At 42.4% G+C, this 62625-nt stretch overlaps 1 protein-coding gene across 1 annotated transcript; it reads right to left on the reverse strand.

Moving 5' to 3' along the window:
* Window positions 1-16706: 16706 nt before the first annotated feature.
* On the reverse strand, window positions 16707-53260 carry LOC104626558 (VPS10 domain-containing receptor SorCS3-like; the record flags this gene model as incomplete). The annotated part of the gene is made up of 13 exons (XM_010294501.1): window positions 16707-16771; window positions 17372-17532; window positions 21755-21860; window positions 23945-24044; window positions 25934-26065; window positions 27940-28052; window positions 31327-31450; window positions 35446-35579; window positions 38519-38705; window positions 45496-45667; window positions 47153-47266; window positions 51497-51630; window positions 53143-53260. Coding segments are annotated over 13 exons (1660 nt in total), but the record flags the coding sequence as incomplete, so codon positions are not given.
* Window positions 53261-62625: the final 9365 nt, after the last annotated feature.

Here is a 62625-nt window from a genome sequence, read left to right on the forward strand (position 1 = left end):
GGGAAGGGAAGGGAAGGGAAGGGAAGGGAAGGGAAAGATGACTGCAAATAATATTTTTAATAACACCTACTTATCTCTCATTTTTTAATTTTCCACACAAGTTCTAAACAGCACACAAATAAAAGAACTCAGGATTTTTTGACGAGTTTTTTTTGGTAAGTTTTTTTTCCTCACAAAAAAGAAATATCCCAGATTGTGGTTATTGAATTGCAAGGAGTATTGTGCACAGGTACTAATTAGCTGTAACTGAACAATAACAAAGGACTGCCACATTATAATCAGAAACCAAAACTTTACAGCAGCAAACTTTTAATTATGGGAAAGCTCTTAAGTCATGGCTTGCAGGTTACACCCGCACACATTAAGTAACTAAAGAGCACAGTCTGTTCTGTCAAGTAATGATCCATATTTTTTTCTCTGCTTGGGGAAGGAAAAAAAAGATCAACTTTTAAAGTATGCAATGAGCATTTACTGAAGGGAAAAGGAGGAATAAGTCTTCCATTCACACACCAGATGTTCCCATTAAATAATCGTTTTCAAGAAAGCTCAGCTCATGTGGAAGGAGATTGCTCCAGAGTTCAGAAGGGGGAAACAGGAAAAAGTTATCTTGTAAAATAAGGGCAGCCACTGAAGAGATCGTTCCCCGTTTTGGCCTAGCACATGTCAATCCAGCTCTGCAAGGGGTCAGAGCCAGGGCTGGCATAAATCAGAGCAGTTCTCTGAAAGTCAGCATGAGTGACTGGCGTCAGAGCAGTGCACTGATTTACACCACCTTCCTAGTCCTGCAGCTCCAGTAGCTGATGGACTGTGACCTTCTTCTTTAATACCTCAGGGATCTGCTACCACTGGCACATTTTCTAGTAGCAGAAATGGCACGAGTGAGATTTTTCAGTATTTTCTTATACATATTTTAGAAATGTCCTTAGGCTTTTGCACAGATCTTGGAAATTAAGAGCTTTAAGAGCTCAAACCAAAGCAGACACTTCTCTAAATTCCTCATAATCTTTGTCCTGTTGTTAAAAATAACATTCACTAGCATAGGCATAGTGTATACTGATATTGGTACTGAGGGCATAGGTAGGACAGCTGGATTAACTTCAGCCTCATTTATTTTTGGGCACGGGCCGAAAAACCCTTCATTTCATTTGCAGCAGCAGCCTGGCTCAAAAGGGTTTGCTCCTGTGCTATTTGCCATCACTAATTGGTAATCTGCCTCGTTCAGCCCTGCTGCTCAACCAGCTAGAGAGCAAACCACAGTTCTTCAGCTACCTGTTGCCCAACATCACGTCATAATTTAGGGGAAAGAAGGGTATTCAAATCACAGAAAATGTGATTTCCCATTGGGCCTCTCACAGTCTGTTTCTTGCAATAGGTAAGTCAAGGGCTACATGGGCTGCGTTTAAAGCCCAGCCTTCTTTTCTGGACATTACGGCAGCAAGAGGGGGAAAAATTTGCATGTATTATGGTTTAGGAGAGGCAAACACGAAACCATCATTTGCTAAATTGCCAAGGACAAGAAAGAGATATATAAAGGCCCTTTACATTTTCTAAAAATACATTTCTCACCATCACCACACTAAATTGGATGCATTTAATCTGAAATTACAATCGTGTCACTATTTTTCTTTTCCTGGGCCAGTTTATCATTATTTTATCCAGCTTTCCTGAACTTCAGTGGGGATTTTAATTACAGTTCTTCTCTCCCAAGCTCCCTTCAGTTCAAGTTATTGCCACATGCCCTTGGCAAGTCAGAGCTCAGCCCTGCTCAAATTGCAGTGGTCCATTTTCCCATCAAAGGCATGTTGTTGCAGAATGATGTATGGCTCAGTGCAGATCATCTAACACTGTCCTTATTATGGAGCAAAACAAGGACTGGTGGGTGCCCATCTGCCTGCAGAGGCAGAAAAATGCACTTGTGGGTCACTACAGGAGAAGTTGGCTGAAGAGGGCTCTGTGCGTTTGTGTAAAATATACCAGTTCTGCAGTGAAATGCCCGATGATAGCCCTAGGTCCGAAATCCTATCAAAACAAAGAGTTGTACAATAGCATTTGATATCATTAGACAATATTATTGCAATGCTGTGTTGTCGCTTTTATTTGGTACTACATACTATTTGGTAGCCCTGATTCCAGAAATGCATTCCAAAACTGGTGAAAAAAATTATCTCTGTTTAAGAGTTGAGTCTGTGTCATTCAGTGCGAACTGAATTCGCACTTCTTAGGCTGTGAGGAGTACGGGGATTTTTCTTCACTGAGCTCCATCTTGCTGAAGGTCACAGTATCTTTTTGGTAATCCTGAGGTGCCTCCTTCATCCTGGGATGTTTGCGGAGACATTAACAGCTGCCTCACCCCTTGCACCTGTGTGGGCACCTGCGACACAGGTATGAGAGCGAGCCTCAGGGCTTGTCTCCTGTCTGTTGTATGTTTGAGGTCCCTTAGTGTGAACTGGTTCTTTTAATGCATCTTTAAAAAGATCAGGAAAAAATTGAGCCCTTTTGTGTCAAATGTAAAATCAGCCAAGACCCATGTCATCAAGACCCACTAGGAAATTCAGGACATGCACAAGCGCTTCTTACTTCTCAGTGAGTTTGGGGTTGATGCCACCAAGTTTACGCCCTGGGGCAGCAGTGCCAGGGACAGCCCTTTTTCCCTTGTGGTGGGTAGTAAGGAGGCCGGGGTGACAGCTGAGACTGTACAGAGCAAGGCTGCACATACCTGCATGCCAGCCAACTTGGCCGGTCTCCCACAGAGCAGCCGTGCTCCGGCGCCTGGTCCCGATCCCTGTGCAGGACTTAAAAAGAGCTCTATGTATTTTTCCATCATGCAGATAGCTGGGAAGTAGAGCCTGCAGACTCACATTAGACGTGCACATTAGACACACCAAACTCATTTTAAACCACCTTTCTTTGCACTCCGAGTGTTACCGTGGCAGCAAAGATCTCCCCAGCACTTGCAAAATTAAACCAGGCATGGTGGGCAGTCATCCTGCACGGAGCTCCGCAGCGTACTGCTGCAGCCATGCTCGTTTCAAAGCTGGGCACCTGTAGAACAGCCAACACCTCGGGAAGCCACAAGCCAGCGTAGCAGAGCGGTTAGAACCAAGAGTGACTCTCCCTCTGAACGAGCACTAGGAATCAGAACTAGAAAATGTCACTTGTTCCCCCAGTACTCATGGGGCAACACAGTGCTCAGGGAAGATTTTATGGATCACATTTCAGCTCCTTTTCTCTTGTTCAAGTTGCTTGACAATGGCAATGGAGAGCATACTGCTTAAAAAAAAAAATCTGCCAGAGCTTTTGCTGTCAAGTAGGTCTCTTAAGCCCCATGGGTAATGTTCTCAAATGACAAAGCTGCTCTCCTTTTTGGCAAAGGTCTTTTATCATGCGATACAGCGACACATTTTCAATCATCTCCGTATCACAATGAAGAGACAAACCCTGTTAGCGTTGTTCTCCGAAAATCATAAAATGCACTGGCTCAGTACACCTAGAGACTAGGCTGGGCTTTGAGCTTCCATGAATCTTACCAGCAGCAGGAGAAGTGTAATTCAATCTTTTTAACTTGGTGATATATATTCATGTCAGTGGCTTTAAGATAAGGAAAAGACTTTAGTTGAAGAATGAAACTTTTGATGAATAACTGAGAGTACGATGAATAATGTACAAATATTTCTTTCCTCTCAGTCAGAATGATTTCAGATCCTTTTTCATTTTAATCCCTGTCGTATTCTTCATTTAAAAAAAAACTTAAAGAAATGAAAGGGGAAGAAAAAACCCCTATATTTTTAAAGGGCATAGGAGTTCTAAAAGAAGAGCTTCTAAAAGAAGTCTTCCTGATTACACTCAAATATATTTTTATGGTTTCATTCTAACTGCTAGAAAACAGAAGATTGTTTGGTTACTGGCAGTAATAATGGTACTAATGATGGGTTACCATGCAAAACCCCAGCCTACCTGTTTGTGCTCTGCAGAAAATGTGGAATTTATCCAAGAAGAATGTCTCCTTTTACCTGGGAGGTATTTCTCATCAAATAAAAAATTTAACTGTTGTTTGTTACAAACATTTTCCTCCCTTGCAATTTCATTCTTAATTGTGTCCCTGCTAAAAAATGATGAGAAAAAAATATATATAATGGTAGCATAGTTTCTAAAAAGAGGCAACAAAAGCAACAAGTGTAAACATCATTTGTTTGTTTTCCTACAGGATGGGAGGGAGAAACAAGATAAATGGAGTGTTAGCTGAGTGTCCTGCCCATTTCTTCACAGGTTGCATCAAAGCCTGGCTTGTGAAGGACACTTCCAGCAGAAGGGTATCACTGAGCTGCAGGCAGATGCAGCAAGTGATGTTTTTCAGTCCTCAGTAGGAGGGAGGTCACATGGCCTGGACATTTTTGAACTTAAATTTTGTGACAGTCAAAATGTCAACATGCAAAAGATGGCCATTCTCTACACACAGATTTCTCCTCTTCTGTACCTTTTAATTAATAAGGGTTGAATTTCACCTCCCGACTAAATTGGCTGCATAGGTGGGAATTTCTGGGCAGGGATGTGATGCCATTTGAAAAGCAAGGAAGGCAGAGAAACAGGTGGTGGTGCTGGAGATGAGAAGAAGCAATTAACCAAAAACCAAAGCATAATAAATACAGCCATTGGAAAGTATCTGATTATAAAAAAATACACTAACTAACTCAATAGGTGATGTTAGTACCTACCACGACACTAACAGCAGGAGCAGCAGACCCATTTACTGCAGTCAGCATAACGAAGTCCAGAGCAATGACGGGTGTATGCTGTGTAGCAAGTGTTACCAGGTCCCTGCAGGGAAAAAACATTTAATTGTAGATCTCAGGGGGATGACCGTATTGCCTGTGCTTGACCTACATCCCACTGCACAGAGCTCAGAGTGAAATCAAAACTGACCTTCTGAAGGTCAGAAGGAGCAAATCCATTCCTGCCACGCCCAGGTTTCGGTCCCTTCTGGTTTGCCCGGTTTATGGAAGACAGGCGTATTGTGAGACATGTTATATGACATTGCTGGAAGGAAAAATTAAGACCAAAAAAATGGCTTGCTGGAGCCAATGAGAGAACAAAAAAGCCCTTACTGAATGGAGTTTTTCCTCTATAAATGAACTCTTGTTTGAAGTCAGTCTCTGGAGGGGCAAAAGTCTGTCAACAAAGTATTTTTCTGAAATGAAGATGAGGGCACCACATTTTAAAATACCACACATGGGAATAAAGACCTGTTCTTCCAGGCATGCTGCTGCGGGTGAAGTGGGTCACTGTATGCTTTGATTCACTGACTCCTATCTCCTGTAATCACATAACATATGAGTGCAGTAAATGCAGAGACACCAGTCCAACTGGTGACAGCTGGCCCAGGATCCTGGCAATGGCTAGTTATTGCCATACAATAGAGCTATTTGCCCACCGAATTGCTTGAAACCTAACATGGGAGGACTACTTTTCAAGGTCAGATTCATACCCATTGAGTACTAATCTTATTGTCTGCAGTAGCACCAAGTACTTCAGATGAACTATGGTGAAGCAACAAAACCATCACTTAGCTTTCCAGCTTTGTTGAATGGGGTGGTCTTGCTGCTTTGCAGATGTGCTGGCAGGTCGCTAGGCCATCTATCCAGCCACCCACCTCAGAAAAAAAAAGGCTTTTTGTATGACACAAAGGTAGGACAAGGGGTGATGCTGCTATTATCCAATTTAAGGAAGTAATGGAGGTATGGAAATCAGGAGGCCAGCCTCCTAAGGCATCCTTGTCAATGGGAAGCAGAGCAAAAAACAAAGCTTTCTTCTGAGCAGTATCTTAAATGATGACCATCTTCTCTGGAGTAAATATCCTATCTAATTTTCTCTCTGTCAGAGGTTCCTAGAACCCTAGAAGCTATCAAAGAGCCAGGCTGGTTTGGGTTGGATGTTGAGAAGTTGTATTTTCCCATGCTGGAGAAGAAAATAAATGTACAGGTGGAAAACACAGAACTGTGTCAAGCACAAGTGGATGTTTGACAGAGACTAATTTATTAATTGTCTCCTTTTTAATGAAAGAATCTGGAGGGAAGACAAACAGGTCTGTAACAAAGCCATAAGCCAAAGGACGGGCAAAGAGGCGGTAATGCTTCTGTGGAAAGAGGGTGATCCATTTTTTTTGTTTTGAGAAAATCAGATGCTTTCTGAGTAAGTATATGAAAACCCAAGGACCCAGTAGAACAGAAAGAAGAAAAAAATGTCAGAATGTGACTGTCTCCTTGCTCTTATGCTACTGTTTGTTACTGTCACTTCTCTCCCTGAAGTTCCCAAAGTAACCATCTCTACATCACCATAGATGTAGACATGATGCAGATGTTCAGTGCACAGAGTTATATGGCTGTACTTCAGGTTGAACTCGGTTTCAGACAACATTCCCACTTGTTTAAGTAGGACAGGAAAAGGAACAGGCAGAGTTTCTGAAAGTCACATTTTAAGTCAGTGGCAGAGATAGGGACTGTATGCATGTCTCACCAATGCCAAACCAGCTCCCTACACACAAAGGCTCTCACCATTTCCCAAGGCTACTGTGCTGAGAATCCTGGGCATTTTCCTCCAAAACTGATTCAAGTGAGATTTATATCCCAGACAGAGACATTCTGTTTCCTCCCAAAACTTTTCAATGGTGCTTTGATCCAAACTTTTTAGACTGTATTAAGAAGGTTAGGGTATTGATTTATTATCATTAATTCCCTTTCTTTTTTCTTGTCATAGCTTTCACAGACTTGTGAGGTTAAGGAGCATGAAGCTAATTAAATAATCTGACTGGTTGAACATCTGTTGAAACATAATAATAACAACTTCTGAAGCCAATGCTCCTGACTAGCTATTAATTCTGATTTAAAAATTAGAGGCAGGGTTTTCCCCCCCAAAAAAAAAACCAAAAAAAACCAAACAACAAAACAAAACAAAAAGCCTAGCACCATTCTGGTCTCAGAGTGAACCCTCAACCTCCCTTTGAAGACTTTTCCACCCACTTCCACCTTCAACACCTTCCAGTCTGCTGACCCAAGTGTCCCTTCCTCACAGTCAGCGGCCCTAATGCAAGCCAAGTGGTCTTTAGGGGAGGTTCAGTTTGCAAGATTGTTGGTGTGCAGCAGCTACAACCAGAAATTCAGACTCAAACATGATGGAGCTTAACTGCATGCAGGGAGCCATCTTAGCCCAAACCAGACACTAATGCATGACCTTAGGTTAGTGACTTAAGTTAATCCAAATAATAGCCATTTAAGTGAGGAACTAAGCCTTTTATTCAGTTCCATCTTGCCCTCCATCCCCACAGACCATGTAAAGGGCACTTGAGGAGCAGCCTTGGACTGACTCAGGAGTTCCTAAGCCTGGAAACTTCCACCAGACTTACATACAGGAGCTTGATTCTCAGCCTAGCATAGTCTGTCCTAATTTGCTTAGACCTTGCATTGTCTTCACACCTTGCTCTCAAAATAACTTTGTCCAAAATTCCTCAATGGAATAGATAAATAAATAAATTAGATCAATTCCCTCCCACTGCTGTGGAATCAGTTAGTATTTGGAGGCTGATGAAAATATCTTGAATGAATAAATAATTTGCAGCAGTTCTTAAATCTTCCTCCTCTGCTGGCAAGGTATTAGGGGTTGTGAGTGTTCATGCAGAGTGGGGCTGTGCCCCAAGGCCCATAGGAGTTAGTGACAGACCCACAGTGAATGTGCCACCAATGCCAAAAGCTATCTCCAGGCTCTCCTGCACCAAAGCCACAGAACTGCATGCGTTTGTCCCGTCTGTGACTTTTCCTTTTAGAAATGGACAAATTGCTCATAATGTAAATATTGTTCATATTGTAAATTGTTTATAGTCCCAAAGGGTAATGGCTGGAGCGGGATGAAGCTTATGCTGAGACTTTGCTGCATAACCTACAACAGGAAGGGAAGTTTTATACAAAAACCGAAGAGGAAAGTCCTTCAGCATTTTATAAGAGGGTTCAGATCCCTGGCAGCCTGTAGAGTGGAACTGACAGGAACATTTCAAGGTTAAAAAAAAAGATTAAAAACACAGTCTCACAGGTGTTCCTAACAATATCTCAGATTATTCCAAGTGTAGGTGACACTATTAGGCAATAAGGTCCAGAGCTGCAAATGGATTTCAACTCCCAAACTTGCCCAGAATAACCTTTAGACATTTTAGCACATGCATGCTGTGTAGCAGAGCTCTTGAAGTAACAGAAACCTTTATCCTTCTGCTGGCAGCACTGAATGTCCCTGAGCACCCAAGTGGCATGTTATGGCTCTGAGTCCTTCCCCATCCTTGTGGACTCTCAGGAGACCCAGAACCATTCTGAAATGATGGGAGGTGTGTGTGTCGGAACACCATAAGTGCAGCCAAACATTTCCAGATCTGTCAACAAGAGATGCTGCCCAGCTTGACTTGGCCTTATCTTGCCTGTCAGACTGTCTCACTTTCATTTTCACCACCTCTCCTCCTCCTTAAAATTCTTCTAACTTCGCTGGTTCCTCTGGGGGTCTCTTAAGGGGATGTTCATTTTGAAAACAAGGACAGGTAGCTACATTCCTTGTCTTAGCCCAGCCAATTGCCTTAGTCAGTTCTTGATGGCCCATTTAAATATCTCCCTGTAAAAGCTTATCCTTGCCTCCCATCCCAGGAAATGATTTTAACTCGTTACCTCACCCAGCATACAGTCAAATTAATATCAAGGAAAGAGGAGTGAGTCCCATGGACTGACAAATATTGCACGGCATTTCGTAATCCCATCTTTCTGCCCTTTCTCCACTGACCTCTTCAGGCCCATTTTCCCTCCATTTTCCCTACGTCCCCCATCAGGAGCCTCTTCTTTTTCACAGTATCTATCCAACCCCTTGAATACAATTACATGCAACCCTGAGTTGAGCTCTGAAAATGGCCTACAAATCCTGCCTGAACCATCACTCTCCCACCACTGCTCTACAAGGAACCTCAATGCTTAACACTGGGCCTTCGGTAGGGAATCAGCTGCTTAAAACTTGAATTTCAAGGCTGAGCCCCCGGACGTGGGAGCAGCGATGACCCCATTTTATATATACTGGATGCGCTAGATCTCCTGTTGATTTGGTTGATCCAGCCTGAGACTTTAGAAATTTCCCGTTCTAAAACTATTAGTTGTTTAAACATCCATGTCCCTCTCACTGTTCATGCTGGCCAGTCACAGCCTCTCAGCCAGTCTGGTCCACCTCTGTTCTTCCTCACTCTGTTTCACATCTGGTTTCCAGTTTTTCTCTCCTTTTTGCCTTCCAGGTTCATGTAACCAACACAGGATATTTAGAAGCATGCATCATCATAACATTTCTGTTTCATTTAATAAACATTCTCTTCCTTCCTCCCCACCATGTCCCTGCATGAGGTTTTTTATTATTAGTAGTAGTATTACAATCTCCCCTAAATTTTGGTCTGAAAACTGTTTGACATTCACAATGAGGCATTAAAAAGGATTTATTCTGTCCTTGAGGTAGGCGTGTAACTCCTTTTACTGTGAGAGCTCAGACTGGTGTAAATCAAGACTAAATTCACTGATGTCAGTGGGCCTGCACAGGTAGAACTACCATAAAGCAATGGCAAAGCAAAACCCTTTGCATTATCATGGGTAAAATCCCAACAAACACCACAATTACCTTCTGTCCTGTCTTTACCTCTACAACTGCATTAAAAATACAGTCAAGAGACCGAGTAATAATAAATTCTCTGAAATTCAGGAGCAAACCTTTTTTTGTTTTGCAAGGACAAATCTTTCTCTTCTGCTCACACACAGACACACATGTGCTAATCTCATGAAACAGTTCACGGTGAGCAATCGTTCCCTCCTCCGTGACCCAAAATAAACTCATCTCTATGGGCTCATATAGGAACATCAGCAAACTTGTTTAATTAATGTTTCAGGGTCAAGGGAAAAAATATATAGATAAATATATTTAAAGGCTCTGAAAGCTTCATGGCAGCAGTCCAACACCATTTTCTTTGCCTTTGCTTGCTGTCTTAAAGGAAAAAAGCAACCCATAAAGCTCAGAAAAGTGATCTGTCTCTGGGTCTGGGGTTCCTGTCACCTGTCAGTCCTCTGATGTAGCACCATGATATATGACAGCAGACCAGCACTCAAGTGATAAGTTACAAAATTATGTCAGTAATGCAATGGTGCTTTGATAGTGCTTAACAACTGGAGTACTTCACTTGGGAGAGGGCCAAGGAAAAAGCAAGACCTGGGCAGAAGGCAAATCCAGGTAAGTGCTACCTCACCCTGTTGAAGTGTGTGGTGCCATGAGTTCTGGATGGGAAACGTCTCATTTGTCCCCAGAACAAGGACTAGAAGTTGGGCAGCAGCATTCACAGGGAAGCACCTGGTCTCGTCTCTTGGGCTAATTCTCTGGGGCATGAAAACTTGTATTTATGGTTGCACCAAGGACTGGGCTGGACCAAGGATAAAAGTCTCCTCTCCTACCTTGGCAAGGTTGGGCACACTCCTGGCAAGCAGGAACAGTGAGTATAAGCCTGTTGAGGCTGATCATTTTAGAAGGGCAGTCATCTTCCAGAACAGAACAAAAGGTTCATCAGGTGCCTCTCAGATTCTGCCTTACAGAAGGAGAATCCAGCCCAATGCCCCAAAGAGTGTAAAGACAGAGCCTTGGCTGGTTCAGGCATGCACTTTCCTCCATCTCTGTCCTATGCTGCAGCATGTGGGTGAGGATGCAGCCAGCCCCAGACAAGCCTCATTGCACTTGTGCACTCCATCACCAACACCGCTGAGACGTGGTTTATTCAATGGTGGGCACAAGGGGGATGTGTTCTCAGACAGGCCCTCTAGGTGCTCCCATTATACAAGTAATGAAAGGCTCTCCCTGCACAAGGAACACAAAAGCGTCGTTAGACAGCAAGCCCAAACTAAGCCAAAATTTTCAGTATCAACACCTGGGTAAAATGGCCATGACAGTACTTTTCTCTCCCATATTACAAGTGTCCCGCACCTGGCACGGCAGCCTTGGTCATAAGGGTGCTGCTGAGCACCACAATGAGGAGTGAAACAAGACGGTGATGAGCTGACCCCAGGAGTAGTTATGATGCACTTTTCCTGGGCAGCACCATATCCCCTGATAGAGGGGTGTTTGGCAGAACCGTGAGAATATCATAACGTAGCAAACAATGCTTACACTGCCTTTAATAAAGAGACTACCATCACAAAAAAACAGCTGGATTCAGGCAAATATTGAGCTACTGCTCATCATGTTTCCAAACTATGATGAAGGCTGATGTTTAAGTGCCTGCATTTGACTTCACAGCTGCACTTAGCTGGTTTCTACACATAGTCAATTACAGGGTCTCAGTGGTAGCTCGTTAAGGCACAGTAATTTCACCATTTGTGCTTGTGTCCTCATAACATGTATTTCAGGATCCCATGAACAGAAGTGTTACACTGGCATTGCTGTAAAGAGGGCCAGACCCAAAGATTTCAAAAGCTGAGAGCTCTTCTGTGATGCTGGAGGTCTCATACATCACTCTCAGAGATGGTCAGCCTAGTCCTTTGGTGCCTGAACTTTTCAGCTTACTGACATAAAGGAAATACAGAAATAACTGATCATTGATTATAAAAGGGAGATTAAACAGATACCAGCTGCCTTCTTAGTTAACATACACATGAAAGATTAGCTGCATCAGGTCAGAGAAAAGATTTGACCTATTAGTCTCACCTCCACCAGTGACCAACAGTGGACACCTAGGAAGCAGCATAAGGAGGAGACAGCCATGGAGAGATGTTTCACAGGTAACTCTCCCACACTCCAGAAATCTCCAGTTTATGAACCTCCAGAACTAAAGGAAGGATGTGGGAGCATGTGTATGTGTATGCATGCCCATTGAGGGAAATGGCTGATGCCTCTCCAGACACACATTTCCATGCTCTCTTTTCCTCTTTAAACAGACTTTTGTGTCAAGGAGTGAGAAAGGTGTCCTTTTCGGGGCGTGGAGTGGCGCTTGGGCACTCCACAACTTTTTACAGACTAAAGCCTGTTAAACGGAAGCATGGGATTCACGGGGCCTGGTCTGCATAAGCAGGTAGTTCTCTATTTCCCTCTGGGCCTCCAAAGAGAATCGGCCTGTGGGATGGAAAGGCAAGGAGATAATTGTTTCTGGAGTAAGCAGGAAGGAGATGTAGTTTTTTTCCTCTTTTATCCTAAAAAAACTGCCTAATGACATTTCTCTGCTCACCCTCCATGTGCTTTGCATGTCCCTGAATCACAGATAGGGTTGAAGGGCTGGATATGGGGAGGGAAATTCAGTGAAGACAAAACAGACTTAACCTCAAAGAAAGTTGAGAAGAGCAAGGACTGAAAGAGCAGCCAGGGGTAACTCTGATGTACAAAAATACATTTATTTTCAACAATTTCAAAACCACTGCCTTTTTTACAGTAGAAATATTCAAATGGAACAATAAAACCAAGAACAGTATATATATATGTATATATATGACTCATGCATTTGTATTACTGTGTTTAATACAGGTATTGCAATTGTCTGCCTCATTTAATCCTTTAAAACCATGGTGATGGTTTGGGTTTAATGCACCATCCAACATCATCGGAAGGGGTGTGAGTTTGGTTTGTTTGTGAGTTCTGGTTTGGTTTGTCAGACTTGGAACGTGTGTGGGAACTGACTGAAGGGAAAGGGAGGAGAACAGGAAATCTCTGCACATTCCTGAAACCAAAGCTTAGCCCAGAAGATAATGCACACCCTTGTGCACATGCTGTTACTGGTGGCAACTCTAACTGAAAAACGCTGCTGTCCCCAGTCACCCCAGCCTCATCTCTGATCCTTCCAGGCTTATTGTTGGGGCTCTCAAGCACAGGTTAAACTAAGTAGAGGATCTGTTGGGTGTTTACATCAGATTGACAGCCATACAGAGCTAAAAGCTGCATCTATTCTCCAGGTCTCGTGCATTATTCCTAAATTACAGCTAATACAGCAGAATCCATCATAGAGGAAAGGTTGGCAGTTGATAGAGGGCAATAACCCAGTCTCTTGCTTTCTCTTTCTCTCTTTCTTTCCCCTTTTTATACACAACTACAGTGTGGGAGCTACTTATGTTCTACTCATGACACTGGCTCGTTCCCTCCTTACTCAGGTAAATAGTCACCTACAGCTTCAAGGATTACCATTACATTTCCCTCAGAGGTAAAACTTGCAGGGGGGAAAAACCCCAATGACATCTCCCCAAGTTGTTATTTCCCAACATGAAATGCATAAATAAAAGTGGCCAATACTCCAGACTGTGCCAACACAGCAGCTCAGTACGTTCCAAAAAACATGGATAGTGCTGACCCCCCAATCCAAACCTTACAGAGGTCCAATGGATAGATACAGCCCTGGGTATCCCACTGGCACACAGTAGTTACCCTTCTAGGATCCTAACGGAGCAGTCTGCAGTCATGAACACAAGCTTTTTTCAGCTGCCAGCAGCCATGGCTGTGCCCTAATGCAGGAGGTATGATCTGGCAAATCCCATGTACATCCTAGGGAGCACCTTCCAAATGTACGCGGAGCACACTCCGGTCCAGACAGCAGTGTGACCAACTACCCTGAGAGGTAGCGATACCCACCGAGTCTCACAGACGATGAAGTTTGAGCCAAATCAAGAATCAGTGAGGTTTTTTGACATTTAATTTTGGCTCCCTGGATTTTGTTTGTTTGCTTTGTAGTACCTTTAGGATAATTTTGGATTGAAAATGGCTTTCTGGACAGATGTTTCTCCAAAAATTAACTGTATTATTCAGAAACGTCTCAGCCTTCATTGAGATTAAATTTCTGTTTGAGAAGTGAAAACATTTCCATTTTTTTCAGCAACTTACTCCCAATTTTTCCTCTTGTTTCCTCCCATCTGTTATGAGATATTTAATAACCATCTTTAAGAGTGTAAAGGGAAAAATTGTAAGAAATTGTGAAAAGAAATTGTCAAAACTGTAATCCCCTGCCTTTCTTTTTAAATCAACATGACATCAATCACATGAAAAAACTAGAAAACTCTAAACAACAACGAGCATTTCCATTTTGTTTCCTGGTTTATAAAAGAAAAAGTTAATACGGAAAATATACACATTCAGTCCTCTGCAGCAGTTCACAAGAGCAGTCCCTCAAATCCTAATGAACAGCAAAGACTGAGATCAGCCTGCAATTTAGCTCAAGGCCCACAGGACCATTGTTTACGTACATCCCTCCCTTCTATATCTAAATGGGACGCTATGGCCTTGTGCTAACGGTGTTATCACCAGACGGAGCCATTACTGTAAACTACTTTGGTGTTTCAGTGGAACACAGACAGTAATGCAACAGTTTATGCACATGTGATGGATGAAGACTCAAGGTTAAATTGAATAACACAGCCATCATTCTCCAGCTTATATTAGGAACTAGAGCACAAAAGTGAGGGAGGAAACAGAAAGGAATTACTTCTAAATCGACAGAAAAGGCCCACAAGTCTGACTGAAATGGAGAAGTAGAATAATTGAGAATATTTTGCTTTAGTGCTTCACACAAAACAATATTCACCTGCATTTTGGGTTTACAATTTTAATCTTGAAATACCTCCTGTGTTTTCTCTGCAAAATATGTTTAACCACTTTTCTCTCCACCTGCAGACCCATCAGGATTATAACCTTTGAAAGGCATTCCAGCCTATTAACAGAGTGAACACATGTAGCTGAGGCTGTTTTGTAGCCAAATGGCATGTTGCAATGTAGAAAGGTAGCAAGTAACACCTGAATTCTAGCCATCTCCTCATTTCAGTCCAGATATATTAAAGGCAATGTGGATTCCTGTATCCAGATCCTAAAAAAACATAACAAATATTGTCACCTAGCCTCATTTCTGCCTCCAGTTACCCACACAAGCACTAGAATGTCTTCCCAAACGTGCCTCCAATCTTCCTTGTACTGCTGCTGGGTCTTATAACTCAATACTCTGCAGAACAAGGTCCATTTTTAACATCAACAGCTCAAGAAAAATGGATAAAAGTAACCCACCAATAAGTCAATCCCCTGCCCCCAAAATTCCACCATTCCTAGGGCCTATCCTCAACTCGGTGTGCTAGGAGATTCCTAACGAGCTTTTTCACTACCTTTTCTTTATTAATCTCCCTGTTCTAATCAGAAAGCACAAACCCACCATGCAGAAATTACTCTGATGCATTTTCACCCAAAATTGGAAGCAGCCATTCTGCAGCACTCATAAGAAAGACCTTTCCTAGCTCAGTTATGCAGGTCTGACCCTGCATCTCCCTCTCCAAAGAGCACTGTCTAATCACACGCATCATGTTCAGCCAAAATTTACTACTCTTACACATCCTGAATAGCACTTTACTTCACCAACTTAACTGCTAAAAGCATCACTTCTCACTGGGAATAAAGCTACTGCAACCTGGCCCACTGTTGAGTTGAGGTTGTACTGGGTACTGCAAGTACACTGATACTTGCCCACGCTGAGGTGGTGATAATTTCGCATCTGTTTTCCTCGTTTTCCCTTATGGATGTCACCAAGATCCTTCTCAGAAGCGGACAACAGTGACAGAGTTGAATAGATGAAGATCATTAAAATATTCGTGACAGGCTCACCGTCTGTCCTGCTAATACCTTTTTCTGCTCCATCACAGGAAATGGTACTATGTATACATGAAAAAAGGCTTGCAGTTATACACAGAGAAATAAACTATGCTGTTTATAGACAGCAGTGTCAGATTGAAATATGACAGACAACTGGAACACACTTGGAACCAAAGCGTGACTCAAGTGCTCACCAGCCCTGGTTGGCTGGTGTGTATGAGCGCGCGCACGTGTGTGTGCGCACGCGCGTGCGTGCATGTGTGTATGTGGTTCAGGTTTTGTTTTAAACATATCTTCTTTTACTAAACATTAAATTATTTCCCAAGAAATAAAAAGCTATGTACACTGTAATTATCTACAGTAGGCCTTCGGCATCTTCGCTATTCACATGCACAGGGTTTGGGCTGCATTCATAAACTCAGGCATGCTCCTTCATTGCTCGTGGTGCTGTCCCCTCCAGCCAGTCTACAGTCCAAGGAACACTGACGTGTGTGTTTGCTCCGATTTTTTTTTCCCCCCCTTTCTCAGCAGTCAACAGTGCCAGAGGGTGACTGAAATGAAAAGCAATTAAGAGGCAAGATCCTGCAAAAATCTGAGACATGCATGTCATTGGAAAGTGAGGGCTGTTGGCATGTTGCAGAGCCTGGTCCAACAAGCCAGCCTGAGCCCTCTGGCAGGATGAAGTAGCTGATTCATTACTTGTTTTGAAAAGGGCTGAAAAGGGTTAATTTACCTACAACATGTTGCCTAAGGTACTATACCTACCTGTTGAATTGGAGTACTTAATTCCCATTCTTTATTTAACAGGAGGCTGGCATTCAAATCCCATTGCACACTTGACTTATTCTTTGCTTTTTCTTTCTAATCTGACGAGTATTTCCTAAATATGAAGAAGCCCTGCTGTTTATGAATGCAGCCCTGGTAAACAGAAAAAGCCCACCCCATCCCCTCTCAAATGATAATAATGACATAGAACTCTTTTTTTTTCATAATAATAATAATAATTATAACAATAATAATTACAAATAAAAAGTCAGAAATGTTGTAGACCAAGTGGATTCTCAGTATTAAACACTAGTGCAGTTGGGGATTTCCTTTGTGCTTTCACTGTTGGCAATTGTTGAGATGCTTCCTGTGGAGGAGAAAATGGAGAACAGAGTCAGTGCAGTGGCTTCAACAGTTTGGTCTATAAGTACATCCTACTTCTTAGGATGTACTTGTGTAAGTGGAAAGACAGAAAACGTTCTTAAAAGTAACACACCCTTTTTTGTATTTGCAATAGGCATAGAGCATGTAGAAAGCCTGTTACTACATCTCAGTTGACCAGTGGTAAACTCATTAAGTTATTAGTGACATATTCACTAGTAATGATAACACACCAACAGCGTAAGCTTGGCTGAGCTGATTCTTCTGAGGGTTCAGGGAATTTTGGGCCCCTCCAGAGAGGAGACAGGGTCATGAGCAGGCATAGGTGTGAGCCACAGCCATTACTAACTCCTATATACCTACTGCTGTTTCCAGGTTCCTACCCTGGTCACATAACACTGTGAGAAAAGCTGAAAAACTGTAAGAAAAACGCCCTGTTACCATGTTTCAGAGAGAGACTTTTTTGCCTGAGTGCCTCAGGCCCTGCTTGCACCTGGGGTCACAGCTGCTGCCTCTCCTAAAACCCCAATGACCAACATCCTCACCCAGACCGTGAAACAAGCTCCAGCTGAGGGCTGTCTCTCACCCATCACTCGCGTGTCCAGCTCTTTGTCCATCAGCTCCTCAGGGTCTGTGAACTCACTCAGAGTGATTTTGGGGGCATTTTCACTTTGGCTGACAGAGCCAATCATTTCCTGCTCCTTGTCATGCTGAACTTGGGCATAGATGTTAATCCAAGGGATTTTCCTGCAAAGGAAAGGAAAACGAGAAGTTATATTTTGTGACACAGGGATCCTTGAAATGTCATTGATTAATCAGACCAATTAAACTGAGACCAATCCCACAAATGCAGCACTGGCAGTGATGCAAAGTATCAGCTCTCAGAATGGTGGAAGCACCACAGCGATGCTCAGCTCTGAAAGTGCCGTTAGCATGCACTAATTCCAACACCAGTTTAAGCTACTCCAAATCTCAGGCCACTGCCTTCCTATCCTGTGCCCAAACGCTCCTCCAGCCTAATGTAAACCTAAATGTTCTGGTCCTGCCCTTTTAAATGAGAAGTTGTGCACACAGTGGACACTGTGCATCCAGCTCAGAGAACAGCGATCAACTACGTACAATTAGTTGCAGTTGCCAACTCTCTCAGTATTTATTACATGGTCAGAGCTGCATTGGAAACCAAAAGTAAAAATCAATTTGAACACTATCATCCGCTGAGAAAAGAATTGCTAGTCTTGATTCTATTGACAGGCCCACACTGACTCAGTAGACATCACCACATCAGAAAAAGTTATAAAGAATTGGTCCTGCCTCAGAATACAGAAAGGACTTGGACCTCATAACACCCACCCAAAGTCTATTTGTTACCATTTCATTGCAAAAAAAGTTTGCCATGCTACAGACCATACAAGTTTGCAGGGACTTATTTTCCCTTGCTGCTCAGGCAGACAAGAAAGTGAAGGGATTATTTCTTCCAAGAGAAGTTAACATGGGCTGCTAGGACGATATCCTTGAAAATCAGTTAGTTAGGCAGATAGTTAGATAGTAATCCCTGGAGAAATGCAAGTTTAAAATGAGAGAACTGAGAAGTAACTTGTTAAGCATTGTGTAACATGTGGAAGTAACATCATGAAGGTAGAATTATCAGTGTGTAGTTGCCTGTTGGAAGGTGACTGTTTTTTCCTAATGTCCTTAAAAGGACTCTGTGCCATGCAGTCCACACTGCTAAAATAAGGAAAATTCAGAGGTTATTTTTAGTTCCTTAAAGCAGAGGAGAGAGAAAGAATGTGTGTTCAAAGAAGGCTATATAAAATGCCATCTCTTTATGCTAACCTGTCTGCTGTTGGATATGTCAGAGATTTAAAGCAGTAGAAATTGCCTCAACTCTCATGAATTCAATAGATCCATGCCGATTTCACTCCAGTGAAGTTAATGCCCTCAAACAACTTGTGTTACTGGCTTGATTTGACATTCTGTTCTTAACCAGCAACAAGTAAGGACATATTGGGGATGTTTAGCAGCAGTTAACAAAGCTCATGTTCTTCTCCCCGTCTCCTACTCTTTCTTTCTAACCTTCAGACGGGCCTTACAGGTCACTGGAAGACATAAGCACTACACAGGGTTTGTACACATTGGATGAAAGAGGACAAATGCATTCCCATAGGATTTAAGTGCTCAGAATACGTCCAGAGGTGTGTAGAGATGTGGACGCAAGGGCATGCCTGGAGATACTGGAAGACTTAGTTTCGCTTCCAAACAATGCAATAGTAGAGAAGTGGTAGTCTTCCCAGCTTTGAGAGGAAAGGTGAGAAAAGCTCTTTAGAGTTGTGAGGCAGAGAGCCAACAGGTACTTCAGAGAGTTAGGGAAAAAAGAAACTGAGATGGTTGTACATATGTGCATCCATACACACATACCTAATCCTGCTGTGCCTCCCAGCACAGACACAGGTGGCCACAACGTCCCACCACACATCTCAGCACACGCACACACACTCCTGCACTTCTGTCCTAGGACACATACACACTGACTACCCTATTACCCCGCTATTACTCACCATCCATACACACATAGTATTGACCTGCTATATGCTCAATCTCCCAGAAAATAAACCTTTTTTACAGATTATTTCCCTACTTTTCCTCCTTCCTTTCTTTTTCAGCCAGACGTCCTCAACAAGCATCTCTCTGACAGCAGTGTTTAACATGCCTGCTGAGTCTATAACTTGATGGACTCATAATAAGGAATCTGTGTGCAAACCAGCAAAGCACCGATTTTATAAATTTGTAGAATTAAAAATTCATGCAGGCCCATGCTCTCGCCACCACCTTTTCCTGTAAGCAGCAGTTCTGTATTCAGGCTGGGATCACCAATAATCAGAAAAGTACATATTGCTAATGGACCTCTGCATCACTGAGAGCTAGAGGAAAGCTTTTGTTTTCACCTCCTTTTTCCATTAATAATTGTTGCATGCTCTTATTTCTGATCCATTGAGCAAGAGGTTTTAGACAGAGCTGAAAAGTTGCTTTCTGTTCTGAAAAAAATCAAGCTGAGGACACTGGGTATCTGACTTAATCCTAAACTTTGTCAGTTTGACCAGGGTCTATCTTCTTTGGGACACAACATATAAGAGGGGACAAGAAGTTGATGAGCTTTGTGCTAAGCAAAACTGATACTCTAACCACCTTCCCCCTCCCCCCCAATTTCTAATACATTCAATTTTCAGACAGATTTTAACAAGGCAGGGTCCTCCCAGCCCTGGAGCACAGTGCAAGGCTGGTGGCTGCTATGCTTAAGGCTCAGGATGCTTAAGTAGTACAAGAGTCAGTTATATGAGCTGTGGTAGCATTATATGACCTGGATACTGACAAGGAAAAGTGGATTACCAAGATCCTTACTCCTCTTTGGAAGCCAGAATATACAGATCCTTCTTCCTGGTAAATCATCCCTGAGCACAGAGCCAAAGACATTAGGCCAAACCTAGGAAGCCATCTCACCAAGACACAAAAGAAAGCACATCTTACAAAGGGTTGTACCTACATCTTGACACATCTCCCAGAGAGACTTCTTTGCCCTCCTTATCCTACATCTGGGAGTGAGAGAATTCATCAGCTACCTCTCCAGTACACTATTAAATCAATGCCTTAGGCAAGTCCCATGTCCCATTCCCCATTCACCTGGGAAGCTGCATTCCACCTGAATAGAAGCAGAGAGAGGGTTTCAGACTGCAACAAGCAAGGTACGCTGAAGGCCTGGAAACCTGCACCTAAGCAGATTCACACACATGGGTTCTCTGGAAATTGTCCTGGGCCACTGAGGTCAGTGGGAGCTTGGTAACAGATCTTAACGTTCACAGGATCAAGCTCGAGAAACAGTGCCACCCACTGATTTTGGCAATGATTAATGCAATAGGTGAGAAATGAGGGGAGCTTTAAACCTGGAGATTAGGATACGTGCCTGTCTTATCATTCCATTTTGAATATTGCTTGTATCCCACTATCCCACTCTCCAATAATGATTGGAGAGTACTAGCCTTATCTTGGGCTGCAGAAAAGCTGAAGAGAGAAACATAGAGCTGGAATCTGGACACGAAAATCTCTAGCTTCCCAATCTGGAAGAACTACTCATGTCCAGAAATTTTTCTTTTTCTTTTTTTTTTTGTTAAGACAGACTCAGCTTATGCTTCTAATACAGTATTTTGCCACTGGGCAGGATCTGGGCATATAGACCATTTAACATGGTAAGTACACTACTGAATGCAAAGTTCCTCCTAAGGAGCTCCATCTGCCTAAAATATATTCTCATAAGGCAGCCCTTCAGCAAACAGGCCATTCTTATCCCATATTTTGTTTCATAGCTTGCAGCAGCAAAGTGCCACGGGCCACCACAGGTCCTGCCTGCTGCCTGGAAGCGAAAGGTTTCTATTAACATCTGGCAAAGAAAACCTCAGTGCAAATTCCCAAAGGCATTTTGATGCTTACCAGAAACCTTTCTGGCTTTGAGTCTCCCTCCCTTAATATAATCACACCTGTTCCTCTGCAACCCTAAACTATTCACTTTGCAACATACGAATGAGATACTCTCTGCACTAAGGCAGTTGGCCAGATGGACTGTGTGAAGATAGACTGTATGAAGACATCCATCGTGATTTTTTGACTGCATCTGCATTGCATAACTCAGTATTCAGTGAGCACACAGGGTTCCAATTTCTGGACTGTGGTTCAAACAAATCTCCTAAAGAAGGTCACAGTTTGATTTCTGAGCTCTTGGTGAGCTTCCAGAGCACTGTATTTGTGGTGGAAGGGCAGTAAATGTTCTTCTCTCTCTATATATGAGAAATAGAGAACTATGCTGGTCTAAGCCTTAGGCCAGCATAATTTGCTCTACAGCTGCAATCCAGGCACTGCTCTGCCTAGATTGCATGTAAACCACCTAGTGTCTCCTCCCATCACCCAAAGTTTCTCAACTTACCTCTTGAATTTGTAGATTAAAAAAACAGCCAAGCCTACAAATACCACAGACAACAACATCAGCATCGCCGAACTGCTATGACCCGTGCTGGAATCAACAAGGGGTGCTGCAGGAGGAAAAGCAGAGCATTACATTTACAAGATATTATTGGGGAACACATAACTACCAAAAAGTTGAACTCAACTCTGTCTTTGCCACATCTGCTTTATCACCACTGCATGCTGTGGTGCATGCTGTTATCAGCAAGATCAATCAGTAGGAAACAAATTGACTCTCTTGTCCTTTGAAAGCCTAGCTCTTTTTTCAAGACAGTGCAGTCTAACATCTCCTAGTGAAAAGGCAGAGCAAGCCATACTCAGATGAATGGTGATCACTCCTGTGTTAACACTCTGAGCTATTTCTTTTCAGGCTTTTCCAGGGACTAGAATGGAAATGAAATTTGTGAGGTGTGGCTTAATGCATGTCTTTGGAGAAGCTACCTCAGACCGTCCATGAAAACCATGACTCTCATCTTCCAAGGTCGTGTGTCTGTCTCACATGTGACAGGGATCTGGTCTTGTGAGAAGCCTCAAGGTTCATCCTTGTATTGGACCTTACAGACTTTTTAATTGAGTCAGTTTTCATAATGTGGAGGAGCCCAAGGCAATAATCCTGGACCGAAGCACCCACTATATTACAACATTTAAGAGATTTTATCCACCTATGCTTGATGTCTTGGGTGCACTAAATAAAGTGTATTTACATACATTGTTTATGCAGCTATTCCCACAGCTCATTGGAGCAGACCATCTTAATGGCCTGAGGACTGTGCTGAGAATCAAGAGTCTGATGAGAAGTCTCTAATGATGCACAAATGATTATAAGTAGCGGCTGAGTGTTTCTTGCTCTGGATAAATATTTAGGTTTGGTTTTTTACTGTTCTCTCTTCTTTTTCTGTCACCCAGAAGATGGGAACAAAGTCTATGCAAATAGAGTCACTTCTGGTTCCATCACCAAATTTTCACACCTAAGACACTGATCCTGCCAGTATTCTGCTTCTACTACTTCTATGGGCTCTTTCATGGAAATGAAGAGACTGTCATTTCACCTGAGTCAAAATATTATGGGAATGGTCATGAAACAAATGCAGCACCCCCACTGGTGGGGGGGTGTGACAATAGTTGAGCACTGTAAGCTAAATCCACACTTTGCAGTGTTTTACTAGAACAAACCCACATTCTGGACCTGGAGATAGCAGATATTTGAATCTCATTCCCAGTTTTGCAAATTAACTCATTCCAGCTGAATCCTATTAACATCTGACTCTCATCCCCAAACAACAGTCAGAGAGTGAAGGCAAAAAGGCATTACCTGTAGGATATGTCACAAACCTAAAGAGTCTCACATAAAAAGAAGCTGAAGTGTATTATCCTGGGACACTAATCCCAATCTTTCATAGGGATTATCAGCAATGTCACATGCACAAGATCCCATTTTCAGATAATTGCAAGGGCAGTCATAAAAAGCAAGAGCAAAAATAAATCCATCATCACTCTCTCAGCAGTAGCTGAGAGCTTCACACTAGGCTAGATGAAATTCTCAGCAGTAGCTGAGAGCTTCACACTAGGGTGGTTTAAAGCAAAAGGGGTGATGAAGCTTAAAGCAATTATTCATTACTTGGCAAAAATGGAGGTAGGTAGCACTGAAATTTAAATAAGTTCTAATTTGTAGAAATCAATATTCAGGCACATATTCCCTATAAGAGGCCTACATCTTCTTTTCATGAATACTTTGCCCTTATAAAGCTTCTTGGCTAGTCATAACATTAACAGGCCCTTTGCAATAAGGATTTGATCCAATATCCATGAAAGTAAGTAATACGCCCACTGAATTCCACAGGTGCCCAGTGAGGGCTTAATAGAATACCATTCACCTGATTTTCTAAAACACTTGAAAAACATCAATGCACTAGTTAATTAAGCCACAGGGAACTCTTAAAAGATACTTTTAATACTTGTACAAACTGGTGCATGAAGATGCCACTGCTGGATTCTTTTTTTAACACTTCCTGCTTCTACCCCATACAATGTCTTGATGCAATCAGTCCTACGTATCCCAGTAGCACATACCAGACTGAGTGGTCTGATGTAGACTGGTTCTCGTGGAGTTGTCTGAAGCCTCAAGAGAACCACAGCTATGCATTTGACTCACCTAACGTTAGCTGAGTAACGTACACAATGACTTCAACACCAGGCTTCAGTTCAAACTGGACCAGGTTCTGGTTGAGAGCGTTAAAAAGGATTTCTACCACCTGATGAAATAATAAGAGATACAGGTAGTTACAATATAGAAGATGGAAAGCCCTGGAGGACATTCAGGAATGTATGTAGCCTATGAATTGTCACTAACACCTCTTACTGGCTTCAGGAAGAGAAAAGAAGTGAGAGACTGAGGAAGCAGAAACATGTACATGAGCTTTAGATGGAACTGCATGTTATTGCATGCAAGTCTCCCCACAGGATTTTTGAGACTCACAGTGTATGTTATTACACCTCTTCTGGGAATCAAACCAAGAAAAGTGAGCAATTTTTTTTTTCCTTTTTGGAGGGTAGGTGAGGAGGGAAAAGAGCTAAGGACCTTTTCACCCTCCACAATGTCCTGTGAGTTTGATCTAATGCACTTGGAGATCATTGGCATATTGGCCTTTCATTGGTGGATGGTGGAACGGAGTTAGGTAGCCCAGCCTAGTAACACTTCTTTACTCACATTGATTCAGGACAATCCTAATCATGTAGCTCCTCTTTAAATAGGCTATCGGGCATGAGACAATGCAGTTTTGAAGGCTAATGTCAAGCTTTCCGTATTTCTCCTTCATTTAGAAGAAGGCCTTAGACTAGAGTTTACTCACAGCTCAGCAACCCAGCTATGACGGTTGCCTTAGAGCACATACTTGGTATGTCACACTGGCGCCTGCGTTTGTTAATGCCTGGTCTCCCTAGAGGAGTTCTGATGGTCAGGGCACAGCTACTGAGCAGTTCTGATGGCCTACTCTCCAGGGCAGAGCTCCTCAAGCAGAAGCAAACAACAGGTGCCAAAGTACAACTGAGTAGACCGTCAAATAAAGTTAGAGCACGAGAGCTTCAGGCCTTATGGTCAGCTAGTCAGAAACCCAATCTGAGGTGTTTGCATCATTCTGATATATGAAATACTGATACAACAGCTGGTTTGGAGGAAATTCTGATGTGGCTAGATCCTACTGAACAGGATGGAAATGACTCCAAGAAAATCCATCCAAAAAGCCTTCCAAACCTTCCCACCACAATGCATCTCTTCTGTACACTCACCACCATAAATGTAAGAGGCCAGCTTTGCTAGCTTCCTAGGACAATTGAACTACTCAGAGGAGACTGACTTTGTTCAGTGGGTGACAAGAGCCTCCACAGAATTCAGCAGTCCTGTGAATTTTTTAATATTTGATCACAGAATAGTTACTCCTCCATGAGTTACTTGGAGACAGTCTCACACATAGCTTGCACGCAGTAAAAATGTTGCATACAAGAACATTAGCTAGAGCTAAGCAGCCTTTCCAGCAGTACTTCACTCCTTTGCCTTTATAGAGCTGATTTAATCACTTGGTAATTCTAGCATGAAAGCTTCAGCAGACTAGTGCTGTTGTTCCTAGCTCTTCCCTTGCCTGCATATCACTGTTGCTATTCATCACTGTAATTACCTATTTATCTAAATGGATAGATATTGTAACTTCCAAATATAGTTTGCACACGCCACTCGCTGCTGCAGAAAAAAGAGGTCTTGTTCCAGTGATATATTAGCTGAAGAGCCTGATTTATTTTTAGTAAACCTCAGTATATTATCTTGCTGCTTTGGCCTCTGTCTATTAGCATTCCTCCAGGGAGTAGAGGGAGTACATATTCAAGGTTCCTTTGGCCATAACTACTGTAATAAGGACACACCACTGATCTAGGAAGAAGCACCACTGGTAGACTGTGACATGTCTCAGTGAGATATTAGAAAAGCCTGTTTTTCCTCTAAGAATCATTTTCTTTAATGCCATAAACTCTACTGCCACAGTCCCAGATGCATCCACTTATTGTAAGTCATTTCCAATGCTGCACAAGTTAAGGGGTCCATCTGCAAATTGCACGATAGGAATGAATATTCCATGAATCCTTCTTTCCTTACTTGCTCCAGATCAGCCTCACTGCTTTTCCTCCTCTCTGTTGTGTTTTTATAAGGCAGTATGAAGAGTTCAGCAGAAGTAGGCAGCCCAGGAAATACAGCTACCAAGATCTGTTCATCAGGGATACCAGTCACCTAAAAGAAAAGTAAAAAGGAGGTCTCTAGATGCTATTCTGTTACTGATGTTTCCATACATTACAGAAAACTGTGCTCCCATCAAGTTGTTATTTGCCAGTTCCACTGTAGGTGTTGTGGTCCTAATGAGCTGTTCTGCCCATTTGGTGGGTCAGAAGGAGAGGTTCTGCTAAAGATTCACTCTATTTCTGGAAGTAAATGTAGGCTTGACAACAGCCCTGGACTCAAAGATTTCAACCCAAAGTCCAAACCTACCATGTGTCCTGATCTGAGTTTTCCATATAGTCCTTCTCATGACAAAATGATGACCCAAAGTCAGATCCAGAGAATCTGGCTCAGAGAGACCACTGGTAAGTGTGCAACTAACAGGGCCATATGAAGAAAATTGCCTGCAATGACCTTCTAATATCAGGTTATGGGGATCTACATTTGCCATACATGAATAACTTAATGTCTCCAGTGGGAGCCTTTTTACTACTGGGGCTGATGGGGAGGGCTGCGCCAGGAACTGCTCAGTTTGCTGAACCAAGACTCAGTTCCACACCTGACTCTCACAACTGTCTTCAGCATGACCTGCCCACTGGGGCTACTGCCCTCTCTCCCCAAATCCAAGCTGTGCATCCTCAGTAGAGCAGGAAGCCTCTCCTCCCTCAGAAACTCTCTGCTATATGAGGCTAACCCCATTAGCTCCCCGGTCCTACCCCACCTCAAACTCCTTGGCTTCATTCCTGAACTGAAACATACCCATGGGGCAGCCCATTCCTGGTGATCTGTCCTATAGGCATAGGCCACAGGCTGCAACCAAATCATTACAAAAGGATATACAAACAAGCACTTCTTCATGATTTCTACTGTTGTCTGTAACCATTCATAGTTACAACCTAATTAATTTCTTTCTTCTGCAAGCTTGACTCTGAATACAGTAAAGGGAACAACAGTTTAAACAAACGAACTCAGTGTTTTCTCACAATGGGAAAACAATCAAGGAAACTCTTCTAAACAGTGAATTTTGAGTGGGCTGCAGATGAGAAAAGCTGAGCAGGAATGTACTTTCCCTGTAAAAATAATCAGCCTCCGTTTCTAAGAACAGCTGTAGCTGAAGCAAAAACAGCAAGATACATTTTTGGCAGAATGTAAAAAACACAAAAGCTTCTTCCCTAAATCTGTCTCCTGATTTCACACAAAACCAAAGTCCATGGCTATTTGATATCATAAATTATTCTGTCCCTTTCCTGCAAGAATATGAGTGCTAGTTTACATATTCTAATTAATCCCAAAGGAAGTTTCAGCATCTTCCACCCACAGAAGTCTCTCTTTGTCCTGTATTTGAAGGGTAAGTTTATTTCCCCTCTGAATCCTCATTTTTTGCCCCAGCTGGAAGGGGGGTAGAGCTTTAGAACGTTCACCAGCTGCTACATTTAGCTGCATTAGAAGACTGAGTACCAGGAAGAGATAAAAATATCTTCTTCATGCATGCAACATACTACATCTGTCTTCTGGGGTGAAGTGGATCAGCCATTTAGCAACACACAGTAACACTACCCTAATATTTGGAGTAGAAAACAGTGGATATCAATTGGCAAAATAAGAATAATAACGATACCATTACAATCTAGACTTCGTAAATCCTGGGGGATATTAAAAGCTAAAAAGCACCACAGAAACATTAATAAAAGTAATTACAATATTTCCACTAAATTCCCAATATAGTTTGCCTCTGTAAAAAGATCCAGCATATTAAGAAGCTTTTTAATAATTTAAAATTATAACTTCATTACTGCTGTTTTTTCCCATTCTTTTAAGCTAGCATGCTGAAAAAGTGCATATTTTAACACCTAGTCAATGTTAGTACAGAGAAGGAAGCAGATGCTCACCTGTGCTAGAGCTCTCTTGATGACTTTGGCAATGTCTTGTCTCCATTCAGGTATGTCAGGGTTATGGTAGTCCAAGTTGGGAGAAAATGACAGGAGCTGAGATTGGAAATACTCTGGAATAGGAAAACAGTATACATAACAATATTACATGGGCCATGTTCAGGGTACAGCCAAGGGTGCAGAAGACAGCAGGAAAGCCATAATTATTTTAAAGCAAGAGAGAGAGAGAGGAAATGCTGAAGGAAGAGAAAGGGCTGGCTAACACTAAGCAGGACAGAAAGCTTGCAAGGAAAGAATTTTTATAAAGGTTCTTATAAAGGCTATTTTGCCCTAATGCCAACCTGTGTTTTTTCCCAGAAGAAATGGAAGCAAGAATGAGAGAGGTAAGAAGATGCCTTCTCTTCATGATGTCTCTGGTCTTTGTAAATTTGCCACTCAACTTCATCAGATTCTGCTTACAAGGAAGTTGACCAGTAAATAAGGTGGCATCTGGCTGAAATTTGGAAGGCCTGTGCAATTGCATGCATTGTGCTCTGCAGAACAAACACTTACTGTAAGTATGTTTTAGAAAGTAGGTATTATCTGTTTGCTCTCCTGGAGGGAAGCCATGAGTGGTTAATACCCCAACAAATCAGGACCCAGTGGTGCTAATGACTGACTAATGAAGCGATGGCTATTCATGAAACACTTTGAAATTACTTCCTAATTGACTGATTGCAGGGAGGGAAAAAAAATTCCTAGACTTCAAATACAGAACAATTTAAATTTTTCTCCAATCCCAACTCTCCCCTCTATGTCGTCAGAGATCAAGCCTGGATTCCTTATGACAACCATGCACAGTGGATTTGGGCCAGTGGGAGGCATAGATCCAGGATGGGAATCACGCTTAGACGTAAGTTCTCAGTGTAGAAGACTCTCCGTTTTCGGAGATGTGCTGTGCCTCACCTTGAAGCACATGATCTCCAGACATTTCAAAGAAGTACCATTATTCATTTGTAAGAAGGTACCAGTTTTAGACCAAAATAAACCAGCAAGAGTATAAATGAGAAAATCCACAGAATAGCAGGGATGTGCCATCACAGCATTTATGTTGCATCCTTTGCAAGGTATGTTCTTTCTTTTTAGATGGTGCAGTATATTCTTAAATAAAACAAGCATCAAAGAGAGCAGGAAAACTTTCTCAAGTTCTGAAGGCTTAACCCAGAGCCTGATATATAAAGCCTTTGACTTTTGAACCCTCAATACCATGTCTGATTTATTTTTTGAGTAAATTCTGGTCTATTAATCACAAATTGAGAAAACCCTGCATAGATATGTCCACTGCTAACACCAGAAAGCCATGCCTTCCTACCCAGAGCTGTAATAACTTAACATAGGATTACGATACAAATTTAGCAGAGCACATGTTTACCAAAGGTGTCAGTTGTTTATGTACTCAGACTTGAACAAATCACCAGACTGGGGGTCTGGAAAGGCTCCTTCCTTAGATCAGGTCAGTCTGCAGCATAGTGCTACACAGGATTGTTTGGACATTTCAACTGGATCAGTTTCTCTTTGTGATGAAGCACAAAGCTTTGGATTTTTAAATAGAATGGCAAAATTTCTCACAAGGTATTTAAAAATAGAGAGTGAGGAGCACTCTGGGGGACCTACCAGGACCAAAGATCAAGATCACCTGTGGGGACCCCTCTCAGGTACGCTTGGCTCAGGTTTATTCCAGAAACTAGTGGAAAGATGCAAGTTTCCCAGAAGTAAACACTGCATTTTGCGATGCTCAAAATGACCAAGTAGAGGGTTACTTACATTTGCTAATAACAAGTTTGGGTATTACTAAATCATATTAATAAATTATTAAAACCCATTGCAATTCACAGCCAGGCAATTGTTAAATATCTATTTAGCTGGTTGTTAAATCGGAGCATACAGCTTTCTAGTCACCAGCAGGACATGTATTTATATTTAATTACTGAAACGAGACACACAGAGTTCAACTACACAGTGCAACCTGAGTTATTTGAAGCCCAGGTCTCTCAGCAAAACTTGCTATCCAAAGAAAAGCTTGCCCTCAAATGCTGGATGACAATAACTGGATAAGGGAAATGAAGACTAGCCCAGGGTTTTTTGGAGAAATCTCAAATTCCTGGCCAAAACTGCTAAGAGAGCCCTTCCACTCAGCCTTTATCAAGCCCCAAACTGAATAAAATCTGTGGTCTGCTGTGCTGGTTTTGGCTGGGATAGAGTTAATTTTCTTCATAGTATCTAGTATGGGGCTGTGTTTTGGATTTGTGCTGGAAACAGTGTTGATAACACAGGGATGTTTTTGTTATTGCTGAGCAGTGCTTACACACAGTCAAGGCCTTTTCTGCCTCTCACCCCACCAGCGAGCAGGCTGAGGGTGCACAAGAGGCTGGGAGGGGACCCAGCTGGGACAGCTGACCCCAACTAACCAAAGGGACATTCCACACCATATGGCGTCATGCTCAGCATAGAAAGCTGGGGGAAGAAGAAGAAAGGGGGGCGACGTTTGGAGTGATGGTGTTTGTCTTCCCAAGTGACCATTACACGTGATGCAGCCCTGCTTCCCTGGAGATGGCTGAACACCCACCTGCTCATGGGAAGTAGTAAATGAATTCCTTGTTTTGCTTTGCTTGTGTGTGCAGCTTTTGCTTTACTTATCAAACTGTCTTTATCTCAACCCACAAGTTTTCTCACTTTTAGTCTTCCGATTCTCTCCCCCAGCCCACTGGGGGGGAGCGAATGAGTGGCTGTGTGGGGCTCAGTTGCTAGCTGGGGCTAAACCACAACTGGCAAAGGGTGCTTTTTGAGCCCATGATATGCATATATGGCAGGAACATACCACACATTACCCACAGAGAAGTCTGGTGGACACCCTCAGACCTCCAGCTGTGGCATGGAAGATGGGCAGAGATACCAGCAATAGAATCATTTCTGCCCCTTGTTTTGCAGACCTATTTATACAGTCACTGTATAAAAAGAAACACCAGCTGTATTGAGGTCGCCTTAATGATGCACTACGACTACTTTGTTCCACAGCTAGGAAGCAGAGGGAAGCCAGTCTGGCTACAGCTCTAAGTGTTTCTTCTTTTGGGAGTTGCCAGTCAGGGCGTAACCTGACAGACCAATAAGCAAAGGAGACACCAGCCACTTCACTGCAGTGCTGAACTTACAAATTTGGCTAGCTGCCCCATCCAATTCACTTCTGTATTTTGTGTTATTGACACATCTGAGCTACTTTGTTTGCAGTTTGTCTTCTGAATTTTCTCCAGGCACTACGGAGTTCAGAGAGTTCATTTTGGTTTAGCAGTGATTGTCTGTTCTTTGCCTTTAGATGCCCCATGAGATCTGATTGTAAAAGGCTGAGGGTACCATGCACTGCGATCTCCTTGGTGTCTTGAATGAGGGTGTTGCCCGCAGAAACCTGCACAGTGACAGTGTTCATCCCCTCCATGGCAAAGGTGTATGAGATGCTGCTCTCCAAGGTGATGAGAGGCTGCAAGAGGCAAACACAGATGGTCATTTCAAAATCAGAATGAGATTAACTCAGGATCACGACATGCACCTGACTAATCCACCACGCCACGGTATCCTTCCTCCTCGATACAGGAATGGTGCCCTGAGCTTGCATATACCGATAAGGCCTAAACACCACTCAGTGAGAATTGTCCCATTGGCAAAGGTTTCTCTCACTTCAGTAAATGCTTCCTGAAATATTCTTCCACTGAACTGCGACCCAATATGCTATGAGTACCTCAGTGGAGCACAGTCAGCATTTGCAGAGTTAGTGCTGCAGAATGCAGTGTTGTACGCACAAAGGCATGCACGCTCAGCACAGTTGCGACATTAGCTGTGCAAAACACGGGGTCCAGCTCAAACCAGCATTTGAATATAAACCAAAGATGCAGATGCTTCTTCAAATAATCCATATTGTTCATATTCAGGACGAGCCCTTGCTCTTATGAGAACAAATCCATCTATCTATCTCAGAGCAACTCTGCTCAGGGTAGAGTGAGGGCACCCAGCATCGCCCTGTCCATGCTTTGAGCCTGTAAGCTAGCTCCAACCATAAGCTGGCAAACCATGCTAACAAGGCTGAAAGCGTGGCATAATACCTGCCGACACTGCTGTCTGAATGTGGCTGAATGGTTTCCAGAGTAAAGTTGACCTGCATTTAGCCAGCTCAGAGCCCTGGCAGAGAAAGCTGCTTTATCAACACCTTCTCAAATGAAAATGTCCTCGATAGCACTACAGCTCTCCTCTTTGCACAGGAAGCTTTCATACTGATACACATCTAGCGCGCCATGTTTGGGAAAAGAGATTTGCATATTGAAAATCAAAGGTCTGTCCCTCACAGTGGCGTTGATCTGACAGCTGGTCTATAGACAAATCTCTTGGTTTAGATTAAACCGTTAAAATTGAAATAGTGATACTAGCCTCCATTGCAAAAGCACTTAGAGGTCTAAGAGCACAGATAAAACCATTGTACCATTGCTATTGTTCATTCACCAGTTTGTTTCCAGAGCAAAACCCCTAAACGTTCACCTTCCAGCTCCCATGCTTCATCCCATCAGACTGACAATTCTCCTGCATTTCACAACAGTGGCCATATATGCCATTTTCATAGCTAAATCAAAATTATCCCTGTGTACACCAGGCTGGCAAACACATTTCCCTCCCTGCAGAATGCCACCTTCCTTTTACTGCCTCATCCATGAGCTGAAAAAGCAATAGAAAAAAAAAAGAAAATCTGATCACAGGAGACTCACAGATGAAGTCAGCAAGGGTGCCAACTTGTGCTAGACCTGGAAACCTAACACAGGCATGCACACATCCTAGATAAGCACAGGGCCTATATCAAACTGCACGATATTAGCAATCTTCCTGGTTGTGATTCTGTATAAAGGTAGATAAGAGGAACCAATCTGGCCTTTAAAATTAAAATTTTTCCTTTTTGTATGTGTGTATGCTGGACATTACATTATCATGGATGATTTCACCTCCATCACGGAGTTTCAACATTCATCCAACTCCTTAATTTTAATTCAAGCACCAAGACCTGGAAACTAACTCCGAATTAAATAAAGTAGTGTAAGGTTCATTTACTCAAACCTATTAGACAGCTGGACACATTTATTAAACTGGATCTGTGTTAATCCAAGCAAATTGGCCTTTGGGTATACCACAAAAAATTAGCACAGTAGAAATTCAGTACAATGGTTCCAGCAGGGTGGGGAGGGCAGCAGAAGAGCCTCAGCCAGGTCATTTGAGTCTAAGGCAACATTCGCCTGTGCAGCAGCACAGACAGTACCTTAGTGAGACTGCACAGTGACACAAGACACGTCTGGTTCTGCCTGGGATGACTACAGGCTGAACAGGAAAAGAAGCTGCAATCCCTCAACATGGAACCAGAATATATCACCTAACAATACCAGTCGCCATGCACAATATTACACACCTCATCCTGTAATTCATGCACAAATCAGTGTCCCCATCTTCCACCTGCACTAAGAGCACCACCCTTTGCCCATGAATGGGCACCAAGAAGGCTCTGACATGTACGTTAAACATCCCAGAAGGAATTTTGAGGTGATGTAGACTGTTGTCCTGAAAAAAAGGTGTTTCTGCTGTTATGTCTATATCCTTTACCATTACAGAGCTGAAGTACATTTCATGAGGTAGCTGGAGTTCATGCTTTGCAAAGAACGAAAGGTGCTCTGGGTCTTTGAACTGGCCACAGCTAAGTGGCACCATCTTTAATAATCTAAATCTCAACATATTTCAGCAACATATACATTCACTCCAAGGTATCATCAGGATCAGCTACTCCATGTACAGCTATGTCCAAAGCATGTATCCCAAGCCCATGCATATCTGTATTTGTAGTCTGTTGCCAATGGGTCTGAAATTTAAGCTAGAAGATAAAACAGATAACAGATCATATTTACAACCCAGATGCAAGCACCGTGAGAGCTGCATGGAAATCTTCAGCAAACACCACTACTTTGCTTTACCTTTTCTAGATTACTTTCTATTTCAAAAAATCTTTTTTAAGGCCCTATTCACAAGCAACTTCTATATTAAGGACAAAAGCAATGACAGGAAAACTCTGACACCTGGGTACACTGGACGGCTTAAGCAGATGATCAAGCTACCGGTATCTAAATTGTCTCAGAGGTACTTTAATAGCTGTCCATGGGTGAGCACTGAGCCAGAAATATCTGAACTCTAATATGATTTTGCATGCCCCTCTGTCAGTGCAATATAAACTATGTGGAATTACCTGGTACTTGTCATGGACTCGATGTGTGTATGTGGGTGGTTGCCACAGCTCAGCTAGGGCACAGCAACTTGCCAAGTTATAGTAAGTGGGTTTTGTTCCTGAGCTGTTCCAGTGCCTCAATTCTGCTTCCACAAAAATAGGTGAGTTCTTACAGTAAGCTTCCTAACTTGATGTAAAATCCCAGTAGACACAGCATTTACTGTTTGTGGTTTTTTTCCTGCTACTGTTGGTAGCTAGGGTAAGAGGTTAAAATGCAAGCAGCTTTGTCAAAGAGAAAATAAAATACTTGGGTGCCTGCTATTATTTATCTCAAGTTCCATATTTCACCTACGATCCCTGTTTTTTCTCCTGTGATCTCACCTCAGTGCCCATCTTCAATTGCAACTCAATAATGTAGACAATGATGTGACTGAAACTGCTTTTGTAAATAACAGCAGATACTCCATTGCAAAATTATTGGCTGTACATTTCACAGTTGTAATAATTGAGAATAGTGCCTGTGTGTCAGCTCTCTCACTCCTAAAGCTTGCTATAAAAACTGTAGCTAATAAGCAATCCTGCTCTCTCTATTTGAAAGCATGACCGCCAACTTGTAGTTTCACTTTCTTTTTGATAAAAAAACTCTTTATCATAAATTTTTGCCAATCATTTGAAAATCCACTACAACGAAGTCTCACCTCTCTCTCTAATATATCCGAGACTGTGAACAATGGTCACAGACAGACACAAACAATTCATTGAGAGTCTAGCTTGAAATTCTAGGCGCAACTGGTTATTTGAACACCAACAGCTTTAAAGTGTTGTGTTGGAGTCCAGCATTATATACTGCATACTGGTACATAATGGAAACCCCCATGGTTATTTGAACACCGGCAGTTTTTAAACACTGTGTTGAAAGCCAGCATTATCCCATATATAGTGGTACATAATTCAGTTAGGTTGCAAGGGAACACTGGTGGTAAGAGTGGTCTTCAAAGCTCAGTAGGAGTGATAACAACCAGATGTAAAAAAGTTATGACTCCTAAGGACAGCACAAGACAGGAGGAAAACCTTCAAAGATTGAAGTCAGATAATGACAACTCTTTTTAGGTAAGGAAAAACTAAAACACAGAACAAGCAAAGGCAAGAAGTTTTTATTGGGGCTGAGAGAGTTCCCTGTCTGGTACAACAAGCTTAGAAAGTAAAAATGAACCAACAGGCAGCTGTACCTTGGTGCTGTTGCCAAACCACCAGAAGTAGGTAAGTGTGCCTGCCTGGCTGGGCCAAACTACTGCAGTGATGTTGACATCCTTATTTCTGATGGCAACAAAGGGGACACTCAGATGGACATGCTCCACTGGACCTGTGGGAAGAGACGGTTCATTCTTAGAGGCTTTGAGTTAAATCCTCTCTGCGCAGTTGTGAACAGCAAGGATCCTTCCTTTAAATAAATCAGATGTCTCATGTCAGCAGTGAGACTCTATTATAGCAATACAAGACAATTTCAGCAATCGATAAGCAAAAAAAAAAAAATGAGATTAATAAACATAAAATCACAATTTTTTTCTCACTATTAATTCTAGGGAAGCCAGAAATGCACTAATTTCTAAATGCTAATTTCAGACAGGGTCAGCACTGTGTTTAGAAGGATTTTTAAACACGGTTTGAGGGTGAGCAATGAACTGGCTTTGCACTGGATGGGGCAAGCTATCACGGAAAGCCTGAAGGATAGGACACAAGAAAGAAAGCATGTGTTTTCTTAAAAATATGTCCACTACAAAGATTTGTGGGAAAATCATTTTAGCCAAGATGATTTAAATCTAGTTATATATTAGGCATTTACGACTGGATTAAATACTCCCTGACAGTTCTTTAGAAGGTATCCAAAAGAAAGATTCATGATTTTGGAAATACTTCGTATGTTTTTCACCTTGGCCTGACCTTGAGAAGTCTTTGGGGAGTCAGTTACCATTAGCAAAAAGGCAGGAACTATTTCAAAGATGCGTGTATCGGCATATCAAAACATTTAGCAATCAGAAGAACTTGTTGCTGAAACCTTAAAAAATCACAAAGTATCAATGCAAATTTGTGTCTAATAAACACAAATGTCCAGAATGAGTCCAGCACATGAAGTTCAGAATTAAGAAGCCAGTTCCTCTCCACAAAAAACAAGTGGTTTTGTTTTTCAGTTTGTTTAAAGCTTTTACTATCTCCATTGTTTTCCTTCTTCTTTAATTTTTTGTTTTTACTGGTACTGAATTTCAGCTGGTAACTGCTGCATATCAGACAATGTTGCTGAGTCTTTCTGGACGGTACCTTTTAAAACAGAAAACTGATAGACTATCACTGTGAGAAGGAAAAATTTGAAGTGAGGAGTTTTTTTGCATAAGACATTAATTCTGGGAAGCAGGAAATTTCTTAATTTTAACTGGGACATTTTCTTGTGTTACCACTCAGCTTTCAAGCATGAAATGGGGACATTAATCACTTTTCCACGTACTTGGATTACAAGGATTTTGGAAAACAAGACCTGTTCTTTTGCCACCAGAACATAAAGCTCCAAGCACAATGTGTCACTATTCTTGCTTTTGGTTCCTAAGAACTTGTTCTTTTTTGTTCCCCCTTTCTAAAGGGGTCTCTATCAGCAAGTCACCCCTGAAATCTGCCCATGGCAAGTACTCAAGGTTCCCAAGAATAGCAGATTCCCTCAAATATTTTTTGACAGTGCATGTCAAGAGGAAAAATACTAATATGTTCACTTCCTTTAAAATGAAGGGATGAGCAGCTTCACAGCAGATTCCAGAAAGGTGACTGACCACTGATAAAACTGCAGTGTTGAAAACTACTGGTGCTTGAGGACAAGAACCTTGTTTCTCCTTTTTTTCAGCACAGAATTCCAGCACCAGACAGATGGTAATAAGGGTGATTTATATAGCAGCCATTCTCATCTATACATTTGAGCTTCAAGGTCAAACTTATATTGACTAGTCTATCCAAATATATTAAAAGTCTAGTCCTGAGGTATCATCTTATTTCAATGTTAACATGAACGTAAATGTTTGCAAAATATTTCCCTGAAGAAAATGATAATAAGCTGGACACCTAAGAATGCTATAAAAGTCAAAGGTGAGATCTGAGAGGCTGAGGAAGAAGAGGGTAGAGTAGCACAACCAGGCCAAGCAAATGCCTCTCGTTGCATTCTGCTCTAAAATCCTCACCATGAAAAAGAAGCTCCTATGAGAAAAATCAGATAATCCATATGAAGCTGGTTGTTATTAGCAGGTAACCATCACTTTTGTCAGCTAATGGCCCAAGGTGAAGGAAAAAACAGTTAATGCTCTAATAACAGGTTGTTAAATGCAGCCATGATTGACTTTGAGGGAATTATGAGTATAATAAAAGCTTCAAGGAACATTTATTCCTTCACACAGGGAGCTTGAAATTAAAAAGAAAAAAGTTCTTGAGGTTTGGAAATTTCTTACTTGCTTCCTACCAGCAGAAAGCTCAAGTAAAAGACAGTCAGGCTAGAAGACATTCTGACAGGCTAAGAGGGAAGAGAGACATAGCTGTGACATCATTGGGGTAAAAATAATGAGGTACATCTGAACACAGATGGAGCGCTCTGTCCAGGAGAACTAGTAGCCTGAGAGCAGGACAAAGAACTGGGATCTTCCTGGTCTCATCCTGTGTTCCACACCCTCTGCTCTTTCCTGCGGCTTTGAGAAAGCCAGCTGGGGGCTCTATATTTGTGTTTGCTCATTTGCCAAGTGGAGAGAAATTGCATTGATCTACCAAATAGGAGGGAAAAGTCAGGGATGCATGTCAAACACACAAAATATGAAAAGTAGCACATTAGTCCTCAGTACATTCATATCCCAGGAAGTATGCTCAGCTTAATGTTTTTGTTTTATTTAATAAGCACTGTAAACGCCCAAATCCTGAATAACTGACTCAAAATCTAAACCTCTTCGATTTAGAAGCATATTGAAAACAAGCATTTGGACTTTGTTTCATATGCTGTTTGGTATCTGACCCATTCAGAAAGCCCAAGAAACATTTCCAAACTTTCCTCTGTACCTGTGAGAACTGCAAATATACTTGTTTTAAAAGAAGCTCCCCTTCTTCTTCATTCATTGAAGCTTACTTCAGACAGAAGAGTATCTAAAAGTCCAAGCCTTTGTAAGAGCATGAGCTGCATATGTAGGTGGGTTTGCATGTGTTCTTACGCCCCACTGAAGTTGCAGGGATTTTCAGTGAGGTTAGGTTTTTCACCCAAAGAATCCAGAAGCTGGAAGTACTTACAGACCACATGAAGGAAGAGGACAGCAGTGTCAGAGCCCAGGCTGTTCTCTGCATATGCTGTCACCTGAAAGATTCCAGCACTCTTGTACACATGCCGGATGCCATCCTCAACAGGGCTGAAATTAGCATAGGATACTGCAATGCCATCTCCAAAATCAAGCTGAATGTTTGTCCTCTGGAGATCACCCTGCAAGAGAAGGCTGGATTAGGAAACGGGGCTGATAAGAGTAATTTATATTACCCTCCATCCCACCTCTCAGTTACATTTCATTAGTATGGACACAAACTCATAATGTTACCAAAAAAGCCTAGCTTTGTTCTGTCTGTCCCCAAAGGGGCTACACTCAAATCAACACCAGATAATTTTATACAAGCAATGCTTAGAATAGCCAAATGTTTATACCTGTAAAGAGATGATATTCCCTCACCTTGGGTTTAGAGATTTTTGGGACGGCAGAGCACGAAACGTGCATATATCAAAGGGACCATATTTGAATCATCTAATGCAATGCATGGTTGGGGATTATGTGTCCCTGAAGTGGCCAAGGCTTTGCACAGCCTTTGGTTGAATGGGTGTTGTCCAACAAGTACTTCCATCAGAGGCAGTGAGATGGGAGGCACTGGACTGATGGTAGGCTAGATGCTAATTGGAAAGCAATTCCCACATGCACTTGGAAGCATTCAGGGACACTCTGGAGACAGGACAATGGCTGAAGTGGCTCTCCAAGATGTTACAAAGCAAGAGAACCTAGTCACTGAGATGGCTAGGTTCTAGTCTAAGCTAGTTTTCCAGGCTTTCTGTATAATCAATGGAAGAGACAGACAGCAAGAGACCAACATATCTTAAGATAACTGAGACAGGTGACATGAATCATCTTCTGCAAATATCCATCCCTGTACCATGATGATAGAAAGTCTAGATGACTAGTTTCAGTTAGACATGTAACTACAGGATGGCTGAATTTATACAGGTTGAGTCCCACATCAAGGACTGACAGCTTTTGCCTAATGCCAGTCAACAGAGAGATAGGGCCTGGATACACAGGAGAACGAAGTAGATGACAAGAAAATCCCTTCTAGGATTACCGTCAATGAAAGCTATTAAATGATGAAGGGAACAACAGACAAGAGATTCCAGCATTGCAGGTATCGTCTGGAGGCAGCAGCTGCGCTGTTTTAACTTAAATCATGCTTTAAACCACTGCAGTTGAACTGTAGAAGGGTCTGTTATTTCTATTTCTTTGAGCCTTATGTTATACTTGTCCCCAGCTGACTAAAAGTAACACAAAACAAGGCTAATTTAAACAGAGCTAAAGCTCACTGCAGTGATTTCACTAAATTGATATAAAACTACATCTCAGATTAAATCTCCGTAGCTTTCTCTCTCTATATAAGATGTATTTGCCCAAGACATTTCCTTTCATGAGAGGTCTCTACCATATTCACTATGGGTGAAGAAGATACCATTACTTTTTGGAGATGCTCCTAGCCCAAAACCAAAACCAATCCCCAGATATGTTGAGAATAAGAGTGAGATTCCAAAGTAAAAACAAAAGCCAAACCCAAAAAATCCCTGCTCCTAAATGTAACACTTTTTTAATATGAAATTCAGAAATATTTCATTGCCATCTCATAAATCACATTATATCTGTAAGTGCACAGGGTCAGGATCAAAGCTAATGTGCAGTTCCAGTATATACTGATCCAAGGGAGGGAAGCAACCATGTAACTCACAGCTAGGTCTGATGTACTTAACAATCCCTTCACAGCCAGCTCAAATCCTGCAGGGTCCTACATCCACTGGGCTCATTGGAAAAGACCACTGAACTCACAGATTTCACCAAAGCCTCTGGGCCAGGTATTCCACAAAACAAACTATGAATTCCTAGAAAAACTGTGCAAATCATACAAAGGGAAAAGATTGCTTGGGACAACCACATATGTGACAGTCTCTCAAAGTTTTAAAGTTGACAGCACCAGCTTTCGTCTGAGCAGTAGTTTTCAAGTTTACCCGTGTGTGGCAAAACACATGGCTTGCAGCCTAAATTCTGACTGTGGACCTCACATCCAGAAGTGATTTTTCATATGGTTTGAATACTTTTATATGTAGCACAGATCCGTTTTTGGTCATGACTTCTTATCATCCTGGGACAATCAGGATAAAGGCAGAATATTGGCTGGATCATGGAAAAAGAGGTCCTTAAATCAGGATTAAATAGCTCATGGGCTGTTCGAAACCAAGTGATCAGCAACTGAGACCAACAGTGCACAACAAAGACTCCTGGAGAGACAGGAACACCCATGAAAGGCATGAGGTCCCAGTTCTTGCCTCCCACTGACTCCAAACCCACAGGAGTTGCTGTCTTACTGGCAGTTGCCACCAGCCTGTGTAAGCGGCAATGACAGTACTGACACAGGCAGGATGCTATGTTCTGCTACTGGTCCCAGCCCCAAAAGTGCACCTGATCTTGTCCTTTGGATGGAAACCTGGGAGCACAAACAAGAAGCCACACTACACTGAAGCAGGTCCCCTGTGTAGATAGTCAGGACCGCAGCATGCCCCACAGACTTTACCTTCCTCATAAGCTATGCCTGCATTAAAAAATCAGTGTGTACGAAGGGTATTTTTCAGATGTGAATTTGCCTTGAATGTGTACTTGGAGTCTTCAGGTACACACCCGTATAATCAGGGTTATAACATGTAGTTTTTGAAATATGGATATTTTGTTATAGAAGTTAGATTTCCTTCCTTCCTTGCTCCATCATTCTCATTCCACAGGAGCCAGGGGAGTTCTGTCTATTGACTTGATCAGGGCACCATTTTCACCCTAGTCCTACTGGGACATTAAAAACACAGCATAAACAAAAAAGAAAATATAGAGGACTAGAGTGGTAGTGACACTAAAACCTATCTATAATATTGAGTAGCCAATAACATCCTTCTGACAAAGAGTTTTTTAAGTCACTCTAAAAGATTCTCTAGCAGGGGCAAAATTACACTCTTGGGATATTCAGTTATTTGATAGAAACGCTCCTACAGCTTGTTAGACCTTTCAAAACCACTTCTCAAGAGAAAGTACTAAGACCACAAGTTCATCTCATATGGAAGACACTGAACAGAAGATAAAAATTTTACATGGGCTGGATTAATCTCTGGTGACCTCAGACTGAAATCTCTTGCACCCATCATGGCAGCTCCTCTCTCATGCCTTACAATTCTCTTTTCTATTTCCTCCGTGCTTCTCCAATATAATTCTATCTGAAATGAGAAGGTTTGAAGTGGAGAAGCAGGAACAGATTCTTCATATTTTTTGTGACTAAACAGTAACAGATGATCTTTCCACCCAATTATGAGAGTTGGGTCTTCAATGCAAAGCCTGCCCATTACACTAATCGTGTTTTCATTCTCCTTTCCATACCTCTGTATCCAGTATATAAAATACTAAAACATTTGTGCTAGCCCTACATATGATGTCAGAAATTCTGGAGTTTATGAATAAAAATTAAAATAGAAATGAAGCAGAGGCATTTCAAATGGAAAAAAAATATTGCTCTCCATGTATATTCAAAGGCACATTTTATTGCTTTAAGCCCTGTAAAGTACCACAAGGGAATGAACTAGGGGTTGTCACAAAGATTGGAGCTCTGCATACTGAAATCGGTGAGCAGGCAAAAGGGTAGTGGAATGGGTGGAGAGGAGTATTGCCATGGAGCAGCCCTTCAAAGTCGTCTGCCCATCAAGACTAGCCTGGGAAGTTTTCCTGCCTGCAAGCCACACTAGCAGTGACAAAAAATGTAAAGACAGAACAGTGATTGAAATTTTGGCCTTCTGATGTTAAGAGCCAAACTCCCGCTGAGGAGGGCTATATTTCATCCAACATACACTTGGGGCTGGGGGGAGTAGGTTGTATATACATGATGTATTTTGGTACTTCTAATGAAGCTCTCAAATTGTTTGCATAGAAATATAACAGGCTATCTCTTTCTATAAACACAGTTTAGCAATCTTCTAACAGATGTGCAGGGCTTCAACACTTGGTCAGGCTTGTTCTTTTGTCACTGCTTGCCTTCTCAGCTCACTTTGCAATTACAACCTTGTTACAAAGCCTTGCCATCACCTTCTAATTACTGAAAGAGGGAAGCTGTGAGAGGGCATAAACAGAAGACGAGGGAACAGTTCAGTAACTGGAGCTGCCACATAAAAAACCATTTAGGCCTGAGGGGACTTTATGTACCCTTCAGAGGGGAGCTGGGGATGCACAGAAAAGATTAGGTGCAAAAACAGATTCATAGATCTGGTCAAGATCACAACTCCGTACAACAGCAATTTGGCAGTCTATTCTTTGTGTTCAAACTCGAACTTGGATTAAAAAACAGTAAAAAAAGGTTCTTATCTCCTCATGTTCCCTTACATATATACACAGTCCAAACCACAGTCCAGCCCATATTTCTAAAAACACAGCAAAATTATCAGTAATTCTGCGTTTCTTTGACCATTGTCACCGTCACACACATATTATGAATTACCACTGTGAACAACATTACTAAAGCTAAATCTATAAATTCTGAGAAATTTAGTTTTCAATTAACTGCGATGAAGTCTTTATTTACTATTGAACAGCATAAAGGTCAGTCACATCAATATATTGAGGGTGTGTATTAGAAGGTAGAAAGGACTTGATAGCTAATCACAAAGTCAGGGTTAGTCTGAAACAGTAGGAAGGCTGAATGGAGACCACACAGATGTATCCACAGGAGGGCTTGTCAGATTCCTGTTTGGCTCAGAAAATGAGTACAGACATAGGTGCAAAACAAGCCACCAGAAAATAGACTGACCAGAGAAGGTGGAGGGAGGCAGGAATGAATCTGTATGACAGTAAGGTATGAGTAATTAAGATTTCTACAGAAACTGTTTCCTCCAACTAACAAGGAATACTTTGATGACAATTAATTTGTCTCAGGTTCACACTGAAAGACTGGAATGCTTTTGCCCAAAATCTCAGCGTTCTTTTTTTTTCCCCTCTTAAGTGTCTATTCTTTTAAGAAACAAACTCAACGCACAACTCTCTGTGGAATAAGCTGTTCACCCACAAAGACTTGTTCTTGAAAATCCTCTTCCCTTAAAAAAAATATTGTTTCCATGAAATGTTTTTCCAACTATCCTTATTTTTCAACAAAGGACATAAAGTGAAAGTCCTCACATATTTATTCATTTGCCTCTTCAATCTCTAAAGCCTTGTAAAGACTCCACTCTTCAGCTACCTTGACTGCTGCCTTATTCCCCATCTGTTTATCATTCTTTGTATGCAGCGGTTCCGCTTGAGTTCCTTAATAAATTACTACTAGATTCCTAATTTTTAGATTATGTCTGTTCTTTTCTGAACTCCCACTCACAGTGTCTACACAAATCGTCTTACCATGTCAAGTCTGCAGAATATAAAAGAATCAGTCAGGTAGACAAGAAATCCCCTTTGTATAAAAGCAGAGCACACATGAACCTCTGAGGAAGTATGTAAAAAGGCCCTGTCAGATTAGTGTGGTCCCAATGAAACATTTAGTTACTGTATAAGAATTTAAATTAATAGAAGTGTGTGGGTTTAAAAAAACCCAAAAACTAATAAGGTATCATGAGAAAAAACCTCTCCATGGCAGTATGATCAAACTTACAACAGCCTCTTGTATTCTGGAAGGCCTTAGCTGCCAATGGAGGCTACTCCAGGGACTGGGAGGTGAAAGTAAGCTTGCACTGTTTCTAATATGATTTCCCTAGAGATCTAATGTTGCTTGTTGTCAGAGGCAGGATACTTAGGAGACGGACATCTAGTCTGTCCTGGTGTCATTCTTATGCTTGTGACCATGACATGGATGCCTCCCAGCTGTCTCCAGGTACTGTCCCAAAACGACGTACACAAGTCAGAGGAGATGAAAAAAAAGTACTTGTGGTTCTCCAACACCACCTCACTCCCTGGCTGCCCTTCCTGAGATATCAAAGGTGTTAGAACTCAGGTTATGCGTTGACCCTTCTGTTTAACCAGAAACCAGATATAACACAAGTCATTGTGGGAAAATCACTGTTAGACCTCCAATGACACCTTCCATGGGCAGTCAAAAGCCATCAGGGGAATGCAGAAGCTGCAAATAGAGAAGGACTTTTTGTAGTGCAGTTGCATATATCCTTAAACACCAAATAATCACAGACCAGAAGAGGCGTAAACTCATTTGAAAAACTCTCCTGTCAGCCTAAATACATACTAAGTGCCTTCCTTAGCTATCCAACCCTCCACTAAGCCACAAGCCTTAGTGAAATAGCCTGCACCATACATGTTTGTCAAACAGAGGAGTACCTGACTCAGATCACCAGAAGTGCCTCTGTTTTGATGATTCAGGCACCAGCATGGCCTGGTATCACTTAGGCTACTGTTGGCTACAGAGGGAATCACATCACATTATAAATAAAACAGATATAGTCTGGGGAGCTTAGAAGTGGTTTGAGGAGGCTCAGTTCCTACTGCAAAACAATAATGACCCTTGCTGCTCCCTGTGAGTCTGAAAATGTTCCCCACTCTTCTTAACCTTTCCCAGCAAAGTTTCAGCTAAAGCTTTCCATCCCAGAAACAGAATTATTTGGCATAGAGACACCATTTAGGCCTCACAAACTCCATAAACTGCAGTTCACTGGAGGTAGCAAGAAGCTAGGGGGGAAATACATTTTTGACCAGATCTATCTTTCTTCAGCATCAGCTTCGTCATGACTGGTAGACAAGATAACCAGCTAAATACTCCTTTGGCTTGACACAATGTGATTGGTTTGTATGTTTCACATATAGCCTTCTTTCATGAATTCTCCTAAACCTCAGGAGTATTCATCATTTCATGACCCAGCCTGATGCTCTTTTCCTCTCAGCAGCCTGACAGATGAAGGAAGAGAGTGCCAGTCCTGCCACACAGTGAAAAGTTTGCTAAGCCCTATAACAAACCTCTTCCATAAGGATGATGAAGGTGGCATTGTGTCCCTGCTCTGTGACCAGCTTTCCATCAGTAGTGAGGATGTGCAGTCCCCGAGGTGCTTTTCCAGGGCATTTCTCCATCTTGGCCATGTACTTCTCTTGCAAGCCATCTGTGCAGTTGTTAGACACAATCCTCCGGTACCTGGGGAACAGTAGCAAAAGGAGGTTGGGCTCAGGCAGTGGGCGGAAAAGTTTCTTTGTTTTGTTTTTGTTTTGTTTCTCCACATTAATGCATGTGTTTTTTCAAAGGCTAACTGCCTGCATGATTCCCTCACTGAAAGGAAGAATCAAAGAAATCTAATGCTTTATTAAATTGGACAAAGCCAAACAAATCACAATTCAACCTTCTCCAGAGATTCTCAGCAGCATCACTGAGAACAGACACACATTGTGGAGGTGAATCATTCTGCACTGCTAAAAGTCAGGGAACTCCCCCAACTCCCCATGCCTGCAGGATTGCACACTGCATCCCAGCTTTTTAATTATGCTTTTTATTACATTTTGTCTGTCTGTACTCTGCTAGAAGGCATTTAGAAGAATCTGCCAAGAGCTTTGTCCAGTCCAATTTTAAAATTGTTCAAGGAATGGGTTTTTCTCTTGGCTCCTCTTGGAAGACGTTAGCTAACTAGCAAGACACTCGGCTATTCCTGGTATTGTTGAGGGGGAATTAACTCTTTCTAGTAATTTCACAGTAAAAATACAGCATTGGTTAATAAGATACAGACCCCAACTATTTTCTTATTGCTCTCTGTCAAGAGAGCTACAAGCAGCCACACTGGCCAGGGCTCCTGTAATTATATCCCATGTTTATAGCAACCTTTCAGCTGAAAGGGGGTCTCTGAAGTTAAGGGACTCCAGACTCCCAGGGCCCTCACTTAGTTTGGCCACCTGCACCAACCAGCCATGAACAACCCTGTCATAACAGTCGAGCATGCAGGACCCATGACTCAGAAGCAGCCATGCAAAATCTCCAGGGCCTGCACTGCCTGAGAAGGAACATCACAATTTTGCACCAGCCAGTGCAACCAGAATTTCAGAGTATGCCCCTCATGATAAGAATAGCATTTGCAAAGCGATACTACCATAATAAACCAACCCTTGCCATCTGTTCGGGGTAAAACCAAGAGAAACCAGCACATGGAGCATGTCTGAAATCTCAAGGCACTGTATATATGAAGTGAAAATGGCAGAGGAAAAAAGAGAGGCTAAAAGTTGCTCATTGGAACCTTCCCAGAAGCCGTTATAAATAGGAGCTCTAAGATAGGAAGAGGTTCAGTGAAAAATGATGTGAAATACCTTGAACCTGTCCTTTTAAATGTTCAGCTGTCTCTCAGATAGACCTTCTTGATTCGCATTTTAATTTTGCAGCAAATGGGAGCTCCAAGCCTAGGCTCCAGGGATCATACATCACTTGATAGCAATACAATATCTACATGTCACTTATGTTAATGTGCTTCTCCCTGCCTCTGAGGAATGAGGCAATGTTCCATACAGATGCTGCTGCAAACATTACCTCACGAATAAGACTGGAAAAGAGCCAGGTGGGATGCAGAGAAAAAAGAACCATCCAGGTTGTCTTGTCTATTGCAAGGTCACCAAAACCAGAGAGATTGCAAGGTTCACTTACCCAGTGCTGTTCAAGTAGCTCTGACCAATGCTGCAATCCTTGGACAGGGAGGACGGGCTGAACCAGAAGGCTGGGACACACTGGTTGTTGCTGTGCCTCTCATACCCATAGTCACTATGGAGACAAGTCATAAGTGCATCACGATACCCACTCACTAGATTTAGCTTGGAGTTTTAGATGACGTTTTTGCTCCCCAAAGCAAGTGGGTGTTGGTGGTTCTCTGCTGGATGTCATGACATCATGGATTGGGCTCATCCAGATTTGATTAGTTCGAAAGGCAGGAACACAGTTCACAGAAGGTATGTGATACCTGACAACACCAGATATACCAACCTTGCAGAGCACTGGAGGACTTGTGTTTTATTTGGTATCAAAACATGGACAGACATTCAGAAAGAACATTGTATTCTTAATTTCTTTTCCTATTAATCTCTAATAATTTCACTTGTTAGGATCTTTTGATCTGCTTGTTTTTTGGAGTCTTTGCTTTCAGAACAAATCGGACTAATTCCAAGATCTAATGCCACTTTTTCCCAATAAAGCACTTAAGTATATAAAACACTAGGAGCACTTCCTAAACAACTAGCCAAGGTATGTATATTTATGTATGTTAATGGTTTCCCTGCTCTTTGAGCTATGACTGGCCTGAAAACCATAGCTGATGTTTTTCCAACACTAAACTAAAACAACACAGCCAACTTGGTAGCCTAAGCATTACACAATACTGTGTCACATGTGGGAGGTAATCCAGGGTATTGATGCTTCCTTGGACCACCAAAGAGTGGAATTGCACACAACCACATCCAAGACTTCTTTTTATAGCTGCTTTTGCATGCCAATGCAATGATGAAACAATAGGATTAATCTGAATCTTGCTGTAAATTTAAACAGGCTCAGAATCGGGTTTCTATGCATAGCCTTTATTGCCAGGCTGGCTTCAAGAGGCAAATAAAAAGGGATTCTGGATTTTTGCTGGAAGCAGGTTAACAAATGCCAACAAACTAAACCTCTGTGGAAACACAGACGCTACAGATGCCACTGACTTGAAAGCTCGCTATGCGCTTTAGGACATCGAGTTTTATCCTTCCCCTATTCAGAGTCTGAATTGCCAACAGAAAGTCTCTAGGAAGAGCTTTGGTGAGACAAAATTGTGCTATGTCCCCAGTGACCCAGGCTGCTACTGCTTCTTTTTTGGAGGACAAAAATTCTGCAAGCTGCTTTAAAAGGTTTGGAGGTTCCCTAATGCTCTTTCTCTCAACGTTCAATTTAATCATTCTCAGTGGGTCCAACCTGCACAGTCAAAAATGCCTGGCAGTGACTTGGTAATTAAAAATATTCAGGAGGAGCTGTACTTTGCCCCAAAGAAGAAAAGAGCTGCATAAATATTTAATAAAATTAAAGACAACATTGCTGTATGCCCTCAAGGTTCTGTGCTTGTTCATTAACTTCTGGTAAATGTATATTAAAAACTTGCACGCTGCCCACCTTCCTACTCATAAGCCCCAGGGTTTGCATAAGTTAAGGAAATAATCAAGTCCAGCTGCTGTGCTGTCTTTCTCAGGAAAGCTATCTTGACAGAGTAAATAAAGAAGCAGGAGGAAGGAAAAGAAAGATCAGCAAGAATTTTAATAACATTTCTGAATTCCTTCTGCCATTCTCTCTGTCAGAAAAAGGCCAGGGTTTGCTTTTGGAATTGACTGCAAGGGTTGGCAGGAGTCACCCCTGATCTTGACACACGAGGATATGTTGAACTAGGCACTTGGATTATGGTTTATGCCCCAGAAATTCAGATCAGCCTTATAACTAACAGCAGGAACCAGACAGCACTGCAACATGAGGCAGACAGGGGCAAGGATACTGTGACCAAATGGGAGGGAGCACAGCCCTCACAGCTTGTGCAGCAGGACTCCTACAGTCCTTTGTCCTGTCTGCACAGCTCTCGAAGGCAGGTGTCATCACACCTGGTAGCATGGGATGCTCTGTGACCAGAACCAGCCTCCAAAACTACTTACTGGGGAAGAAGAGGTCCTGTCTATTGGGATCTGCTGGTCAGTGTACTGACACAACCCCAGCTGCTAACCATCCTCCTTCCCCTGACTCTCCACAGGACCTGCTCAGTTCACACACAAAGGACAGGCCCATCAATGCTTCCAAGAACAACTGGCAATTGTAAGCCCAGCCAGAAAAGTCTGAGTAAATATCTTTCTTTTTCAAAAACACCAAGTGAAAGAGTAGGAGCTGTCCTTCCAACTGTAGATACTTACAGTGGGGACATATCCCCATAAGCTCCCTGCCTAGAGCCTTTTTCCACTCAGTGGAGAAGAAAGGCCCTTCTCAGCACCTCCCCTTCTCTTACTGACATCCGAAAGAAGGCAGATGATTCATATTCTAGCATAACCTGTATCTTGCCACAGACTAAATAACTGTCTCATCATTTAGAAGTCACAAGTCAGAGCAGATGAGTCCACCCTTCCTCTTCAAAAATCACTTTTAAGATAATCAAGCTTGGTGCCCCTTTTCCAGCATTGCTAGTGTTTTCTTCAAACTGATTGACCCACACCTTCTTCCAGTCAACCCTGCAGATCAGCATAAAAACTCACCCTTAAAATAAAGTTGGTTCTTCTGATTCTCCATCACCAACTATAATAATTTTGCAGTTGGAAGCAAGTTAACAATTCTGTTGGTAGCGCAGAGTCTGAAACAAAAGCCAGCTTGCTGTCCTCCAACTGCATTTCTTCTGTAGGACTGACAAGGTTGACAGCAATATTCTCTCATGTTAGCAGGAAACTTGAGCAAAAAAGATACTGAGCATATGCAAGGAACACATCAATTGATTGAAAAGGTGCATTCTGCTGCAGACCCTTTTCAAGGCAGAACAGCACTTAAGGTCAATTTAGCTACCACAGCTCTGCACTTATACTTAGAAAAGACAAGCTTCACTGTGAAAATAGAAGGGTGATGAGGCACGAAGCCACACACACACACACAAACAAAAAAGAGCAAATTCATAAGCATCTCTGGAGATTGGTGCTTGGTTCAGCTCAGAGGCATATGCCAATGTTAAGGGCAGATACTGCAGGGCAAGATAGTTTGTTCATCCTGCAAATTCCTATGATGAGAACAAGGGAAAGATCTCCTAAGACAAGCTAAGGAGTCTCATGTAATTTTGGCATTAGGAACAAATTAAACATCCATCCAGATAAGATGAAAATCTCTGCTCTATATCCCTGATCATCTCTTAGAGCCAAACTACTCCGATATTCAAGAAAACACTTTGGTCTGTATTTGTTATTCATTTTTACCACATTTCAGTGTGTCCATGTCCTAAAAAGAACTGTGAGTCTCAGCTGGCCTAAGTCCAAATAAGTGTGCAAATCTCCTGCGTCACACCTCTTCAGGAAGGATCTGAAGGTAAGTGACGTTTTCAGGAATCGCACCAATACCAAATCAGACACTGATCCTGATAACCTACTATAAAAATGAAAATGTTTTCTCAGCTGATCTGCTTTCAGGGTATCTTGAACTCCATTTAAATGACATTCTGATCATTTAAGCTCAAACATCACAGCTATTGACAGTCTTAAATCTTTGAAATATTGCCTATCACAGGTTCCCTGTAGGAATTCCTTCTGCAGAGATCCTGGCTGTTATGCATTCTCCTATCTCATATCCCTGATTGTCAAGCAATATCAAGCAGTGGTCCATTTTTTCCCTGTTTCATTTTTAAGCTGCTTTCAAAGTGACCTTAAAGCAGTTTGGAAATTATGGCCCCATTAAGTTAGAAACACCAATATTTATGCAAAACAAGTAGCTACATCTGACAAGGGTGGGCTGTACAGTCACGTCACAGAAGTCCTTTCAGAAATTTTTCAGTAAAACATTGCTAAAAAGCAACAAATCGTTCCCAGGAATTCAAAGGAATAATGATAAAAATGTACATGTTTTGCTAGCTTGCTCCCTAAGTATTCAATGACCTTGGAAGGGAGGACAGAGAAATTTCCTCCTTCTCCTGTAAAGGGACATACTGTGGACCAGAGAAGAGTCCTGTCTGTCACTCTTCTAGAATGATGGAAAAAAAAGGTCAATCAGTACTTGCAATTTTTTGCTTTTGCATTCCAGGCTTGGATTTCTCATGGAGATTAACAAATCTCTCCCACAGATGAGGGGGACATCTCCCTCACACAACAGGTATGGGAATCACATCTATGCTATATGGTACGATCACAGCCAGAAAGCTGCATGAGACCCAGTTTCTCTGCAAGGTTTTCTTTCTGGGCAGTAGCTCGGTCACTGCCAATGCTACAAGAATAGTCCCTGCAAAAGTCCCCAGAGTCACATACTCACCACTCGAAGTCCCCTTGACTGCAGACACAAGGTTCAGACACCACAGTTTGGGAATAGTCCCGACCTAGGGAACACTGGGCTCCAGGCTTGCGTTTTTTATATATCTTCCTCTCTCCCATGACACAAGGCTCCCCCTTCAGCAGGCAAGGAACAAGAGCAAAAAGAAAAAGAGTTGTAGTGACAGCTGGGCCCTAAATGAAGGGCCCTAAATTTTGTTGAAAGACATAAAAGGCAATGAACACATGCAATTACCACTGGAGAGCTGGGAGCTAAGAGTCTAGCTCCTTTTTGTGTCTTTGCAAACTCAAAAGCCACCTTGGGAGGACCCATGAGTGCAGTGTGGTCAGCACTGAGTTGGGATGCTAATGACAATGTGCCCAACATGCCTGGGTGCCAAAGCTATTGCAGGCTGTCAGAAGGCATCCACCAACGTATCTAGTCCTACAAATTATCCTGAAAAGACAATGTGGATGTTCTTCCATATGTCAGATGAAATCTACTACAGGAATAAACCCAGAGCAGGGGAAAAATCTAGGTGTGGAAGCCAGGAGTCCTGGCTCCCCTCCCCTTTCCTTGATAGACCTGGCTTTGTTATAGACCTCACATAGTTTTGATGGTGTGTTATACAGGGCTTTTTGAACACAAAGGTTTCTAAAAGCATTACTGGGCGTAGTTAATCTAAAAGAAACCTTTGAAATTTAGATTAATTGCTATAAATAGAATTTTCTTTAATGCAGAAATAGCTTGTTTGCATAGAAGTAAGAAAAAAAGACAACACTTAATTGAAACACTTATCTTTCCCATTAACAGTGATTCCCAAAATGGCTGCCTGGTTACACATGTCTTCCCTTTTCTTTCATTTAAATAATTTTCATTTATTCAATTCTATGACTTCAGTTATCTGATGCATCCTTGCCAAATCAATGCTCATTTCTAATTCAGGGATTTCATTCAGGAATATCACAGTGCCAATAGTTCTGCCTCTAGTTACGTTGCCCTGCAGGACATCATACTGGTGGCCAGTAACCCATAAGTAATCTTCAGAGAGTATTGAGCTCTTTCAGTTAGAGTGGCTTCAGGATCTAAATATATCCAGCATGAAAATAAGCAAGAGTGTGTGAAAAGCAAAGCATATATCCTTGGATAAAATGAAATAATTTGGTCTTCTCTGGTGTCTTTTATTCAAAGGCTCCCCAGAGTTTTACAGACACCTGCAAGACCTGCAGGATGAATAAATGTTTTTATTTTCATTTTTGACTAGGGAAAATAAAGGCAAAGTGAATGAAAATTATTTTCATGAGTTACTGACAGAGCTACAAAGAGTTCAATGTCTCCTACAATTCAATCACAAGGTGAGGTTTTACATTGCCCTGAGCACCAAGGACAAGAAGATCCAGCTGGTGCAGTGGAATATTTTCATACAAAGAGAAGTTAACAATCTCTCTAACTTGCCCAGAGAAGACTGGCCCCATGTTTATTCATGCATATGCTTCAGGGGAAGTAAAACACCAACAGGTTAGAACTGTGACTTGGTGGATGCAAAAAATCCATATGCTCTGCTGAAAAGAACAAATACACTCCTATCTGGCAACATAGAGTATGGGGAAAGGAGCCCTCCTCATCCCCCCCCTACACAGTGGGAATACCTGATTGTGCAGATGCCAGGTTTGGTAGTCATCTTTGTTACACCTCCGGCTGAAGATAGACTTGTAGTCCACCTTGACCAGCTGCCATTCAGAACGGAGACTGAAATGCCCAAAAACTCTAGGCATGGGAGAGGAAAAAAAGAAAGAACCGGAGTCAGCCAAAGATATGCTTCCATTAAGCAAATAATTTTCTCATTAATCTCAGCTGCAGAAACCAATACACAGTCTTGGAGCTTGATACCCGAAAATGTTATTCAGTCATGAATAACATCTGCTTGTTCTATAACATCCTAGGATTGTTTAGCCTTTGCCTGACTGCTTGTACAGCCTGTGTTGGAAGGTCTTCCATGCCTCTAGTACTTTGCACAATGGGCTCTGAGTCCAGTGCAAACAGGTAGGTATCACTCAGAACAATAAACCACCAGACTAGAAGGTAATGTGTCTGATGTAAAGGGGGCTATTCTGATTAATATATGGGCTTGGTTGTCTCAAAATCAAGCCTTTCTTAGCTGACTCAGTTTCTTTACTGATGAATTTTAATGTTGCACAAACTACTTAACGAATTGTAAAAGAAACACCTGAAACAACATATTTGGGATATGGTCTGTAAGCAAGTGACTTGCAAAGACAGCAGCCTCCCTTCCATCTGCTGAATGCTGATTGTGGCTAGTAGGAGTGGAATTACAAGTGATCACCATTGTAAGGTTATCAGCAGTTTTTTCTTAATTCTTTTGAGTAGGTCACTCATCAGCAGCATTCACTGATCACACTCCATTGTTCACCTAGTTAAGTAATAGTTGATTTTCAGGATGAAAATTATACATTTTCCCACACAATTCCAGGGCAACACAAGGCTTATACTGAGTAAGGCAAGAGCAGTTGGAGCCGAAGGGCCAGCACTCAAAAAATAGTGGGGGAAGGACTCAGACTGTAATTTAAAATTGAGGCACAGATCTATTACTAATGGTGTGATGAAAGAGATCATATAAAATTGAATAGCACCAGAGGCTTCTGCCCAGGCTTGGACCAGAACGTCGTCAGCAGAGCTGGTTCTTGAACACAGGTCTTTCTAAATGCCGTCCTAACTCTATGGCACTCCTTCACCTGCAGAGAAAGCTATGTGCATGCTTAAGTCTCTGGAAGGGAAGGACCAAAGCAACAATGAGCACTGATGGTATACAACACCGAAGTACCATCACCACAAATACTAAGGGACTCCACATGTCGGAAGCTTGCACCTTCATGAAAGAAAGCAAAAACCTGGTTTAATTAATAAATAACACCAGGTACCCAGACAAAAGACTCCATCCATTCAGAAATGTTGCATGAGTTCTGCAAGTGTGTTCAGTTTTTGATCAAGTAAGAGCTTCCTATTCCTTTGGCCAGCTGTGATTTTCTCAGTAAGGAACAGCTTTTCAGTCATCTGCAGCTGGATTTCCAAAGAGATGTGTAATAGGACGAGATTAGGGCAGGGACATGGGTGGCCAGACTTTAAAAACCGTTAACAAAATTACAGCTTCTCAATGGTAGGGGGAATATCTCAGTGCACATGAACATCAAAAAACCAACAATGATCAAGTTGATTTGTCATTGTAACATGCCAACTTCTTGGCTATCTCAAATGAATATATAAAAGAACCTAAGAACTCATCTAAAATACAAGCTCCAGATTTTAAAAATTCTGTATATACTGAAACCCAAATCTTTTCTGACGCTCATGAAGCAGCAACTGTCATTGTATCACCCTTACTGCAAGATTTAGAGTGCAGAGAAATAATGCTTTTTTTCCTTATACCAAATCTTTCACTAACCTACATTTTTACCTAAGCCACTTATGAGATTAAAGTTTTTGGGTTTTTAATTATTCTGGACAAATTTCCCTATGAAAGCAAAAAAGAAACAAAAGAGAAAACTACTACCGAGTTTCCAAGCACTGACTGCAATCCAGACGCTGCTGTGTCCCCAGCGTGCTGCCATTCTTTAGTTCATCTGAATTTATGCTGCAGTCACACAGGGTTGCTGGCTTTGCTCTCCCCTCGCTGCCCAGACTACTCCTGTAGACTGCAGCCTGCACCAAACGCCTCTGCACTGTGCTGTTTCCCACAAAACAGAAACCATCCAGAACCAGCCATGTTCTCCCATTTAGACCTGTCTCAGCTCATGGGTATCAGGGAGAGAAAGGGGGTGGGAGAGATCTGAGGTCCTGGAGTTGTGGCTTTGCTGCGGACACCTTTCTATATCCAAGTTCTCCCTCACAGAAGCAAGCTCCAAGAAGCTGGCAAGACAGGGAGAGGATACAATGCCAGAAGAACCTGTGGCAAATGCGTACCCAGGTTAGAAATGAGTAGGTGGGGAAGGACTTGTGCGTAAGGGTATTGGGTTTGTGTGGCAAGGTTTTGGTAGCAGAGCGGCTGCGGGGGTGGCTTCTGCGGGAAACTGCTAGAAGCCTCCCCCATGTCCGATAGAGCCAATGCCAGCCAGCTCCAGGATGGGCCTGCTGCTGGCCAAGGCCGAAGGCGGAGCCTGTCAGTGATGGTGGTAGCGCCTCTGGGAGAACATATTTTAGAAGAAAAAAACAAAACAAAACTGCACAACTGCAGTTGAAGAGAGGACTGAGAATATGAGAGAAGAACAGCCCTGCAGACCCCCAGGTCAGGGCAGCAGGAGGGGCAGGAGGGGCTCCAGGCACCAGAGCAGAGGTTCCCCGGCAGCCCCTGGGGAAGCCCACGGGAAGGCCAGTTGTGCCCCTGCAGCCATGGAGCTCCACGCTGGAGCAGATCTCCACCTGCACCCGGGGAGGAGCCCACACTGGTCCACCAGGCAGGTGGATGCCTGAAGGAGGCTGTGATTCCCTGGGAAGCCCACACTGGGGCAGGCTCCCGGCAGAACCCGGGGACCTGTCACCCGTGGGAGGGACCCAGGCTGGAGCAGTTTGTGAAGAACTGCAGCCCGTGGGAAGGACTCATGTTGGAGAAGTTCATGGAGAACTGTCTGTTGTGGGAGGGACCCCACACTGGAGCAGGGGCAGGGTGTGAGGAGTCCTCTCCTGAGGAGGAAGGAGTGGCAGAGACCATGTGTGATGGACTGACCACAGCCCCCCTTCCCCGTGCCCCTGCGCCACTGCTGGGGGAGGAGGGAAGTTAAGCCTAGGAAGAAGGGAGGGGTGGGGGGAAGGTGTTTTTAAGATTTAGTTTTTATTTCTCATTATCCTACTCTGATTTGATTGGTAATAAATCAAACTGGTTTTTTTCACAAGTTGAGCCAGTTTTGCCCATGACGGTAGTTGGTGCGCGGTCTCTCCCCGTCCTTATCTCGACCACGAGCCTGTTGTTATCTTTTCTCTCCCCTGTCCAGCTGAGCAGGGCAGTGACAGAGCATCCAGCCAGGGTCAACCCACCATGGCAGGAATGGATTTATTAGGTAGATTGCTGCTGGCTCCTCAGAACATTTCTTATTGTAGTTCTAATTGTGGGGTATTAGCGATACGGAACACCACTGCATTCAGGCAAAGCTACAGAAGAAACTGTAATTCCTGTTCCTCAACGCAGATGGCACATCCTGGACCAAAATCAACCCACGGAAACCACAGCAATGTGGGGTGCCAGGGCACTTGCTGGGAGGAGGAGGGAGGGATAGGAAATAGCACAGAGGGGGAATGCAGAAGGCCTCCAAAACTGTACTCAAGTAGGAGTTCTAGCTCCAGCTCCCCTCCCCACTTCCCCTTGGCACTGGGTAAATCCCACCAGCTTTTATGCCACAGCTGCTTTCAGCACATATTACAGAGTGCACTTCTTGTCACGGTATTATTGCGCAGCTGGGCAGCTCTCCCGCGAATCCTGTATGCCCTGGCTGTGATGCATGACTGAAATGTCATTCCCACAAAGCAGCAACTCAGCAGGCAGAAATCATTTAGTCCAGCAGATTTATACCAGTCCGGAATTTCACCTGGGTGTGTATTACACAGAAAACATAGCAAGAGGAGGGGAGAACATAATCAAACACAAACACTTGCCTGAACATGGAAGATAACAGGGCTGGAGAAACCCAACACCCAATGCATCTCAAGGAAAATGTTGTTCCTCAGACTGACCTTTAGCTAACTGTCCAGCAAGAGAGCAAAAAGCTTCTTTGTGCTTTACAAGCTACAAAAATCACCAGAACCACTTGCATTTTAAATCTATTAAGCTAAAAAAAAATTTAAAATCTGCCATTGTAATTCTCCACGATAATGATAATTAATGGAAAAAAACAAGGTTTACTAAGTGGAAGGTGCTATATTAGCATTCCAAAAGCACAGAACATTAGCTACTTTTTAATTAAATATTTTCAAAGAAGATCCTTGTATATAACTGCTATAATTTAGATGGAAACAATACTATACTAAATGTAATTAGAGGAGTGTGAATAGAGAGGGATATTTTCCTCTGAGCTGCAGAGACTGTTCTGGATCACCTGATTCCTAAAGCAGTAACTTTTCCCCACCCTTGCTAATAAAAAGTTTCTTAAGCCTGATCAACCATGCAGTGCAGCCTTCAGAGGCAGGGCTGCTCGTATGCAGAGCAGCTAGCAAGGAACTGCACCCTGTGGACGCTGCACACCAATGATAAATGCAACCCAGGTGCCTACAGAGCTTTTTGATTGACCAGCCAACATGATGAAGGTTACGTTACATTTCAAGACGACTCTGTCGTGCGTTTGAAACTTCTATGAAAGTAAGCAAACGTAAGGAATGAGAAAGAGTGATATGTTATCTGTGGGGCTCCACTGGACTCTCAGTTTTCCTTGGGAAGTGATGAAAACCTTCATCTTTCGTGGAATTAAAAATGAGCTAAACAAACCATCACAGGGAACAAACCCTGACAGGGCAGAATCAGAACTGCAGCTGTGACTAAGGTACGTGCACATGACCCCTCACCACCCTATCTGTTTTGGGCCCAATAGAGGGGGTTGGGCAGACAACAAAGAGCTGCAACATCTTCAAACTGCTAGTTTTCAGCTACCAGTAAGTGCTTAGCATTAAGTGCTCCAGTACGTACATCTGGGTTTCTGTATCCAGCGTAACTGATCTAGAAGAGCTATAAAAGGCAAGAGGAAGATAGTGTATGTTATCTTCTAATAATGGCTTCTTGTTGGCTGAAGATGGAAAAATCTCTCTGGAAAAACTGCTCATTACTGCAGCAGTCCGAAGTGTGGTTTTTCTCTCTTTTTTTTTGAGCCTACCTCTTTTCGAAACAAAACAAGTCCCAAGGAAAGCGATGGAAAAAGGGATTGGTAGGAGTTTATTCTTCCCTACTCAACTGGTGAGTCCCCATATTGCTTTGAAAATACCATCTCATTTGTCTTATCCAATCCCCACGTGCCGTTGTTTCTCATTTACTTTCCTCACTAAATTAGGGAGGTGGATTTTAAAAATAAATATAAAATAAATAAATATAAGCTATATAAATATAGCTTGAACAATCAAGATGATACAGGGGAAAAAGGGACATAATGTACTATGAATTTTGCCTCAATAACTTTGTCTACCATGCTCTAACTGAAAGCTCTTAATTGCTTGTTGCAAGGACAGAAGACAAAAGAAGTGAGCTGGGTTTTCAAGGTCCAACTCTGGGAAACCAACACAAAAAGTATGTTTTGATTTTTTCCGTCTAAGCAGTCTGATCTGGAAGCCCTTGAGAAGCAATAAATACAAGAGCCCAGATGGCATTTAGACAGAATCAGTTTTCTGACTAAGCTCAATTTAACAAAGGTTCTTCAACCTAAGCCATGGAATGGTAATTTACAGGCTTTAGACAGGATAGATTTTGTTCTGTCCGTCAGAGTAAGCAGTTAAAACTCCACATAAAATCTTAGCTGATAGGACAGCATCTTCTCCACTGGCTCTGTGCATAACTCACAGTGCTAGCACATTGCCAGGAAACCAGAAAACGTTTCCCAAACCCTTTTCTGGAGAAAGAAGGCAAGGCTTTTACTGCCAGGGCTGGACATCATTAATTTGCAAAAAAATTACTAGCAACTTGGAAAACAATTCTGAAATGTTTACTGATTCATGATGGAGTCATTTTGGAAAAGGTCAGTGGTAATGCTGCTATAATTCTATCTTTCATTAATTTTTTAAATACACAATAATTTACAAATGCATTATATACTGACTGGATAACCTTGTACAGAAACTATTTTAAAGGCTTTTTACATTCATACAGTGTTCTTTTATCAAATTGCATTGCTTTTACCTTATCATTCCTTGCATTGTTGACAGTTGTGCTTTTCATGTAATTCAACACTGCTCTTTCCTGACAGGTCAACAAAATGAATTGAGGGTCACAAGATAACAACTCATCCACCTCTGGTCCATAGATTCAATCCCTGTCCCTGCCTATGGTATGAGAAACAGATCTTCTCAAGTAATAGCTCCTGTATTGCTCACAGGAAAGGCATCAGCTGTATTCATCTGGATCTATCCCTGCTGGCAGTTTCAGCTGCCCAAGCATGGAAATAGAAATGTCTTCTCACGCCTAAATCAAGCCCTCGTCTATCATTTCTGAAGTAAACTGGCAGGACGTTATATGGAGCAAGCATGCATTGAAGCTGCCTGTACTAGTCTGGTCTGGATATAGATGGAGGACTTTTATTTTCACTAGTCAGCCTAGCTCCTTTGCATGTAATGGGAGATAATGGTCAAAGTCTCTGGTAACACCTCCTGTCTTCAGCTGTGCCCATCAGTGAGACAGATGACTGAAAATACAAAGGAAGGAAGCAGCTGATAAGGTCATCTTCACTACACAAAACATCAAATGTACCCTCCTTTCTGAAGCACTTTTTCTTCACTGGACATCAACAAGGTGAGAGAGATGAAAAGGTACCTCATTTTGCTTTGCACAAAGTACCCTGGGGGCCTCTGAAGTCAGATTTTAACAAGATTAGGCCCTACAGAATAGACTATTTAAGTTTTAAGCATTTTGAATATCTAAAAATAAAACATAAGCAAAATATATATATATACTTAATAGACAGCACCTTTTGAGATTAACTACAGAAGCAGATGGATGGATGGATCAACAGAAAACCAGATAAGAGAGCCAAATGTATACTTTAATTGAGAATACTGAAGGAAAAACTAATTGCAGTGTCATCACAAATAGACTGTTTAATTTATGAAAGCCTGAAACCAACCTTGCTTTTTTTTTCCCCCTTCTATTGTAAAAGAATAATTCTTGCAGAGGAAGTGTCTTAGCAAGAAAAAACACCCAGTAGTAAAAGTCATCCAGATCAGTAAATGTTTCAGCTGATCTGAATCTGCGCTTTTGTTGTGGGAATGGAGACAGGGAGAAAAGTGAAGCAAGATTGCCCTCTGATTCCAGTTAAAATCCCTCTTTATTTATGTCTGTGCCTCTAAGAGGTAGTGCCAGAAGTAGCTATTTAATGGGTGGACCCAAGAAGTGCTGTGAAGCACTGTCTGGAAGAAGCACCTCCTGACAGGGAAACAGGTGTGTGTGTTTTTTTCTAGTCCCCTGGAGGGAATGAAGGTACCTCAGGTACCTCAGGTACCTCAGCAAAACCAGGAGGACGCCCAGATCTGGGCAGCCACAGCGGCAAGGAGCACTGAGCGGTTAATTCACCACAACTGAAAGTACTCACTCTCTCTTTGATGTCCAGCAAAGGGAAGCACGTGTTGCTATTGCTGCGATTTTAAGAGCTAACCAAGTATCCAAGCCCAACCTCCCTTCCCAGCAAGTACCACCAATGTGGTTTCACAAGCAGGGCTTGGTCAATGCCACCCTCAATATAGTGGCATAGCACAGACTGGAGAGTTCTCCTCTACAAGCTGACCCTGAGTCACCCAGGGTAGGTCTGTGCAGCATCGGCTTGGACCCATCAGTGCAAAAGTCAAGGACCAGAGCTATTCAAATTTGGCTGGTCTGCTCTCATGAGCTCTCTAAAGCCATTTAACTTTTGGGCATGATGCGTAGATGTGGACTTGAGTGGTTGCCAGGTAAAGCCTGCATACGTCTAAACTCTGCATTTCCATTCGTGTGGCTATTGGCAAGCCTGGAGAATAAAGCTCTTCTCTGAGACCTATTCTGGCACTTACGCAACCGGCACTGAGATGGAGCTAAGAAGCCTAGCCAGACATGAGTTGGGGTTTGCTGCTGTTTATTGCACTTTATAGTCCAGTGCTCCATGCTCCGGGAGAACTGATTAGTTCAGCATCAGCATGGCATGAATACATGGAGGCAGCACAAACCAGTCGCTGCTGTTAGCTCTGATTCAGAGTGCTGGGTAACATAGACCAGAGGTGGGGGGATGGCCTAGCAGAAAGAGCCAAGATCCAGCCAAACATACTAGGTCTAGCTGAGAATCAACTGTGTCATTGTACAAGGCGCTCTCACTTCCATAATTGCCTTGATTTGGTTTGTGGTTTTTTCCCCACTAGCCAGGCTACCCTGGTCCTGCATTACCTGGGAAAGTGGTAAGCCCATGCTAGAGGTCCTGGCTTGGCGCACACGCTTACAGAAGGACTTGGTACATAAAGGTACCTCCATCACTTGTTGACATTTATAGCTTTTGAGACAATAAAAGAAAATGCTGATGATTGCACACCAAAAAAGAGGGCCTGTTTTGAAATCTGGATCTGAAGCCATCTGTGTGTAAGAAGGTAGCAGTAAAGCAAGACTAGCTCCTCTGTGTTGGCTGAGCTGTTTGGGCCAAAACCACACAAGCAGCAATGGAACCGTTGCAAACTGTGCCAGCGGGGTTAGGTTTTATGAATGGGGAGCGAGAGGTGAGCTATTTCCCCATGAATTAAACATAAATCATTACTTTAGAGAAAATCAAATGTGCTGTGTAACCTCCCTATTGTTTTTTATTAGGGTTTAGATGGAATTAGTGTTAAAGGAGGTCACTGGTTACGTGGAAATTGGATGGAAAGGGACTGAGACAAGGAAGCAGAACCTAATTGAAAGAGACACAGATCAGCAATTAGGAGAGTGAGTGTTACACTGTCTCATAACTGGCAAGATGATGCAGGGAGCAAGAGACTGGAAACAAAGGAAACATAAAAGATGAAAGATGACACTGGAAAGGCAAGCAATTGCCAAAAAAAAAAAAAAACCCCACAAAAAAGAAAAACCACCCCCAAAAAAACCCCACACTGTAATTTTTTTCCTAAACAATAATACGGTCTTCAAGAGCCACTCTGGAGCTTTTAATTCAGTTGCTTTTAGCTGACCTGTTAACTAGGAACAGTAGCCTGAGGGCAACTGGGTGATGATTCAGGGCTGCTGTACTTCTGTCTGTGGATAGAAAGACAGTAAGAATAACAGCAATTTTTTCTACCAAGAAGAGATACATTTTCTTCCAAATAAAATATAGCATCCATTTGGATCTAGATTTTCAGCTGGTGCAAATAGTGTAATTCCCACAGACCATCTCAGAGAGGAAACAATCTGGGAGGTGTGGAGGATAACTTCCTGACGCAGCTGG

The sequence above is a fragment of the Phaethon lepturus genome, unplaced genomic scaffold (genome assembly GCF_000687285.1).
Source record: "Phaethon lepturus isolate BGI_N335 unplaced genomic scaffold, ASM68728v1 scaffold21519, whole genome shotgun sequence".
NCBI classification, from domain to species: Eukaryota; Metazoa; Chordata; class Aves; order Phaethontiformes; family Phaethontidae; genus Phaethon; species Phaethon lepturus.